Source organism: Sphaeramia orbicularis, chromosome 11 (assembly GCF_902148855.1).
Source record: "Sphaeramia orbicularis chromosome 11, fSphaOr1.1, whole genome shotgun sequence".
Classification (NCBI taxonomy): Eukaryota; Metazoa; Chordata; class Actinopteri; order Kurtiformes; family Apogonidae; genus Sphaeramia; species Sphaeramia orbicularis.
The window spans coordinates 11440608-11512696 of record NC_043967.1 but is presented as its reverse complement, the minus strand read 5'-3'; the positions used below and the strand labels follow the sequence as shown (position 1 = coordinate 11512696).

At 36.7% G+C, this 72089-nt stretch overlaps 1 protein-coding gene across 1 annotated transcript; it reads right to left on the bottom strand.

Annotated features, from left to right (window-relative positions):
• Positions 1-20912: 20912 nt before the first annotated feature.
• Positions 20913-55293, bottom strand: galnt12 (UDP-N-acetyl-alpha-D-galactosamine:polypeptide N-acetylgalactosaminyltransferase 12). The gene is made up of 10 exons (XM_030147592.1): positions 54508-55293; positions 53373-53542; positions 48847-49036; positions 47706-47891; positions 46286-46403; positions 45655-45831; positions 25805-25936; positions 25497-25610; positions 22105-22260; positions 20913-21958 (listed from the first exon to the last, which is right to left on the bottom strand). The coding sequence occupies exons 1-10, from the start codon at positions 54864-54866 to the stop codon at positions 21821-21823; spliced, it is 1740 nt and encodes a 579-aa protein (XP_030003452.1). The 5' UTR covers positions 54867-55293; the 3' UTR covers positions 20913-21820.
• Between the last annotated feature and the right edge of the window lie 16796 nt (positions 55294-72089).

Below are 72089 nucleotides of genomic sequence, written 5' to 3'. Positions count from 1 at the left end.
ACAAGCGACATAAAAAGCATATGTGTTTAATATTTGCCTTTTGCCTTTGCTAGGTCACATTTTTGAATTAAAGTGCTACTCATTTTTAGTTTTTTTTTTAATAAAATGTAATATAATCAAGAAATGAGGGGTAAAAATTCATTAAAAAAATAATTACTTATCTTTTTTTTTTTTTTAATTGTTTGATTTCTGTACAATACAAATATGAGGGACATTTGGGATACACTGACCATAAAAAACCTTTGTTACTAACAGTTAGTTTTTAGTAATGTGGCGTTGAAATAAAAATGGTCAATTTCTCTCATTTATCATGACTCTGCTCTTCTTCAGTCCCCAATTTATGGGTCAGAGTCTCCACCTCAAATATTCTATTCACAATTTGTAGCCAGTCGTTAGTTGTACACTGTAAGACTGGATAAGTTGAGTTTACTCAAAAAATTTGAGGAAACCAGTTTCCTTAAAAAATGTAAGTAATGAAAACTGAAGTGTATTAAACTTAAAGCTATACCTACCGATGTGGCATTTCTCACAACACTTAGTAAAAGTTTGAACATGAACAACCCGCCTCCCTCCAAAGCCCCGCCCCTTCCCTCTGCCTGAGCTCTGAGGCTCCTCCTCCTCTCTCCTCCTTTCATCTGATGCGCGATGGAAACGGAGGAGGAAGCAGAGGTGGAGGTCCGGTCCGTTTTGGCGTGTCCGCGGACCCCTCCCTCAGTAATCAGATGCATCATCCACCTGCCGCGGGCCCGCGGCTCCTGTTCCATCAGTAGACCTGGTCTGTGCAGTACTGGGTCAGTGTCTTCACTGCAGTGCCCAGGGGATGGGCGCGCGCACTGTGAACGTGCGGCCTCCGCGAATTTTCCGTGGACATTTGAAGTTTCATAGTCCATACAATTATCATCCTACATCATCTTACATGTGTGACACCATGTACATGCACCTGTATGAGTCCCACCGTCGTAAAAGCTGAGCTTTATGCAGACCTGTTCAGTCCAGTACAGCTGACTTCCGGACTTTTATCTCCATCCTTCATTCATCAGACTCCTGTTTGTGCCCCTCAGTTGTCGTTTCTGTTCATAAATCCGTTTTTTCCCTTCCACATGTGCATGTCAGTTCTATCCAAACACATCCTAGACAGTAGACTGTGGTCAGTGACAGGAGAAGCAGCGCCGGTGAAGTGTCAGATTCAGAGGGACACATATCAGATGTGAGACGGCGATAATGGATCGGATGCTGGACGGCCGTAATGGATGATTGACAGGAGGCTCAGTCAGGTTCGGCCAATTATTTTATTCGGACCGACTAAAATGATTGGTCAGACTTTTATCAGAAATATATGAGAATTAAACATTTTTGAGTTTCAATACCTGGCGGATTTCTTTTACATTTTAGTTTGACACACACTTATTAGGAGCATTTTAAGATGACAAAAGAAAAGTGTAAAAATGCCACATCATACGGTATAGCTTTAAATGCTTGATTTGAATAAAATTGTTATTTTAAGTACAACACACTAAATGCCAAGTTAATTTAACTTAAAATTTGTTGCAATGTCATTTGCTTTGTATAATCATTAGACTTCATATCATCAGTTCATTGGACTCAATTCCAAGTTGATTTAAATTAAAATCTTTTGCTATATGAATTACTTTGTAAAATTATTCAACCTTATATATTGTACCATGAATTAAAGATAGGCAGGAAGTTAGCTCAGTGTAATACCAGTACAGAAAATGCTTCCAATTTCATACAGCTTAAAAATCAGCATTTAAATAGACCAATCTCAGATGAACAGTAAACCATTGTTCTTCCTCTGGCTCTCACTCATGGTGCAGCTCTACAAAAATACAAAAACAAACACAAAAAGGCCAATAAACACTGACATACACACATTAAGTCCAAATTAACACTAACACCACAACCCTGCTGAACCCCTGCACATAAAAATAACACATTTTCAACAACATGCACAATACCCACAATGCAATGTGGAGATAAAAAGGTGTGGTTATGACTAAAACTTAGTGATTTAAATCCATTCAGCTTCAACTTTTTCGTACTTTCAACTATGTCTACAAATTAGTAGAATATACTGAACATTTTATAGTAATGGAATAAAACTTAAATCATTTAAGGACATTATAATGAAAGCATTTTAGTAAATACAAAGTCTGGGCTTACAGTGTAGGCTGTTCTATTGTGCACCATTTTTTGGTAATAGCCTTTTTTCAGGCTGCGAAAAGTATTTTAAACAAATATCTATCTTTTTTTCTTACATTATTACCAATAATACATCCGAAATACATCACCAAACATGTTTTAAGGATTGAATGACCCAATATCTTAACAATTGTTGAATATACATCATCCCAAAATGATGCAAGTTTAGGACATCATTTTTCTTTTAATAAAAAATGAAAACGGGTCCCACAGACCCAAACACCATCCAAAGGTGAAGCAACTGCTATGACTATTTGTTCGACTCCCATGTTAGACTTTCAGAGCTTGTTTTTATTGCAACATTTTTTTTTTTTGTTCCTGACAGAGAGATCGACAAGCTGTGGTAATGAACTTACACTGACAAGGACTTTATTTTACAAATGTCTGATGATCCTGCATTTATTACCTCCGCCAAGGAGGTTATGTTTTTGTTGTTTACGCATTTACGCATTTGGCAGACGCTTTTTTCCAAAGCGACTTACAGGGGAAAACCAATTAAATCACTCAATCAATCAAATTTTATTTATATAGCGCCAGATCACAAAAAAGTTATCTCTTGACATTTTATATATAGAGTTGGTCAAAACCAGACTCTAAGTCAATTCTACAGAAACCCAACAGAATCCTCCTGGAGCAAACACTTGTGACTGGTGACAGTGGCGAGGAAAAACTTCCCTTTAACAGCAGAAACCTGGAGCAGACCCAGACTCCTGGAGGATGGCGTCTGCCTTGACCAGTTGGGGTTAAAGAGAGAGAGTAGAGAAGGGGAAAAAGAGAGAGCGATAGAGATAGGGACTGGGGGAGAGGGGGAGAGGGGGAGAAGGGGGGAGTAGGGGGAGACACATGGAGGCGGTTGAGGATAAGTGAGTGGTGATGATGAGGGCAGGAAAGAGGCCGGACCACCGCAGCAGGTCCAGAGATAATCCTGGAAGAATCTGTGGTTGTCCTGGGAAAAACCTTATTAGAATATTTAAAATGGAATGTTTGAAAGTGCTAGGACAGGAGGTGCTCTCGGAAGAGCTGGGTCTTCAGGAGCTTCTTGAAGATAGGCAGGGATGACTCTGTTCTTGTAGCACTTGGTAGAGCGTTCCACCAACGTGGAACGACCCATGAAAAGAGCCTGGATTGTCTTGTACAAGGTCTGGGGACCACCAGTTTTTGCCAGGGTTTGTTTGTTTGTCTGTCTGTTAGTGTGCAACATAACTCAAAAAGTTATGGACAGATTTTGATGAAATTTTCAGGGTTTGTTGGAAATGGGATAAGGAAGAAATTATTAAATTTTGGTGGTGATTGGGGGTGGGGGGGCCCATGGGGGGGGGCGCAGACCACAAAATTTCATCAAAACCTGTCCATAACTTTTTGAGTTATGTTGCACACTAACGGACAGACAAACAGACAGACAGACAAACAAACAAACAAACCCTGGCAAAAACATAACCTCCGTGGCGTGGGGGGGCCCACGGGGGGGGTCACTGATCAGCCTTGGCGGAGGTCTGCGCTCTCCGAGTGCTTCTAGTTCCATTTATATTTAGCCTTCAGCTTTTGTCAGTCGACGTTATCAGTCTTTTCACAGCTGGAGTTGTAATTCTGAGTATTTGGTGCTGAGAGGTTAATCTCTCTTCTTTGAAATACAGCCTTCTTTGAAAGTAGAGGCGTTCTACTAAACTTAAACATTGGATGAAGGAAAACCAAACCTGTGACCATCAGTAGATTGTCTTCACTGTGTTGTTCTGTGTGTTTTTATGATGTGTTCCCTTTTTGTCAACTGTCTTTTTATGTGTTTTATGATGTTTTCCCTTTTTGTTAACTGTCTTTCCTGTCACCTGCCAAGGAACTACAGATGGAAATTAGCACTGCTGTTACAGTCTGGCATATTTACAGCTGCAATTGTTGTAAATGTTCATTAACCCTTTCATGCATGAATTATGAGAACCTTGGTCAAGATTTTTTCTTGAGTGTTTTTTTCCTCCTTGGGCATGAAAAAAACAATGCAATTGACTTTTTTTTTCATGGAGTTACTAAAATGTACACTCAGCTACACCGTGGATTTAATTTTTGAAGCAAAGAAACATGTATTTAAAACCTAATATCAGAAAGTGATATGAAAACATTTTTAATGCTGCTAATCTGATGTTTTCTCACATTTTAACATGTTTTAATACTAGTTATTACTCACTTCATGGAGAAAAAAATATAGATAGATAGATAGATAGATAGATAGATAGATAGATAGATAGATAGATAGATAGATAGATAGATAGATAGATAGATAGATAGATAGATAGACATACATCCATACATATGAAAAACCTTTGCATTATAAAAAAAAAAAAAAAAGTTAATTACAGTCTAATAACAATTAGCAACTGATTTACACTAAACATGTTACTGCAGATCAGGTTTATCAACAACAGCAAAGTTACAGTAATGGTCTGAATGTCAGTGCATGGGATGATGCATGAGTGTCCACTGTGTTGGCTGATATGGAACTAAAACAACAAAATCCATGAATATACAAGAGAACATCTTTAAACAACTGTCCACTTTAGTGACCACTATGCATGAAAGGGTTAATATGCACTGTCCCTAATAAATAAATAAATAAATAAATAAATAAATAAATAAAGTATGTAACAGACAAACTGGAGGAATATTCAGTAATGGTTGTACAAAAATATTTCACAGAGCAAGCATCTTTGTGCAAACCTCGCAGTGGTCCTAGTTACATGACCCACCTGATGAGATGCAAGTGAGTAGTTGCGCTGCATGAGAAATGCAACGCTAGTATCTCTGTATCTAGGCCTCACATGTTTACTTCACCGTCTGGAGTCCCTCCTGAAAGTGAAAGTGTGTCATCTAATGTATGCAGCCAACAGCCACTGCTCCTGAGCTGTTCTGGGTATTGGGGATTACATAAACTAAACCGCCACGCTTCCTATAAGTGTGTCTGTATGTTTGTGTGTGTGTGTGTGTGTGTGTGTGTGTGTGTGTGTGTGTGTGTGTGTGTGTGTGTTCTGCCCCTCCTATGGTTTCCTCTCGTTCCCTGACAACTGAAGCCTGAGCATCTCCAAAGACTTGCACCACAGGGAGTCCTGTTTTGCATTATCATTAAAGACACATATGGGCTGTGGGAGACTGTAGTGCTGTATGTATGCCACACCAGATCAAAACCCAGGCCTTGTATATCTGCGTACAGCATTTCTGTGGATGTATTTGCTGAATTTCAAGACTTTTAAAGCACACTCATTTTTTGTGCTGTGTATTTCACAGGGATACACCCAAAAGATTAGGATGAGACAGCAGCATCACAGCCTGCTGCTGCTTCTGCTGCTTCTGCTGCTGCTGCTGCAGTGCTTCACATTTTCCTGGGAAGCAGTTGAATAGCAGCATTTGTCACAATGTGAAAATCTCTAGAAAGTTTTCCATCAAGAGTGTGTTATTCTGCGCGAGAAAGAATCATCTTGTCTCATGCGGTGCCTTCAGTGGGGTACAATTGTTCCAATGCTATTCTTTTTGGCTGTGTGATATACTGAAAGCTGCACTCATATGTTTTATGTCATATTTGTCCATCCTGTATATATCTTATTTGTTGTACATATCTCTCATCTGTAGTATAGAGTTAGCCTTTGTATATTGTTTCTGTATTATTTGTTCATTTCAGAGTTCTAGCATTACTTTAGTAGCGCATGTGTATTAATATTTTATTATGAAGCCATTGCACAGTTCACTTTTCTTAACACTGTGATATTTGTATTTTATTTTACTGTTCTTATACAGTCCCTTTTGCACTAAGTGTGTTGCTGCTAAATTGAACTGAGCTGCTAAACTGATTTTCATTGTTCCTGTGACACTAGTCCAGTGTTTTTCAACCTTGGGATTGGGACCCCACATGGGGTCGCCTGGAATTCAAATACGGTTGCCTGAAACTTCTAGTAATTGATGAAAAAAATAAACAAACAAATTTTTAAAAATTACTAATAAAACATGGTGAGTTGACAGAGACAATCCCAATCCATAAAAGACATGACAAACTGTGAAGCTGTAACTGAAGCACTGTGGCTCTGTTTATCTTTCAAATGTTCATTGTGGTCAGTTTCAGATGCTGCAGCTCTTTCATAATTCATAGTTTGAGTTCTTGTTTGTTCAGTATTAGTTGTCAGCCTTGTAAATCCAAGCTGGACTGACTGTACATATCCTGACCAAGGAAAATAAAGTTCTCACTTTGTGCAGTAATCTACACCTGGCTTTTCTGCCTCCATCCATAATAATATACATTATATAGACTAAATGTTGTCTAAAATTACTGTTTATTTGCATCATAGTATAGCAAACTATGACATGATCAAAAACAAATTAATTTTAGCAAAAAAAAAAAAGTCTCCATTTTAAATACCTGGGGTCACCAGAAATTTGTGATGTGAAAATGGGGTCATGAGCCAAAAAAGGTTGGGAACCACTGCAGTAGTCCCTTTTCCTTTGGATATTTGCAAAAAAATGTACTGATATTTACTAAATGTCAAATAAACAGAAGTGTATAATGTCGGTTTTTCCATTCAATCACAAATGTGATGATTTGTTTATTTATTATTGCAAGATAACACGAGAAGTCATTCCATAAACATGGCGACGAACGTAAATATGGTGTTGATTTACAGATATATTCATTATTATTATATATTACCCCTCTATCTTGTACTAAATTAAAAATGATTGGGTTTCCTAATGTGTCCACACATACCACGACATGTTTCTTCTTCTTCTTTGCTTGTTGTAACTTACGTCAGCATCCATTTTTGTAATTCACCTGACTGTAGTTATGAAAAAAGGTCTTTCCATTACAATTTGCGTGATATACCATTTGTGCCTGAAAAACCACCTCTTGCCGGCGCAAAAACTTTCCATTAGATACATTTTTATGCGCAAGTTATATTTGCGCAGTTTGAGGGTCAATGGAAAACAAGGTTATTCTCGTTAACGAAATGACGAAAACTAGAATTGTAAAAACATTTTCGTTAACTGAAAGAAATAAAAACTATAATTAAAAGAAAAAAACAATAACTAACTGAAACTGTATTGTGTGTTTACAAAACTAACTAAAACATATAAAAATTCTGGATAAAATTCTCTTCGTTTTCATTTTTGTCAATGTCGGATTGATATGAAAGAGATTTATTTCACTACAGCACTTTTAGCTGCTGGCACCGTATTATATTTAACGGTCCGTTACTTCTCGTCACTTGTGGTTTCCAGTCGTCTTCTGGTCCCCACTCTACCCGGAAACATGGAGACTAAAGTTGGGAGAAAGCAGCAGAGTCCTGTGTGGGATTTATTTGAGTATAACGGAGAAGACGATAAAAGATATGAAAAAAAGAAACTAAAACTAAACTAAGCATTTAGCAAATAACAAAAACTAATAAAAACTGGCAAACCTGCTCTAACAACGAATTAAAACTAACTGAATTAGAGAAAAAAAAGTCAAAACTAAATAAAACTAAACTATGATGAAAAATCCAAAACTAGTAGAACCTTGATGGAAAAGCAACTAGTGACAAAGATCTATTCTATTCTATTCTATTCTATTCTATTCTATTCTATTCTATTCTATTCTATTCTATTCTGTTCTGTCCTATAAATTTCAGGCATACCAGTTGTTCTTTTTTTTCCTATTATTTGATTTTTGTGTATTGTTTAGCATTACTATTATTATTTTTCTATTGTTTGATTTTTTTTATTTGTGTATTGTAGACTGTTTATTATTATTATTATTATTATTATTATTATTATTATTATTATTGTTGTTGTTGTTGTTGTTGTTGTTGTTGTTGTTGTTGTTTCATATGTTTTGTATTATGTCTGTGTCTGAAATAAACTAACCTAAACCTAAAAAACCCCTATTCTATTCTATTCTATTCTATTCTATTCTATTCTATTCTATATTTTCCATAAGAGTTGGTGACAGGACTGGGCTTTTCTGGCAGGTGATGGACTGAGCTGCGTTCATTTATCCAACATGCATTGACACAAAGACATATCGCACACTGTTAGGGACCAAGCAGCAAGGTGACTAGGAGACAGGACTACAGTAAAGTTTCACAAAATGGGTTTTTATTCACCCAAAGTTATTCAACAAAAAAGGTTACAAAGGATAATTTTAACAAATACATATATAAAAGAGGTCAACGTAACAAACTGGGCTCAAAAATAACAGCAACTAAGGCTAGAAACACAAAATGACTAAAACTGGCCCAACAAAATGAAACAAAGGGGAACATATATAGTGGTTTGAACCAAGAAACAAACAAGGGGAAAACGAAATAAACACGAACTAAAACTAAATATAACTGAAACCCTTACAACACTAAGTCCCCCCATGCCACCACAGCCCATGGTCTCTTCCAATGAGGCGGCTGCAGTATACAGGGTGGGGAAGCAAAATTTACAATATTTTGGGGCAGGGATTGAAAGACAGTGTATGACCAATTAGTTTATTGAAAGTCATGAGAATTTATTTGCCACAAGAAAATGTACATAATAGAAAATGTTTTTATTCTATGTGTCCTCCTCCTTTCTCAATAACTGCCTTCACACGCTTCCTGAAACTTGCGCAAGTGTTCCTCAAATATTCGGGTGACAACTTCTCCCGTTCTTCTTTAATAGTATCTTCCAGACTTTCTCGTAATAGTTTTGCTCATAGTCATTCTCTTCTTTCCATTATAAACAGTCTTTATGGACACTCCAACTATTTTTGAAATCTCCTTTGGTGTGACGAGTGTATTCAGCAAATCACACACTCTTTGACGTTTGCTTTCCTGATTACTCATATGGGCAAAAGTTTCTGAAAAGGTATGGATAATAGTGTTAGGTATGATTATGACATCAATATATGTTTGGTTTCAAAACAACTGATGTAGTGCCTGCTGAGAAAAAACAACTAAATGTTCATTGTAAATTTTGCTTCCCCACCCTGTATAAGTCCGCTCCGCCCTTATCCATGCCTTTTCCACCTCCGGATGTGCCAGGACACGTCACACGGTAACTCAAACAGAATCAAAAATTAACCCTTTCATGCACAGTGGTCACTCCAGTGGACAGTTCCTCTCCAGCTGTCCTCTTGTATATTCATGGGTTTTGTTGTTTTAGTTCCATATCAGCCAAGACAGTGGATGCTTATGCACCATCTCATACACTGACATTCATACCATTACTGTAACTTTGCTGTTCTTGATAAACCTGATCTGCACTAACATGTTTGAGTGTAAATCAATTGTTATTTGTTGGACAAAAAGGTTTTTTTTTTTTTGCATATTTTCTCAATGAAGTGAGTAATAACTAGCATTAGAATATGTTAAAATGTGAGAAAACATCACATTAGCTGCATTAAAAATGTTTTTATTTCATTGTTTTCATCTCACTTTCTGATGTTGGGTTTTAAACATGTTTCTCTACTTCAAAAATTAAATGCATGGACATTATGTAACTCCATGAATATAGAATTATATTTGTGCCAGTTTCTTGAGCGAGCAATGATAGATTCTGAGCACACAATTAGAGATTTTGAGCACATAAAAATATATTTTACGAGCACATCAATTATATTTCAAAAAGAAATCACGTTTGAGCAAACAAAAATCAATATTGTGCTCCATAAATGCGTTTGCATGTTAGTTTTACTCATAATGTTCTCTCACAAATTCTTTCCATGGCGCACAAACAGACCGCTGCGCTCGCTCACTTTCCCCTTCCCTCTCTCTGCGCGCTCAGGTTGTCGTGTCCGCACGCTCAACTTGACACACACGTTACAATTGTGCTACAAAACCAACCAATCGGAGAGCTTGTGGAAGTACACTCTGATTGGCTGTTCGCTCTCCAATTAGCTCGCTAGTTACATTTACCCGAAAAAAAGCGCTCGATGAGACAGACACGGACCGGAAGAGGAGGAATTGATTCAACACAAACTTTGGTCAGTATTTATTATTATTATGATTATTGTCTCGGGTAAATGTAACTAGCGAGCTAATTGGAGAGCTAACAGCCAATCAGAGTGTACTTCCGCAAGCTCTCCGATTGGTTGGTTTTGTGGCACAATTGTAACGTGTGTGTCAAGTTGAGTGTGCGGACACGACAACCTGAGCGCGCAGGGAGAGGGAGGTTGAGCGAGAGAGGGAAGGGGAAAGTGAGCGAGCACAGCGGTCTGTTTGTGCGCCATGGAAAGAATTTGTGAGAGAACATTTTGAGTAAAACTAACATGCAAACGCATTTATGGAGCACAATGTCAATTTTTGTTTGCTCAAGCATAATTTCTTTTTGAAATATAATTGATGTGCTCGCAAAATATATTTTTATGTGCTCAAAATCTCTAATTGTGTGCTCAGAATCTATCATTGCTCGCTCAAGAAACTGGCACAAATATAATTCCATACATGAAAAGAAAAAAACAACTCAATCACATTGTTTTTTTCATGCCTAAGGAGGAATAAAAACACTCAAGTAAAAAGTCTTGACGAAGGTTGTCATAGTTCATGCATGAAAGGGTTAATATAACAAAACAAATAACTTAATTGTTACCCTACATTGTCAATATATGTGCACCTATATCACAAATGTAAGATTAAAAAATAAAGATATACAAAATAAACTAAACTGTGTATGTTAAACGATTGACTGCAAATGAACTATGTGCTGCAAACCAAACTTCTACAAAATAATATGACATGAAACTAATATGATGATGGTGTGTTGGTGAGGATATTAATCTTGTGTGGCTGTGTCCATCACACACACACTTGCCTATATGTTCATGTAACAACAACAGCAGAACATCATCACTGGGTAACGGTGGGAGTCTGCAGGGCACAACTCCAGACGCAGCATTTCACCATCTCTCTCAGCAGCTGGTGATCAAAACAATCAGATATGGTTGGGAAACTCACTCTGCTTTTCTCTCTCCGTCTTCTCCTTTCATTACCCTCCCAGTAACTTGATTCACGTCTCTATCACAGTTTAATGTAGATGATAGTCTGTTTTCACACGGTGGGTAAAGATGACTCACAGTCTAGTACATAAACAGTGGTGTACGGGCAGAATGGAAGTTTCTCTTAGACGCCCGCTGGTGTTTTTTATATTGCTGACACAGAAAGAAATGTAGACTGAGCAAAAACAAGCAAAAAGACAGATGATGTACGCCTTTTTTACATAAATTCTGAAATGACAACAGTTAAACAGGGATGGAAACGTCACATATGGTCCATTTATTGGAAACAAATAATGGGTACGACTATGACTACGTGCAGTTAAGTCATGTTGGACACTACCTAAGCCAAATCAATGTACAAATCAATGTGGATTGATTTGGACACTGATTTGACAGGAATATTGCTGTTTCTTTTTTTTTAATAATTTGAATGTTTTTCCAATTTCATATTAACATAGGATAATAAAAGTGATCCAGAATAATGCTAAATTGTATATTTGTTTTTACTGGAAAATACAAAACGTCCTTATAAAACAACATCTCAACACCATACCCATGCACTTCAATCTTCCACAAAATCCCAGAATGCAAATGGAAAGCTGTCAAGGAGAAAAAAAAAAAAGGGAAAGGGAAGAAACAAAAAAAAAAAATCACTGAATTAGGGATTCATAAATGGAGTGGACTCAATAATGATAAGCAAATAAGTTAATAATAAATAGATTGCTTATGCTGTTTTGGTGTCACCCAGTTCAGTGTTTCCATTGTTATGCATGTTGGTTTCTGAGTAATGACTATACAATGATGAGCAACTCATTTGTGTCCTTTTGGCAACAGAAAACGGCACACCACAAGATTTTATTTCATCATATACAGGGCATACATATATATGTATATATATATATATATATATATATATATATATATATATATATATATATATATATATATATATATACATATATATATATTAAATTAATGCATTAACGTGGATTAATCCATCATCATGATTAATCTGATTAAAAAATTTGAACACAGTTATCCCACCTGCAGTACAGAATGACTCTGAAAGTCTCTGCTAATGCATTTCAGGCAGTTTGACCAAGTAGAGTTACTGTTGCACATGAGCAAATGGGCTGTTGGTCCAGTAGTGACAGGCAGCAGAACCAACCCATAAAGATGGAAGATGCTAAACAGCACCTTGGCCCTCCGGATAGGAAAAAAAAACCCAAGACAGAACAGTCGACCGACAAAGTATTACGCACACTCTGCAGGAAGGAGTTTTCTTTTCATTTGAGCACTTTCAACTTAAAATACCACATTAACATGAATCATACGTTAGTCGTGGATTCTGCTAGCACTTCAGCTAACACGTCACCCAGCTTGAAACAAACACGTTAAGTGCATATATATTTCTTTCTTTCTTGAGTCTGTTTGCTAATGCAAAATGAAACGTGATTAATATACAGGGTGTATCAAAAAAAACTAAACATTTTGAAAAATTACCCCCAGTTCTGCATTTGATAATTTTTGGAATTTTCTTTTATGGACGTCGGTAGGTAGGGGATTGGTGGATATTTGTCCAAATGTACAGACCCAGGTTTTCATGCATGAGTGAGCAGGGGCAAATTGCGCGATCCAAGTTAAAACTGGTTTGTGCGAAGTAGCGGTGGGATTTAAATCCAATCAAAGGTCATGGGAGGGGACAATGGGCATCCATCTTGTTTTCCTTTGAAAGGAAAACATTGAAAGGCAGGAACAGCTGAAACTGACATGGTGGCCAAAGTGTTAATGCTGTAACCTGGCAATTTTGTGGAAATCAAGATGGATGCCCATTGTCCCCTCCCATGACCTTTGATTGGATTTAAATCCCACCGCTACTTTGAGCAAACCAGTTTTAACTTGGATTGCGCAATTTGCCCCTGCTCACTCATACATGAAAACCTGGGTCTGTAAATTTGGACAAATATCCACCAATCCCCTACCTACCGACGTCCATAAAAGAATATTCCACAAATTATCAAATGCAGAACTGGGGGTAATTTTTCAAAATGTATAGTTTTTTTTATACACCCTGTAGTTTAAAAGTGAACATTTGATTGCGATTAATCAAAATTAATCCACAGCAACATTGTGACTAATCTGATTCAAAGTTTTAATTTTTTAACAGCACTAATATATTTATTTATTTACCAAAATGTAACTTATACCAATCTCAGCCCTCAAAATACAGAAATAATAATAATTCCATGGTTCGTTTTGACAGTAACATCATAAATCACCACCAGACACTGTTAAGGCTTTATTATTTGTGCATGTTTTCCAATCAACTGACTGAAATATTTCCACTGGGATTTGTTACCGCAGCAGATTGGTAGACTACTGCATGCTCCATTAGGGTTTGGTGACAGACAGTAGAGTGAGCTACTTTACCCTTTAAAGAGTTCTGACAGATCTGAAATATCACACAGCGCTTTGGTTGATATAAAAGTATATGACCTGCTGGAGTGATATGATCCCCAACTGCTGAGTATCAGTAATACTGCTGCTGAGTGCTGCATATCAAATTATCATACAATATAACACTGTCATAAAAACGGTTTACTGTGTGGGACATGTCTGAAATAACAGATGGCCGCAGGGGACATTAAACAACGCTTTTAATAAGAGGATGGAATATTTATACTGAAGTCGCAGGCTAAACACACAAACTGACGGAAATGGAAAAGCTGTCACCACCTCAGCGTTCAGGACATAAAACGGGAGTCCCATATTAATAAGGCAATTTCACCTGTCCCTGATGAATCGGATCTCTCACTGATCCATCGGATCTGTTTTTCTCAGTAAACACTTCTACCAAAGGCTGTGCAATTTGAAAATTTATACACAACACCATGTCGCAATAGAAAATATTAGCATTATTGTGCTGCAAATCACACCTTTTCCAGTGATATTTTTTGTCATTTTGATGACTGTGTGACCTTTTACACGTGCACAGGTGCAGAGAGGAAATTAGCATGAACGCAACACTAACAAATGAAGAAGAATGAATAGGAGGAGAGTATGTGTTACAGTCAGTGAGGTAAATCCAAATCAGTGACAGCCAATGACCAGCCACGATAAAACAAACTTACACCAGGGTTGATTGTATGAATCACTTAATAAAAGAAAATAATCAAATATGATGAATGATGACAATTATCAGATTTTAATTTGTCTTTGTTTTTGTGATGGTTGTATTTTGTTGTTCTTATGCTGTGTTCCAGGCCACCTGTAACTCATGTTTTTCCGACCTTCTACCAGTGAAATGACACTGGAATGACAGTCAAACCTGTGACTTCCCACCCGTGAACTCATACTAGATCCATTTACTCCAAGTTCTGAGTTCTGATGTCATGTACCCCGTGAAACAACAATGGCTGCCCTCATGGATGTGGTGTTTATGCAAAGTGTTTATTAAAACAAGGCATTGCTCTGACATTATTTATCTGCAAATGTTCTGCATAATCAGCAGCTGCTCTGGTGTTAGCTAGTTTTCAGTCCATTGAGTGCAAGAATAAATTAATACCAAAGACGTATCCAAATAAACAAATAACATAACATAAAAGGTAGAACAGCTTCTCTTGCCTTATGCGTCATTTTTACTCCTCTGTTTCCCTCAAATAAAAAAACAGCAAACACCTTTGGCGATAGAAATGATTGTAAATGAACATAATGTACAGTCCATCTGCTGGTTTATTTACATCTAGCTACCACAATTCCTTGTGCTCAGGCAGTTTGGCATGACTTGCCTGGAACACTACAAAGTCGTGATTTGAAGACATGACTTACAGGCTCAAAAACTGGCCTGGAATGCAGCATTAGCCCGCTTTGCACCCTGTGTTATCACTGTTTTTACGTACTTCAGCTAAAATTTCCTTAGGGGGTCAAATGAGTGGCCATTTTTGTCAAAAAAAAAGTTGTAAGAAATGCATAGAACTGTGTTGAAATAATGCTAATCCATTTGTGCACAGACTACTGATATTATTTGACAGTGGAAGCTATATTTTCAGAAATATTGGATTTTGAATAGCACGTGTATGTGAAAACTTTTGCTGATGGATGGACGTGACATTACCCATGATGCTCTGGTCAGTACCAGTACTTTATTAGTAATAAACTTATATACTTACTATTGCTAACTATCCTCTTATTCATAAATGTTAGTATTGTGGATCTAAAACAATAACAGCTGACACAAAAACACAAAATGTGGCAGTGGACGGATGTGACATGGTTGTTACAGATCCCATCATACTGATGCTCGGCAGCCATGTCACCGTTTCCACTAATGATCCCTGTGCAAAACTAGGATCAGAATTATTTATTGTATAGTTTATCATCATACTAAAGAGGAAATAACAAAATAGAATTGTTATTTCTTTATAAAAATGCTTATTATTAGAAAACTGTTGATTTAAAAAGTGACGTGTGACATTCTTAATGTATGTATTGGTGTAACATAAGCAGGATGGATCAGCACCATACTCCATATTGAACCTGTAAAAATAAAACATGTGATATGTAGTACAGAATCTGGTAAGAAAAACTGGGGAATCTAAAAGAATAGAACATTTGTTTTTCAGGTAAATTCAGTTAAAATATAACTTGGCCATTTGTGACATGAAAATATAGCATTAATTGTTATGAAATTGGACATTTTTGACCTGAAAACATAGTTCATATGACCATCAACATGTTGAACAGAACTGAAATCCTGTAAATTTGCAGAACTTGCATTTACTAACACAAAGTTCCTTTGACGATTCACTTATATTGATTTCTTATGCACAAAGACAGAAATACGACCTCTAAGCAAATTTTAGCTGACTTATTTACTTATTTTATGATTCATTTATGGCACTTTGGCCAGCTGTAAAGTTCTTAAAGTGCTCTATAAATAAAGTTGGTATGGTATGGTATGGTATGGTATGAAATACAACGTGGTTGTTTTTAAGATGCACCTAAATGGCATTGATTGAAAGTGAAGCTGATATGTAATATCTTTAAGTGTAACACCAATGACAGACACTAGATTTGGACCCTCTACAGTGTATTCTGGAAGCCTATCTTAAAATAGTTTTTTAATAAGACTTAAGGGCTAAATATATCTGCAGAGTTGTAAACTAGCATTAGCATTAGCATAGCCATCACATCAGTCACTTATTGATCTGTCATGTATGAGAATACCACTTTCTGTTTTTCCTAGTTAAAAACAAGTCCTCTAGCTTTTTTTTTTTTTTGTATTACTAGTGATGAAATAGAATATTTAACTTGCCACAGTGCACAGAGCATGGACAACCAATTGTGAATATTATGTAGCTCCTTGTAAAATATAGAATTAATAATACAAATAGAGATAGTACCCATATAGTATTAATTTGTAGACATAAAGACAAATAAATTGTGGCTGTTCCCATGACTGTTTTCTCAAAAGTTCTGTATGTGTTCGATTTATAAAATAACTTAAACTTATTTTGGAATTGTAGTCTGACTGAGGTTAGTTAGCTGCTGTTAGCTCATTAGCTAATAATAGCCAACTTATTGTTTAGGGGGGAAAAATGTAAATGTGTTAGATTTAAAAAAAAATTACTCTTATATTTTGTAACTACTAAAAGAAAGGTGAAACATTTATTTGCAATGTCTTGAAATCCCACTACCTGCTGTGAATGATTTAGAAATACAAGTGACAGAAACTCATATACTCGCACATGCTTAGAATCTGGTATAGTGACCTCACCCCTGCTCCGCCCTTTTGTCCAAATTTAGTCCCTTCGTTCTGTTCCAAAATTGAAAAATATATCATATCTAAAAGTAATAATAAAATAACTATAACATCCCAAAACGTAATTACATATTTTAAACATGATATTCACAATTTAGAATTTGTTGTAAATTTGTTCATCTTATTTTGAAAATTTCATATTCATAAAAATAAATACACTAAAACACACCCAAATTTTAAAAACTCCTTATTGGAATTTGAAAATTATATTAAATCTTTAGAATTTATCCATAATAAAAAAAAAAAGCTGTAACACCCTGGCTCTTTATAAACAATTATTTAATACTGACTGAACTCTCTGTTGTATTTATTTATTTATATTTGTTAGATCTGTTATTTTTATTTATTTATTTACTTTTTTATACTATTATTTGTATATTATGCTTTCTATCTTTCATTATTTTTCTTAAACTTATACGTTCAAATGCTTTTTCCCTTTTGACATCTTGTTGTTTGTTCAATTTTTTGTACTGTATACTTAAATGTTTTCAATAAAGTTGGGGGAAAAAAATAAAACATTTTGTCCCCTCTGGCTCCAAAGATCCAAGATGGCACACAGAACACAAACTCCTTGACTTCAAAACAGCACCCCCCCCCCCCCCTTAACACCACCACCAAAAACAGACATCACACTGGCTCCAACAATCTTTTAAATACAGTCTGTGGATGCACCATGGGATTGGACCCTTAGTTTCAGATCACATGGTGTAGCTTTAACCTTAAAAAACTGAGTTCCGTTGCTGGTCTTAGCTTTAGTCCATATCATCACATCATATGCTGCCACTGTACTCTACCAGACCCACTGTTACACAATCTTCCCCTCTCGATGGAGCAGGTCATTTGGTCCATTCCACTTACTGCCCAGTAGTGCAACAATGTACCTACCACTCATAACACTAACATCACAACCGAACCTTTAAGCTCAGCCCTCGGAACTTATTTAGTGTTTTTCTTCTGCTCTCTGTGTAACTCTTGTTTTTTTTTTCCAATGCACTGCACATGAGAGCACAATCTCTAATGCATACGACTAGAGCTGTAGTATTGATGTCTTTACACATCATTGCGGTCCCTCTGGACTATACTATGTGAGCTCATACTACTTTACCATGTTTCGGAGACCAAGTTATCCTTTTAGATCGTTATATTCTTTTTCTACTCAAGTCTCTGCTGCACTACAAAAGCGTTTCAACTACCATTTATCGCAGGGGTGTCAAACTCATGTTAGTTCAGGGGCCACATGCAGCTCAATATGACCTGAATAATATCAATTCCAAAATTTGTATGTCTCCCCCCTACTCCCCCCTTCTCCCCCTCTCCCCCAGTCTCTATCTCTATCGCTCTCTCTTTTTCCCCTTCTCTACTCTCTCTCTTTAACCCCAACTGGTCAAGGCAGACGGCCATCCTCCAGGAGTCTGGGTCTGCTCCAGGTTTCTGCCTGTTAAAGGGAAGTTTTTCCTCGCCACTGTCACCAGTCACAAGTGTTTGCTCCTGGAGGATTCTGTTGGGTTTCTGTAAATTGACTTAGAGTCTGGTTTTGACCAACTCTATATATAAAATGTCAAGAGATAACTTTTTGTGATCTGGCGCTATATAAATAAATTTGATTGATTGAGTGATTTAATTGGTTTTCCCCTGTAAGTCGCTTTGGAAAAAAGCGTCTGCCAAATGCGTAAACATAAACATAATTTCTATGTTTTAGAGTGAAAAAAGTCAAATTACTGTATGCTATCAAAATGTTTATACCTACAAAGTAGCCTTTAAAAAAATGTGGAAAAACATGAACCGTGACCAACATGAATTTTTTTGGGTTTTTTTTAAAGTGCAATTTTAACAATTTATGCCATTATTTGGCCTCAGTTTCTCATTTTCACATGTTCATTACAACTTACAGATCACAGTGGATACACAAATACACAAAACATTTAATAACAGACAGAATATTGTTACAGTGGCTCTTAATTCTCTTAAGACATATCAGATTGTTCATAATTGTTCAGGTTTTTCACGTTTTTTGTAAAAGGCTAGTCTGTAAATGCTAAAACTTTTGGGTGATTTTACCTTTTTTTTTTTTTTTACACTAAAACAAAGAGAAAAATTTGCACTTTTCATTATTTATAGGTTATTATGACAGTATTTTACTGGTCTGACCCACTTTCGATGGAATTGACCTAAAATTATTTTGACATCCTTGATTGTTAAGATCTTCAGTGTAATTTTTGCATTTCACTAATTCATCCTGCGGGCTGGATTGGACCCTTTGGCGGGCTGGTTTTGACCCCCGGGCCGCATGTTTGACACCCCTGATTTATTGTATTGCGAGTAAACATTCGCAGTCAATGGGAAATAAAGACAAATCTATTTCTGTACAATTATCACTCACCAATCTTTAAAAAAGCTCCTTGGAGTGTCACAGGCTGACGGCCCATGAAGGTTAATGGTAAGGAAGAGGTCACAAATTGCTTTATTCAATATTCGCCATTATCTTCTTCAGCTGTCAAAGCTGTAATATTGATAGCTCCTTGTTCATAAATCAAACTTCAAGCACACATGTATAAACACACACACACATATATATGAGTGTTCATCTGAGGACACTTCAGCTGGCATGGGTCCAAAAGATAAAACCCCTCCACTCGCATGCCTCTGACACAGAGAGGGAGAGAGGTGGTGATAAAGAATTGGGAGAGGACCAGAAAATCAATCAAGCCGCCATCTGGCATCCCGGCACTCTGGAGACACTAACAACTGTCTGCTTCTCCTCTGTGTTTTCCTGCGGTCCCTCTACGCAGCCCGGGGGATGGCGAAGTGACCACAGCTCAGAACAGAGGGGGGATATAGCTGTCGGATTCTGACTGATGACAGCGGAGGCAGAGAACACAAATCTGAACAACCCACAAGACTAATTCACACGAGGGAAACACTCCCTGCCTGTGCATACTCTTATCAGGGGAGAATACGCCAGTGTGTACACCCTACTACTGTTTCTCTGACCGAGAAACTTCATATACATTCAGTACACAAGCATTTTCCTCTGATATAGGGATGTACCGATCACCAGTATAACGATAAACCACGGTAAAATTGCAGACGGTTAGTATTACCGTTTAAATTCTAATTATCATGATAACCGTGTTTGATTACCACACTTTTCCGTAGAAAACACCTAAGTAAAGATCTGCTTTTATGTCAAATATTTGAGTATAGTTTTAATTTATTACAATTTTGATTTTTTCAAATTAGATTTTATTTTTTTGTGTGTGTTTTTTGTCCTTTTGTGTTTTTATAGTAAGTTAAAGTGAAAAAAATTATAGACAGATGATATAGATGAAGTTGTGCTGAAAAAAAAAGATCCCAAATATGGGTATAGTAAACATTTGTTTATATAATAAATAAAGGCAAAATCAAAAGGACTGAAAAACGTCCAAAATAGGCTCAGACCACTAAGGGTTAATATTTGAATGTTTCTGCCAACAGAAGGTACATTGTGCCTACTATTTTATTTGTTTTTTGTTTTGTTTTGTTTTTTTTTTTCAAAATACAACTTGGTTAAATTATTTCAGTGTGTGTATTAGTACTTTTTGAACATTTTGAGCACAATTTCAACAATCCCGCGATAATAATGATAACCGTGATATTTTTAGTCACAATAACTGTGATATGAAATTTTCATATTGTTACATCCCTACTCTGATATAAGAATAATTACATGCTGTTGTATTTTCTCTCCCTTCAGGCACTTGTATGGCCTCCCAACAGACAAGATGCAAATAAGATGCAGAAGAAGATCCTACAGGGTTCAAACCTTCAGTGTTTGTGCATGTGTTTGCCAGCATTGAACATTAAATCCCCTCTTCGTAATGACAACAGATGAGATGTGACACTAAAAAAACAACATACAAATCTAGAAAAAAAAAGTATAATTTAAAAACAAATATAGTTGACACCAAATGAAGTAAAATGACCTACATCATTTTACTTAAGTTCAATTTGCATTGCAAAAATGACTTCATTCAAAGCACAAGGGAATGAGACTGGAGTGCCTCCTGTTATCAGTAGTCAGGTGGTTTAGTTGAAGAGGTACTAGGTACTCACATAATGCCTGTGATCTACAGCTTTTTTCTAAGCCGCTGGTATGAAAAGAGGAGCAAGCACTCGAAATATACGGAAAAGGTTCTTAACAAAATACCTGAACATTTGTCCCACTTTCACATGACAAATAGGGAACGCAGTGCAAGAAAGGAACTCGATGAAAGGAGCAATGATGCCCTCTACTGGAAAAGAAAAAAATAACATTAAATGCCTCATTATGGCACTTGTGGAACACCAGTGAAATGCTGGAGTGTAGCTCCTAAGAGCCTCTGGGTTTACTTAAAGAAGGAAACAGCAGTTAATGTTTTTTCCAGCATCTCTCCGAGTAAAGAGAGCAAACTGAGATCATCTTTTAAAAGTGACTTCCAAACATTAGAGTGTACAAATGCCAGCATATTGTAAGTAATACTCCAGTTTCTCCTTAATTAGAAAAACAGAAAATAAAATAAGGTACACTCCAGGAGACTACCGTTTCCCAGCCACAGCATCTTGGAAAAAATCCTTCCTAGTCACAGAGTACCTGAAAAAGACTTTTTCAGTGTAGCTTGACAATACATCCAGCTTTACATTAAGCAGGTTATTGTCGAGTGTGACTTCCTGCATTTGGACCCTTTAAGGTGAAGGAAAACTTGTACAAAATCCTTTAGCAATGTTCGGTTCACCTATATCCTTCCACGGGATAGGGGTCCTGAATGAAAACAGATTTTTGGGTGGTACTACTACATTTTCTCCTCAAAGTACCACTGTTGGTGGGCATTGTCAGAGCAGGGTTGGAGTGAGGGGGCGGGTGTTCCGTTGTCAGTCTTATCTACAGCCTGAACACACTTCTGACTGCTCACGTGGTACAGGCTTCCATCCTGAAGACACACATGGAAAAACACATCATTATACAGCTGACACAAGGTAAACAATGTGATAATTATTAGTAGGAACTGGGAATAATGCCAAAACTTAAATGAGTTTCAGTGACGGTTCAAAGACAAACAGTAACTGGGTGGTTCACCTCTCGGAGGATAAATTTCTGGTCTGGTGGTAAAGGTTGTCCTCGTTTCCTACAAAGGTGTACGGACAAGTAGGTACTGATGTTGTCACCTACAATGCATCCAGCAGGTTCCCTTGTGTTATAGCGGATCTCACCATCCATGGAATACTCAAAAAACTGAAGAAAAAGACAAACAGGAGTGTGCAAGTTTTAGATTTAACTCATTCCTTCATTCAGTTTTGTTTTTAAATTGATCTGACCATCAACTTCATCCTACACATCAACCTACTCTGACCAGTTTCTGTCATTGTGATAAACGCAGATTCACAGAAACCCATTAGCCAAAGGGTCCCGCCAAAGGGACCACTCCAGCCCCTGGGATGAATTTGTGAAATGCAAAAATTACACTGAAGATATTAATCATTTTAGTTCAGGTTCCACATACAGACCAATTTAATCTCAAGTGGGTCGGATTACTAAAATACTTTCATAATAACCCATAAATACTCACAACGTCAAATTTTTCTCTTTGTAAATATAAAAATGTTCATGTCATTTTACTGTATTTACACTAAAACAAACTAACATTTCACAAAAAACATGAATAACCTCAACAAATATAAACATTTTTGAAATGTCTGAAGTGTAATTTTAACAATATTCTGCTTGTTATTAAATGTTTTGTGTATTTGTAGATCCACTGTGATCTGTAAGTTGTAATTTACATGTTTAAATGATAAACTGAGACATAATATTGTTAAAATTGCACTTAGTTTTCTTAAGAAATTTCAGTTTGTTCATGTTATTCACATTGTTTTAAAGAGTAGTTGGTAGATGGAAACATTTTCATCATACAATTTTACTTTTTGTCACTCTAAAACATAGACGAAAGTTTAGAGTTGACATTATTTATATATTATTATGTTATTATTTCACTGGCTCGGCCCACTTCAGATCAAATTTGGCTTAATGTGGCCCCTGAACGAAAATGAGTTTGACACCCCTGCATTAGCTGAATAACATATTGGTGATTATTTGATAACAGATTTATTTCAGGATATAATGTTTATGTTTTTATAAAAGACAAGTATTATTAATGTTAGGCAGTTTTATTTGCTAGCTGTGGTGTCTATGGGGAACTGGCTGAAACCACTGTAAAATGACATGGCAGAACATTACATACATTAGTACAATACAACAGTGTTTTTCAACCTTTGGGTTGCCTGGAATCCAAATGGGGTTACCTGAAATTTCTAGTATTTTTAATTTCCTGGTTGTACTGAGGGGCAGTTGTGGTTTCAGAAGATGGTGGTTCTGGTTCAAAATGCTATATGGTGAAGCAATACACTACTCCTGGGGTGTCAAACATGCGGCCTGTGGGCCAAAATTGGCCTGCCAAAGGTTCCACTCTGGCCTGTGGGTAGAATTTGCAAAGTGCAAAAACTATAGTAAGTAAGTAAGTAAGTAAGTAAATTGTATTTATAGAGCACTTTTCACAGATAGTCACAAAGTGCTTTATCAAATCAAAATCAAACTGAAGATATTAACAGTAAAAGGTGTTGTTTTAGTTCAGTGGCCACATACAGACCAAATGTGATCTCAAGTAAAATAATAGAATAACCTGTAAATAATGACTCCAAATTTTCATCTTAGTTGTGAAATGAAATGTGAAAAAAATAATATTACATTATGCTTATAAATCATGAAAACTCCACGTTTCTCTTTGCTGTAGTGCATTAAATTATGAAAATATTTACATTAAACAAATTATCCTTCAACAATAAAATGTGAATAACCTCAACAAATACGAACAACTTGAAATATCTGAAGAAAATTATATGCAATTTTAACAATATTTTGCCTGTTACTAAACGTTTTGTACCTTTGTAGATCTGATCCATAATTCACATATATAAATGATAAGTTGAGGCATAATACTGCTAAAATGGCAATTATTTTTTTAAAGAAATGTAAGTTTTTTTTTTCAGATTATTCACATTTTTTGTTTAGATAGTTTAAAAATGTAAATATTTTCATAATTTAATGTTATTTAGTTCAGGTTCCTCATACAGACCAAATGTGATCTCAAGTAAAATAATAGAATAACCTATAAATAATGACTCCAAATTTTCATCTTAGTTTAATGTGAAAAAAATAATATTACATTATGTTTATAAATCATGAGAACTCCACATGTTTCTCTTTGCTGTAGTGCATTAAATTATGAAAATATTTACATTAACAAATTATCCTTTAACAACAAAATGTGAATAACCTGAACAAATACGAACAACTTGAAATATCTAAAGAAAATTATATGCAATTTTAACAATATTCTGCCTGTTACTAAACGTTTTGTACCTTTTTAGATCTGATCCATAATGCACATGTATAAATGATAAGTTGAGTCATGATATTGCTAAAATTGCACTTATTTTTCTTAAGAAATGTCAGTTTTTTTCAGGTTATTCAATTTGATGTAAATATTTTCATAATTTAATGTAATTTCGTAAAGAGTAAAGTAACGTAAAGAGACAAATTTGGAGTTGTCATTATTCATAAGTTGTTATATTATTATTATTATTAAAACCTATAAATAATACCACCCCCCTCCATATTATTAATGGAAAACTGCTTTAGTCCATGTGTATGACTGTGCCAATGCTGAAAAAAATCCCCTCAAAGCATTCCTGAGATATGTGTTCACTAGTGTGAAACTTTCACCTTGTGGAAATAACCTGCTACACATTTGTGCGAAATGTGGTCATAACAATAATAACTGTTATTATTTCATCCTTTAGTCTTTGTCAGTGTTGGTGCTGGAGTTCATCACATCATTCTTCAGATGCTGCACTGATGGTAACGTCAGAGAAATATTTCCAGTTCAGAGGCATGAAAAGATATGAACTATGAGAACAAATGGACCCAATGAACCAAGAGATGGCTTATGTTTCTGCATTTCCAGATGCATGTGAAATGTCATGTCTGTGCTGACTATAACATGAAAGTGTTATCAGTGTGACTCTAAAGCACATAAAGAACCTGCATTTGGCAAACAATATAAACACAGCAGAAGCCACATCCAACAGATTACATCAGTGTGTATCATAATACACATCATATCATGAAAGTGGGAGTCTATCACAATACTTCTGTACAACAGGTATAAACCATGTGATGCACCGTGAAATAAGAGGATTGCATCCTTACTTATAGGGTCTGAACACCTATTTATACATGTTATTATTGATGTTACAGGGAAATGGGAGACAGGTGAGGGAGCTTTGCTTTTAAGGTTAACACGGTATGAGATGGAAAAATGAAGAGGGAAAAAAAGCGTGAAATCAGAAATAATGAATATTCCGAATTAGATCCTTTGGCCCACCGAGGCTGTGGAATGGAAGACAAAGTACCTGGTTCTGACCCATGCCATGGCAGGGGTAAAGGATGACCCTCTTGCCAGTCACTGAGTGTTCATCTCCAGGGTTGTAGTCAAAGCAGTAGTTGGTCTTACCCCGGTTCTTCAACTACAACAGAAGAAAAAACTCATCAATACATCGTTTAATGTATGGGTAAAAACACAGCTTACAGAAATAATTGGAAAATCATGTCTTTTTTTTGTGCCAGCCCAGCTTGAGTTAATTAATTTAATCTAGCGAGCGTGGGCAAATTAATTTTCTAATTTTAAGCCTTGTAATCAGTGGCTCATATACGCTCTCACCATTCCAAACATGCCGGGCTGATCCTCCGGGACGTGAATATCGGGGTAGACGTTGTCCAAGTACCACCTGAAGTTCTTACAGCCCAGCTTCTGCCGGAGATTCCTCCGCTCCGTCACGTCTCCAAAGGCCTCCTGTTGAACAAAAGCCACAATTCACAGATCTGCCTCATTATTTCAGTCCCCTCTTACTTACTAATTGACCTAAGATTCAATAGTTGGATGGTACGGTTCCTGTTATTAAATAATTTATGATGAAAAATGTGAATCAAAGCCATTTTCTAATCAAAAATGGAATGTGTGTGTGTGTGTGTGTGTGTCTGCTGCAATCCACCATGTTTCCATGTTTTCTTGATAATAACCAAAATCACCTCAGTTCTTACATCAATAGCTATGGCACTGTACTGACAAAAACAGTGCCTTTAGGTATTCCATGTTTTCTTTTCTGTGTTTTAGTCACATGATACACACAGGAGCTAGTGCTTGATTGCATAACCATTGTTTTTGATGACTTTTGATGGTCTAATAATTTTTTCCATGACTGTATGTGCTTAACTTGTGTATAACAGCACCACCTAAAGTTGTTCTGCATCGCTATAGTATCACTGGACACTCAGACCCCCCCACACTAGATCAGCTGAGGCTGTCTAGTGTGTTTTTCAACCTTGGGGTCGGAACCCCATGTGGGGTCACCAGGAATTCAAATGGGGTCACCTGAAATTTCTACTAATTGATAAAAATTAAAAAATAAAATAAAATAAAATAGATAGATAGATAGATAGATAGATAGATAGATAGATAGATAGATAGATAGATAGATAGATAGATAGATAGATAGATAGATAGATAGATAGATAGATAGATAGATAGATAGATAGATAGATAGATAGATAGATAGATAGATAGATAGATAGATAGATAGACAGATAGACAGACAGACAGACAGACAGACAGACAGATAGATAAGGTGAGTTGAGAAAGACAATCACAAACATAACAGACATGACAAACTGTGAGTCTGAAACTGAAGCACTGTGGTACTGTTTATCTTTCAAATGTTCATTGTGTCAGTTTCAGATGCTGCAGCTCTTTCATAAATCGTAGTTTGAGTTCTTGTTTGTTCAGTATTAATTGTCAGCCTTGTAAATCCAAGCTGGACTGACTGTACATATCCTGACCAAGGAAAATAAAATCCTCACTTTGTGCAGTAATCTACACCTGCCTTTTCTGCCTCTGTCCATAATAATATACATTATATAGACTAAATGTGTCTAAAATTAACATTTATTCGCAACATAGTATAGCAAACTATTACATGATCACAAACAAATTAATTTTAGCAAAAAAAAAAAAGTCTTCATTTTGAATGTCTGGGGTCACCAGAAATTTGTGACGTTAAAATGGGGTCATGGGCTAGAAAAGGTTGGGAACCACTGGTCTAGTGTCTCCAAAAACACACAAACAAACACATTTATCTAGTGGTTAAGACTCAAATCACAGTGTTTTGCCCTCAACTCAGCCTCCAAATGCGTACATAAGATATGTAACATTAAAGTTTCTAGTGTTTGTTTTGACTATTCTATTAAGAGGATATTAACTCTGACATAGTAGGTGACGCTAATGAGACCTCAGTAAACAATAGCATTTAAATACATAATTTAGGGTTTTATGTGCACCAATAATGAACATTAAAATGAGAATTAATTCTAATCCAAATTCAAAACAATGTATATTTTTTTAAATACATTTTCTTGGATTGGGGTTTTGTGCAATATAGCACAATGAATTCAATGTATCTTAAAAAAAAATCCAAATCAGTTTCCTACCTAAAGTAACGAGCTACCATTTGCTGCCAGCTAACTATGGTTCTGTGCCTCTGCTTTCCAAAAAATGTATACAAATAATGTAAATACATGTACAATTATAACATATACTACATTTAATTTCCTAGCATATAATTAGGTAATATTTAAAGTATGTTTAGCCCCAGTCATATGTGCCTATAGGTGCAAAATCAGCTGTTTTTGGACCAGCTTTTGTTGTAGTTTATAAATGTCAGATTTTTTATGCTGTTAGACACTTGAATATCATATGTGTGTTTTTATTAAAACAAGCCAACTTTCTACAGGCTTTAACACCGGATGAAGAGGAAATCTATTCTGAGCTACTGGAAAAATACCAGACATAACAGAAACCTACTACTGTAGACCAGATAAAGTATGGTAGTAAAAACACAACAGTTTGTACTTTGAGGTATTATGTAGTACCAAAGTGTAATCCAGTCATTATATTCCCCTTGTGTAATCAGATCCCTCAGAGTTTCACAATAACCTTTATTTTTCTCTGATTTCCAGACTGTTCTGTGTTATGAATGACTGGATCATATGTCCTCTATGTGTGTGAATGTGCCGTACGTTTGTCTATTTGCACCTCAGTGTTTGTACTCAACCACACTATTTACACCTGGGTGCCAAGTCTTCTGACAGAGGTAATGTGAAAGGGTGTTTTTTTGTTTACTCAAACCGTGATCTTCGTCCAAGACGTTTTTGGTGCTTAGACCTAACTAAAACGTGACTGAAAACTGATTGGATGCAGCCATTTTACAAATATTTGCAAAAGGTAATTTCTTCTGTCTTGATGATGATGAAAAGTACTTTGTATTATCTTGGAAATATACCACCCACAGTCAATTCTAGAGACAAATACCTGATTAATATAATGATGGCAGCCTGTAAAAAAAAAAGCCATAACAAGAAAATGGCTGAGTGAAGAACCCCCAACAAAGAAGGAATGGATTGTAATTGTTGAAGAAATATACAATATGGAAAAATTAACTTTCTGCTTAAACCATAATTTGGACAAATTTACTAACTACTGGCTAAAATGGACATCTATCCCAGAAGATGTGACATCCCTATAAGAAAACATCTTGTTTTTCTCATGAGAAATACACATATATCTCAACATCTGTATCTTTTACTGTCAACATGTGTAAATATGCATTCCAGGAAAATGTGCACAAATGTTTATGAAAATGATGGATGTAATTATGTCAGCAGGTTTACGGGACCTGATCTGATGCAACATGAGAATATATCTGAAGGATCTGACATGGACTGAAACAGGACATTACCCAAACTAACTCAACCCTCTTATCTTGATGGGATAACATTGTGACTCAATGACTCACTTCTTTATTGTTGTATTTTCAGTTTTTTGATACTGCCCTGTCTGTGCTTGTTGATGTCTCTTGTTTCGTGTGTCTTTACTTTTTTGTTTTATTGCCTGTTTGTTAAAAAATGTAAAACCTGTTAAAAAATAAAGTATAAAAAAAAAAAAAGAAAAGTACTTTGTAACCTGTATTTGTACAAGGTGCGATATATAGAAATGATTACATACCATTTTATTATTGATAAATACACGCCCTCAAACACACAGACATCCTAACACAACACTACTCCCATATCCTGGTCAAACAAAAGAAACTGGACTGATCTGTGTATTTTGCACATAGCTGTGTGCACTGTTTAAAGGACTCCGTTTGAGCATCTGAAGAATGTAATATTAGTGATCTTCATGTACCGTATGAAGACTGAGGAACACTCAGAAGAAACATAACACATGGTTTGACTTGAATAAATTATCATTAAATGTAGCGAAGACTAAATGTATGTTATTTGGCAAAGGCACAGCAAACACAAAGGTGAGAATAGAATTAGATGGGGTTGGAATTGAAAGAGTACATGAAAATAAATTTCTTGGGGTTATAGCAGATGACAGGCTGAAGTGGAAATCACATATCAAACATGTTCAGTCTAAAGTTTCTAAAAGTATTGTGGTCATATACAAGGCAAAACAATTACTGGATAATAGTTCTCTTCGCATACTTTACTGTTCACTGGTCTTGCCATATTGACATTACTGTGCTGAGGCTAGGGGAAATACTTATAAAATGTCATTACAATCACTTATCATCCTGTAGACAAGAGCAATAAGGACTGTTCACAAGGTTCAGTACTTGGAACATACAAATCTACTTTTTAGACAATCAGAACTACTGAAATTTACTGACATCATATCTTACCAAACAGCAAAAATCCTATACAAGGCAAAAAACAGACAATCACCAGAAAATATCCAAAAAATTTTTAGAAATCAGGAGGGAGGTTATCAATTAAGAGGGGAACATAACTTCAAAATCAAAAACAGGACAACAACCTTAAAAAGTTTTTGTTTATCTATTTCTGGTGTCAAGTTATGGAACAATCTAAGTGAGGAACTCAAGCAAAGTCCAAATATGAACCAGTTTAAGGAAATGTACAAAAATAGTTTGTTTAGCAGTTACAATTGATAATTGATAATTCTCATTCCTGTCTATTGTCATTTACTCATTGATAAGGCATAGAGATTAGAGGCAGAGAAGCCTATGGGAATGTATATGTGTATATAGGTATATATGTGTATGTATGTATGTATATGTAAGTGTATGTGTGTGTATATATATGTATATGATGCATATGTGAATGTGTATATGTATCTGTATATATGTACATATTGCTGGTTTAGACAAAGTGGTGAGAACTAATAAGCTATGCCTCTTCTCGCTCCTTTTCGAATATGACTTTTTTTCTTTTTCTTTTTTGTGTGTATTATTATTTTTGCTTCCTTGAATTTTCATTTCTATATTATGTTGTACAAAGAAGTCAATTAGTATCAATCAGGAAGCTTGTATCATTTCCATATTTGAAATAAATCAATTATAAAAAAAAAACCATTTGTTGGAATGTTTGTGAGAACAGATATTGATCAATACAGGCGATCGATGACTCCAGTTTTCAATACACTTTCTTTGGTACAAAGCTCACAGTATATTCTACAAATGTCATAATTCAATGGTCCACAGTAGAGGACAGAGTGAGTTTGTCTCTCCATAAATGATCTAATAGTGCAAATACACCTACTACCTAATTATGCGCCAACCCTGAGGAGAACATAACAATGGCTGATGCATGTACGCACATTCCTAAAAAGAGACAGAAGGAGATAGTTTGGTGGAATATTTATCGGGCAGCCTTGGTTTGGAGAGTTTATGTCTCATAGGAACAGAGGAAAGGGCAGAGTGATCTACACTCTAACCCAGTACTTCCCAAACTTTTTCACCTTGAGATGCCAAGGAGGACCAAAGCTCACAAAAATGTCATGACTTGCCAAATCTACATTTGTACTGACTCTTCCAAGGACAATTTTTGTTGTCTTCTACAACCTTACTATCTTGTTGCAACGTTTACATCATTTTTGTCTTTTCAGCTCTGTGAATCCATTTTATATATTGTAGCGTCATTTTAATCTTACGTTTTTCATGTTGTTTTAATCTTGTTACTTCTTTTTTGTCTCCATTGTCTTGTTACGTCTTCTACACTACCTTTATGTTGCTACATATTTTTGTCTCATTTTCATCCTAATATCTCTATTAGGCTGTTTGTGTCCTGTTGCTTCTGTTATGTTGGTTTCATCTTGTGGCATCTTTTGCATCGTTTTAGTCCAGGGGTGTCAAACATAAGGCCCCTGGGCCAAAGCCGGCAAGCCCAATGGTCCAATCCAACCCATGGGATGAATTTGAAAAATGCAAAAATTACACTGAAGATATTAACATCAGTCTATTTTGTTCAGGGGCCACATAAAGCCTATTTTGGTCTCAAGTGGGTCGGACTTTGTAAAATACTATTATAATAAAATATGAATAATGACAACTCTAATTTTCTGTCTTTGTTTAAGTGTAAAAAAGGAAAATTACATGAAAATGTTTACATTTACAAACTATCCTTTCACAACAAATATGAATAACTGAACAAATATGAACAACATGAAATATCTTAAGAGAAGTAAGTGTAATTTTAACAATATTCAACCTGTTACTAAATGTTTTGGGTATTTGTAGATCCACTGTGATCTATAAGTTGTAATGCACTTGTGTAAATGATGAACTGAGGCGTAATATTTTTAAAATTGCACTTATTTTTCTCAAGAAATTTCAGATTGTTCATCTTTGTTCATGTTATTCACATTTTCTTTAAGTATACTTTGCAGATGTTAACATTTTCATGATGTAATTTTACTTTTTTCACAGTATTTTTTTTTATTTTTATTTTTTTATAAATTATTATTTTACTGGTAAAGCCCATGTGAGACCATATTGGGCTGTATGTGGCCCCTGAATTAAAATGAGTCTGACACCTTGTTGTTGCATATTTTTTGTCTTGTTACATCTTTTACAATTTGCAGTTTCTTCTCTTTAACAAGGCTTTGGTAAAGTCATCATTTACAAACTCTTCAAGAGAACACTTTTTATTTAGGAAAATTCCTCAACCCTTTAACAACAGCTCCATATCTAATTTTGGGACCTTAAGTTTGGAAAACACAGATCTAATCTTACAACAGAAGAATGGTTAAGATCTAAATCTGTCTAACATAATCCATGCTCAAACACTACAGTGAACCTCTGGTATATTATCGTGTGAGGAGTTTACAGTGTTCATTTGGTTGTAACTACATGTTCACCACTGGAGGAGGAGGAGGAGGAGGAAGGGTTCAGCCCCACTTCGGGATCATGGATGTTGGCTGTACGCTGCAAAACTAACACGCTCTAATTGGCCCTTCGTCAATTTACTTGGTCAAGAACAGAATTCCCAGAGGAGACGGCCTCTTTGTCAATGAAAATGACTGGTAAAGACGATCAAAGGACAACAGCAGCCACCAGTAGAGGACTTCAAAGCGTATATGAGGCAGAGACCAGCGCAGGTGCTACTTAAACACCAATGAAGCAGAAATGTAATGGTGACATGTTGCTTGGTGACATCCAGTACATAGATCAGAAGGAGCGGGACAGAGGCCAATGGGATGCACACGAAAAGCCAGAAAGTGACCAATTAGAGCAGAGTAAATGACAGCTGGAAACTGAAGCATGATTCATTTGTTTTGTTTGAGTCAGCCCTGAAAATGATACACTCTTGAATTTTGAATATAGTTCATTTAGTTTTCACACCGGCTTTTTACTAATTAAACAGCCCTTGTAAACAAACTAATGCAGACTGACAGCGAAACTTCTCAACTGGAACTGTTATCCACTACATCCAATATACTGCGCTCAGATACTAAGTCGGTATTTTTAGATACTGACTCATTATTTTGAGGAAGTTTCTCATTATATTGAGACGCCGACTCATTATTTTGACTTAGAAAATATCTTTTTTCCGCTGTCACAGTGGTGTAAACAGGCTTCCATAAATAACATCTATACAATTGTTCCTCAAGTAACCATACATTCTAGATTTAATAGATTTAACATGGAGTTTTCCAGGCTCCAGGCCAGGGTTAGTAAATTAGTTAATGAAAAGACAGTGAAAAACTGATAAATTAAAACTAGGAAACCGCCGCCCAGGCAGATCAGTCCCCCCTCACCCATCACCACCAAAATTTAATCATTTGTTTCTTGTGCCAGTATCAACATTTCCTGAAAATTTCATCCAAATCCATCCATAACTTTTTGAGTTACCATGCACACAGACAGACAAACAAACAAACAAACAAACAAACGCTGGCAAAAACATAACCTCTTTGGCAGAGGTAACTAGAAAGGCACTCAGAGAGAGCAGACTTCCACCAAGGCAGATCAGTCCCCCCCCCGATCACCACCAAATTTTAATCATTTGTGTCTTGTGCCAGTATCAACATTTCCTGAAAATTTCATCCAAATCCATCCATAACTTTTTGACTTATCTTGCTAACAAACAGACAAACAAACAAACAGACAAACCCCGTTGCAAACATAACCTCTGCCATTCCTTGGCGGAGGTAATAAAACCTAAGTCATAGAGAACAGGTAAAAACAGCAGATCATTAGCCCCTTGTGCTAATTATTACAAAGCTCTGCTGTGGCTCAAACAGTGTTAATGGTTTATGGTGTTAAAGAATAAAATGGCTTTGCACACCATGATGCAAACAGTGGTTTTGTAAATCATATTTAATGTCATGCTTTCTCTCATTCTACCTTGTTCTACAAATGATGAAAATCCAAAACTGGGGTTGGGTGATCCCACAATCTTTGTCATATGACCTATTTTTCAGAGCAACCTTAAAGATCATGTTATAAAAAAGCAGCGCTATCAAAACTTTTCTACTCAGCTAACATTCATTTTAAATGGCCAGTAGGGTTTAATCTGCTTTAACTTGTGTGTAAAATGGTGTTTTGCTGCTGAAGCAGATGTAATGATGAAGAATTAATCCAATTGATTGATTTACACAGATACCTTAGAGCTGTGTCATCGTGTAACAACATTATTAATTCATAATAAATGTCAGGTTAGATAAATGAAGCCTCCACAATCTAGGTGATTAATGGAAACACTGCTGCTGCATGTACCAGAAAACGTCTTTAGATGGTAATGTCCAGAAATTATACAAAAAACACTAGGCTTCTAGTAAGATAACAACAAAAAGCCACCACACACACAGACTAAGCCTCCAAAAGCAAAAAATAAAGGAGAAATAAAAGATTTATAGCTTGGTAACTCACCTACATTTTATAAGAGGTGAGAAAATTGTGAGTCAGATCATGGAGTGTGATTCTACAACACATTCTTATACAACCTTTTTGCCAGATAAGAAGCTTTGACCCAAACTAAATAAAATTTTAAAAAATCATTAATCAAAAGCTAACTTAGTAAACTACCAATTTACTACTGTAACTCGTAAAACTCATATCAAACTGCAATCAAAGAAGCAAGCAAGAGTGAATAAAAATAAAAACAAATGTAATACAATATGTAATAATAATAATGTAATGTAATAACTCTACTATGAAGGAGACAGTAAACAGTTAAACTTCACAGTCCTCTCAAATTTCACATACTGATTTGCCAACAAACACAGTGACAATATTTACATGTACTAGCTATTTTTCTGGGTAACATGCAGTCATGTACTGTGAATAAAAACCGGTTGGTTCAGTTTGATTCTGATTCCATCAAATGTATTGATATCCATCTTCACAACCTACTCAAACAACAACTTACCCATGTACAGATTGAAGGAGTGTCTGAAGTTAAATTTCTTGCTGTAGTCTACATTATAAAAGCCAAGTGGCCTCTGTGTGCGTGTGTGTATCTCAGGATTCACACACAATCTGGAAAGAGCTGACTGCTGCAGTTTGGCATGCTTATGAATTTTTGGTCAAGGAACAGACTAGTGAAAACAGTACGTTGATAGGACCAATATTTTGAGAGATATTAGTAATTTTGGAATAAAATAGCCTTACAATCACGTTGCTATACCCAAAATGCTTTGGCGGTGACTGCTGGACAAATGCGGTCCATGTTAATCCAAAATCCTGATATGTTCTGGACCACTGATGATGACAAGATGAAATGGTTGTTCAGTTCAAATGTATATAAATTAACATAATTTGTTTGTAAAGCCTGGAAAAAGCAGCAGATGTGTTTGTTTAAATAGGTCAGTACTTTGTTTTGTTCATATCTATTGTGCCTATTGTCTGGTATTTGATTTTTTTGTTTGTATTTTTGGTGTCTTATAAGCCCATGTAAGAGCTGGGCATGTTCTTTATGCAAGACACAATAATAAAAACATTCATTCATTCATTCATTCACACCAGCATAAAAACTATCAGATCCAGAACCCGCGGATCCCCATGGGTTAACACGCTAGTAACAAATATAAATAAACTAGCGCATTTACCCGTGTGGAAGCACATGTTCTAAATCCACTGATACAGTTCTTTCCCTTGGTTTCTTTACTTTCTTGTTAAATTCCACTGGCATTTTCAGTTGAATAACCTCTCAGCTGGCATGTCTGTTTCTGCACATGAAATTTGACACCATGGCAACATGGCCCTATTGTTTATCTGTTGCCTGGTAACCCACTTCAATGATGATTCTATGATTCCTGGCTGGCAATGTGATTGTAAGGCTATTGTATTTCAAAATTACTAAAATCTCCCAAAATATTGGTCCTATCAACTTGCCGTTTTCGCTAGTCTCTTCCTTGACCAAAAATACATAAGTGTAACGAATTACAGCAGTTACCTTCTTCTAGATTTTGTGTGATGCCCAAGACACACACACATTCAGAGTCCACTTCCCTTTTATAATATAGAAAGATTAAACTAACAAGCATATGTAAATTATGTTAAGTCCAAAATATCATAAGAAATTGCAAGTGTGTTGTAAAATAAAATGTGTTACTGTACCTCATGTGTGGAAAAGAGGGGAAAACACATATAAAACTAACATAGATCCGGTCTTCGTCCTCCAAAAAAATATCCAGAAGAACTAGAAACAAAACCACTTACAGAGAACCAACAAACTCACCTTTTATTAAACTAAAGGCATTAAAGTTTAAAGATCTGGTTGACCTCAAAACTGTTAAAATTGTGTGTTGAGCAAATCAACAACTGCCTGACACTATCCACGGTTTGTTTAAACTGAGAAAAAGTAACAACAAACTGAGGAACAGGTCTGTTCAAACACCAACCAGTGAGGACTGAGAATAAATATCACTGGATCACAACTAAACTCAATTATGGACCAACATGAGTAGACCAGCACGAGTAGACACATGATAAAATGTGACAACAAATCACATTTTAAAGATTATTTAAAGCATTCCACTAAAAGGATACTCTGAGTACATTTCAGAGCCTGCACTTTATTTTACTTTTACTGCAGCAGAATCAATAATAATACTAATATCAGTTTTTTAGTACCATACTTTCCGGGCTACAAGCTGCACCTGAATATAAAGCACATCTGACTATAAGCCGCAGGTGTCCACGATGTAACATGAGGTATTTACACAGAAAGATGGTAAACAGAAAGATTATTTAAATATTTATTTCCATACCTTAACTGCTTTTTTCCAAACAGTGCCTGTAACACGGCAGTAAAACGGCAGTCACAGGCTGGTTCAAAAACCCAGAAAAGTCATTGATCTCCATCTCCATCTTCCTTCTGCTCATTGAAACCACTGCAGTCGTCTTCTTAAGTGTCGGAGTTGAACAGCCTCAAAGGCTCCATCACACACCTTCTCAGTCTCTCTTTCATTGTCGCTCTCAATGGCACTTCCGTACTGCAGCTCTGTTTCCTTCTTGGACAGACACATTGATTGCTTTTAACCTAAAAGCTGCATCATATGCATTTCTTCTGTGTTTTCCATGATGAGGGTTTGTGCATGACATGCAAAATGATTGTTAAAAGTTACGATTAAAACTTCTCCTCTTCATCACCTCTTCCACCTGTCTGTCTCACTTTTGCACTTCCTGCTAGAGCGCTCCCTGGAGGCCGTTAGCCCGTATAAATCTATACTCGAGCTGCATCATTGTATAAGTCGCAGGGTTCAAAACGAGAAAAAAGTTGTGGTTTAGTCCAGAAAGTACGGTATCTCTACTTCTACTGGAAGAAACAACTTTTGATTTTACCAAGTCGTATCGTACGTGATATTCTTTTTCACTTCATTCTTCAACAGCAAAGTTAAAAAACCATATTATAACAAGTGAAAATCACAACAGTCTGGTCATGTTGAAGCTGCAGAAACATCACAAACATGGAGAGAGAAGTTACGATGTCACCTCTGCAACTTTCAAGTGTGTAGTTTTTCTACTGGCATATTTTCCCAGTCTGATACTTCAGCTGTTTTACACCAAACTGTGACTTTATTTCCTTGTAAAATTATCTTTTAAACTGACATAGAGGAAATAATAAAAATAGGATTTTTAAAAAGTACTTGTCTGTCGCTGTCGGCTACAGAACAAGTTTTTCCAAGCATGGAACACAATATATCTGAAAGAAGTGTCCCTAGATGCCTTGTATGAGTGTGACTGGTTCTTGGATGAAGCACATTGTGTGTACTTTTGCCACCTATCATAAAGACCACATGTTAACCAGCAGCCACTTCTAACCCAGGCTAAAGGTCTTATCTTATCTTATAACCATGACGTCAGCTGAAAAATAGACAATGGTAGAGCCATCCTCCACCAGCACTCTCATATTCAAATAATCAACTACATGTCCATATTCACGTGGTTGTATTTTTGCATGAAATTTCCATCTCTGGTGTCTATCTATGCTTCCCTAATTTTTTAAGATAAAAAAGTAGATAGCTACACCAACCAACTTCACATACAACACCAACAGCTGTCATCTACAGAAGTCCTCCACTGACTCAGCCGTTGTTAGCTGTGTGTCTGAGGGGAATGAGCTGGAGTACAGATCAGTCATCAGGGACTGTGTGGACTGGTGTGAGCGCAACCACCTGTGCTTAAACTGTACCTGTACTGGTCATGCTAACGACATTAATTGTGTTTTGTGTATTACTTATGAGCAAGAGAGGTGCAAATTCAGTAAGAAAAAAAAAATCACCATAATTGCACCTCATTGGACCTTTTTACTATGTCAATTACATGTGTGGGCAGAACCTATGGGGAGCAGCTATTGCCGGCTGTAAGTGACGCACTATCACTGATTTGGGGTGATCGAGTGCAAGTAAACAAGCAGCAGTCAGTGAACGAGATTGAGAGAAAAGCACACATTTGAGCTTGTTGTCTGTGCAGCACTGACCAATAATGTGCCATCTTAGACTAGTATCTGCTGCACTGGGTCAGTGACCAGTCCATCACAGCCCAGGTAATCGGACAATACTATGAGTGTGCATCACTATCGGTGCTGGAACAGCCTGTGAAGGAGAAAAGAAGTCTCTGACCACCAGTGGCGGCTGCTCGTCTTTCAGACAGGTGAAGCTCATTGTCGGCTTACACCAAAAAAACAAAAAGTCAAGTTATTTAAACATAAATTTGGCCCTCCGTTCCTTTTTAAGAAAATGGTCAGTGACCTTATCGTACCAAGTAAGCAAGAAAACTTTGAAATTATGTTAAATTGCAACAAGAAAGTGCAATGAGTGTCTTTTATTTACAGTGCAAGAAATGAACAAGTAATTTGGTAGTTGTTTTTCTCTTGATTTCACAGCAGAATGTGTGATGGTATTAAACTGAACTCCGTCAAGTGGAGGAGTATGTCTCAAAAAAGCTGTCAATCAAACGGGATTCAGCCTTTCGACTGACCCTCCAATCAGCATGTGGAATCTCAGTGTCCAGCCCAGCCGAGGTCCGCCCACAGCTCCATTCACCCCCAGAGACGCCGAGCATTCGGGGGCGGGACAACATTGTGGCATTTATCCAATCACCGTCCAGTTTTGAGGTAATGAAAAAAACTGTTCCACTCAGTCCCATTGAAGTGCATGGACGCCGAGCGTCTACAGGCAAATGCATTGACCATAGATCGTATGAGAAAACAGCGCAACGGGAATGTATGAGAAGTGAACATCGAGTCCGTTGATTTGTGATAAAGCTGATTCTGAACAAACTCGTCTGTGAAATGAACGTGTTCGAACACATTTGTAGTCAATGAAATGTCAACACAAACGCACATATTTAACCATTTAATTTTCATAATTTTAGGGGGAGCTGAGCTTCCCTTGCAGTCTATGAGAAATCGCCTCTGCTGACCACAACTTAGTACTTGTGCATACTTAACAACGGGCTATCACATAAGTTACCTGACAGAAAAGCTGGTATTATAGATGACCTTTTGAGATAGTTAACAATGAAAATTCACTACAGGTACCCTTTACACACCAGCAAAATCAAGGAAATGGTGACTGAGTTCTGGGGAAATCACTACCACCCACACTGATGAACATCCAGGGCTTGGACACTGACCTGGTGGACAGTTTTAGATACCTGGGTGTTCACCGTAACAAACTGGACTGGACACACGGGAACAAAAAGGGCCAAAGTTGTCTTCACCTTTTGAGGAGACTGAGGTCCCTTAAAGTGCACACGCCTCTGCTACAGACATTCTATGACTGTGGTAGCCTCTACTATCCACTACGCTGTGATCTGCTGGGGAGCAGACGGCACTGAAGACTGAACAGGATGGTCAGGGCTGGGCTGGACTGGACACTGTAGAGCACGTGGATGAGAGGAGGATGTGAGCCAAGGTGACATCCATCATGGAAAACACCTCACATTCACTACATCAGGCCGTGGAGGCTCTGAGCAGCTCCTTCAGTGGCAAACTGACCCACAGTGTAGGAAGGAGCGAATCTCAGGTCGTTCATCCTCCGCTGTCACACTGTACACAACAGTAGAACCCTGTCCTGTATGGGTCTCATTCTCATCTGTACTGACTTTGTATAGTTCCACTCTTTTGTAAATATGGATATAGCCAATAGAGTTTTATTACTTAGTACTGTTATTACTATTTTTATATTGTTTGTAAGGATGCAAATTATTGATTAATCCATTAATCATTAGTTGGTTGACCTTATTGATTGATTAATAATTAATTGATAAGCAGCGATTTTCCAGAGAACCTGAATTTCTCCTTCGATAGGGTCTATAAGAATAAAAGCTAAATATTGTTCATATACTTTATGAAAAAAGCATGACATATTCCTTAATGATTGATTTATTGTACCATTCGATACGGTACAGACAATGACATTTATGGCATAGAACTAAAGAAATTCTGCAGAGAAATTCAATAAAATAAATGGATCTGAAGAGGGGCAGTTTAGAAGAAATGGGCATTTCTGACTTTGCATCACTGACATGATGGAGTGAGATTTCAGCGGAGATGCCCCCCCGCCCCCACTATTTTCCCATAGCCACCGGGGTGACCGCGGGACATAATGCAGGGCATAATGCGGAACATACCTGTAGCCCGGATCAGGAGCCTGGGGGATGTTTTCAACTTCTGTGTCACTGACCAGATAGTCCAGATGACCATGGACTAGACCAACCTCCAGGGAAAACGCTCCAATCTGATACCGACCCCACATTTGTACGTGTATTTAGGGGGGGTGCACCGCTCCCACAAAAAGACGGGCCGGTCTGTGTTTCGCTCCACCATGTCCCTAAAGCCATTCTAACTTATCACTGCCATGATCCAGTTCAATGACCGGCTATCCCAGCTGCGGGATTATTCAACTTCAGTGATGAAGCCTAGTTATGGCAGCGGCGCCCCCTACTGTCAACACCACAAATCTCACCGTGGAAAAGGGTAATTAACCGTCAATTAATAATTTAATCGAGCACATTCTTATCGACAATTAATTGATAGTCGATTAATTGTTTACATCCCTAATTGTTTGTATTTTGCACCATCTTCATACACGCACATTTTTTGTTCTTGCACTTTATTCGGTTCCTGCCTTGACCACTGAATTTCCCCACTGTGAGATCAATAAAGTCTCATCTAATCTAACCTAATTTAACCTACCTGTTGTTTTGTGGCTTGAGTGTGTTAGCTTCGTCATGCCAATCTGAGGTTGGCAAGGCTACCACCTCTCAGGGAGATGAGCATCACCTGATCTGGGTGTAGAGAGCCTCTCCTCTTAACTACAAGGTAATACGTTGGCTCTGGCCCCTCCCTCACATACACAAAGACGGGGCACCTCGCAGGTTAGCGGTGCTCTCACCCTGTCAAGGGCAGGTGGGTGACACCCGCTGACACGAAAAGGTGGTAATTACACACCGGAACGCCCTGACACCCCTGTCACCTTGGGCGTCTGCTGCTCATGTATCCCAAGTGTCACTTAATCAGGGGAGCTTTTACACCACAGCGGGAGCACAGCGTGCATGTGTGTGTGTAGTTTGTGCAAGAGCAGAATGCATGTTATTTTGTGCATGCGTGTGTGGAGCTGAGAGTGAGCTCTGGGGTGAAAGTGATTTTAGGACGAGTGCAGCTGTAATCAAACACCACCATCACCATGAAGGATACATTTACTTATTAAATATGCTGCAATCAAAGAGGAGCTTTGCTAAAGCGATGTAAATGATATTTAAAAACACCATGGATTCAGTAACAGTTTGCACATCAGACATATTGCTAAAATAGTAAAAGCAAGACTTCAAAATATCAACATAACATGCTGCGCACTTTACCCCTCAGCCAAATATAGTGTAAGATTGTGTTCAAAGTTACTGCCCTATTATTTAGATTAGATTGTCTTTGTGTTAAACTTATTACATACATATTTATATTTTAAAAGTACTCAGATATTATAACTGCACAAGGACATTTGACCTTGAAAAAGTACGTCAAGGTCACCTATTATCAATAGGCCTCTGCTCCATGCCAAAATGCATCCACAGTATAAATTTGATGCAGATATGTCAATGCGATGTGATTATGTCATTGAATGGACAGACAGCAAAATGATAACAATACCCCTCGGCTGAGTGGTAAAAACTGGTTGCATACAATAATGATTTCCAAACAATTTAATTTGATACAGAATTTAACTATTGGGAAGTTAAAAGAACCAGAGCTTGGGCTTACAAAAGGATGGGAAGCTGGAGAAAAATGTGGGAAACCATGACTTTTACAGATATGTTCAGTTTCAAGGCCCCTTCAGGGAAGTGAATGGTATGATCCAAAGCATAAAGGTTCAGAGGAAAAGAACATGAGAACAAAATGTATTTTACTAGCCATTAAATCTTAATGATAAAAAGTCAACGAAGCATATGATAGAGCAAAGGGTAAAGGAATTTAAAAAAAAAAAAGACGATTAGAAGATGAGGATGATTTACATGTCATCACATATCCACCAATTCACAGATGTGGTAGGATTTTCCTGTAGAAACATGATGTGTTTTTTCAATACTGAAAATGACAAGAAATTTCAATTCACTCTGAACAAGAATAATGTTTTTGTAGCACTGAATATCTTCATTGTTCTCATAAATGTGTTTAACATTTTTTTTTGTTCTATTGATTATTAACTGACAAAAAATGAGGGCCTTTTTCCACTGCCTAAATATCAAATAGCAAAATTTTTAAATAAATTTTCACAAAACAAAGCTGTGATTTGGCTAGCATGTATTTTTGAAGGTCTCGTTAAACTATTCAAGATAGCTTTGTGAGCCTTGTCATACAATAAAATGGCAGTTAAAATGGTCAAGAATGCTCATTTGTGGACATATTCCTTTTTCCTTATGATTTATAGATTTCTGAAATGGACTGCACTGGTTTGTTGTTTTTTTAAAAAATGGGTCTACAAAAATCAAAGTTCGAGAAACGCTGATGTTTATTCTCATGTTTTTTTGGAAATGTCCATATCCATACAGGTTGCAAGGTATTTTATGGCTGTACAATAATGCACAATCATCTGTTAAAATATTAGTAGCACATAAAGAAATCTATTAAAGGAACGGTATGTTACAATTACTGACAATAATTTGACAATGCAAAAAGGTGCCACATAAATATAAGGCAATGGCTACTGCCACAGTACTGTGGCACGAAATATCAGTTTGTCTATTGGCACAGACCAATCAAATGCTAGCATTTGTACTAGAGCCGATCATGGATACTGTTACATGAACTCATTATCCTCTTGTTGCCACAGTACTGTGGTGATATATGGAGTATACTTCAGTTCATTCTTTTGTGCATTTTGCTATCACAGTATTGTGGCAATTGATGGAAGAAACGACAAATTAGTGATAGTATATAGTATAGAATAGGAATTATTGTTGTAAATACTCTATATGTTGTTTTATGGTGTTCTTTGCTCTGTGCAGTCAGTGAGATTGAGGCTGGAGAAGGTGGGTGGAGCTACATGTTAGATGTGGCAGTGTGTCGTGTTACTTCTCAGTTCTGTGTCAGTTCAGTGTATTGAGTGCTGTGGTCTGAATTCTGCACAGCATGTTGTCCCAGTGGCTGATTTATATCAATCTCAGATTTCGTGCCACAGTCATGCCACAATACTGTGTCAGTAGACACTTTGTAAATATAAATATTAATGTTACAATCTCAAATCAGCATGAACAGGATATCTTACAGCTGTAGCCATGATGTGTCCCAATATTTTTGTCCACATAGTTAATTAAACATCAATATTTTTTTAAAGTTTAATGAGAGATTTTTCTTCCTAAGTGAGATGTGAAGAAAGTAGATGGTTAGTTGTGATAGAAAATTATTATTTACAGTTAGAGCACAGGTAGAACATTTAAAATCAAAGTCATAGATAAAAAAAAAAATTTAAAAATCAATGTTGACAGAAATCAAGTGAAAACCATCTCTGAGGCATTTCAGAAGCAAAGATAACAATCTAAACAAAACTAACCAATGCAATGCAATGATATTTATTACAATATAAAACTATGTTAAGACATTTGTCATTATTGTTTTGTATCCCAGACCTCTGTTAGAAAAGAAACACCTGAATTCAACATGTCCCAATACTTTTGTCCACATACTTTATGAAAGGAGCAGTTAAAGGGAGAGCATATTGACCATGGGTCGCCAACCTTTACTATCTAAAGAGCCATTTTAGGACAGATATAGAAAAACAAATCTGTCTGGAGCCAAAAGATAGCCTTTTATCTTTCCTCCAAGTGTGAACTATTTAAGAAGCTCTTTAGTATGAGTTTGTACGGAATGTGTGGAGAATAAATCAGTGTTTCAGAGCATTTACAGAACCACAAAGAGACGACAGAACTAAAGAAAACGGTGATATTTGTCAGTATTTTCATTCAAATATCAACTGGTATGTGAAGACCTTCTTTGCAATGAAGAATGGAGACAAATATTGACAGCCTTTTTTCTTAAAAAAAACAAAATAAAAAAGAGAACAGCATACTTTGTATCAATGATGTCCTGTGTAATTTGTTGTGAGACTGTTTTGAATAAATTTTTTTAAAAAAAGAAAAAAAAAAAAAAGAATACAGATGAATACCTTCAGTATCTTAAAATTAAAAAGTAATCTACTTTTACTACTACTACTATTTTTTTTTTATTATTCATTTGGAGTATAGTCTACATTTTTTATAACTGCATAATGTTAGAATCACTTTATGGTTGTGACAATAATAGCAAAATGTGTAAAAAAAAAAAAAAAAGAAAATTTAAAAAAAAAAAATCGTCATTCATTACCTCCGCCAGGAGGCATTATGATCACTTTGCTTGTGTGTTTGTTTGTTTGTTTGTTAGCAACTTTATGGGAAAACTATTACAACCATCTTTACCACATTGCACCCACAGATAGGCCTAGGCCCTGGGACCAACCCATTCAATTTTGGGCCAAGTAGGCCAAAGTTCAAGGTCACAGCAAGGTCACTAATCTACAGTTTTCCTATCTCTCATCATTGAACAATTTTCGAAAATTCATAAAAAATTCTCCGATTAGCCTCCAATTTGATCCACCTGTAGCTTATAACAATATCTTGTAACTGGCACAAAATTGTCCACATCCACTGTGGAATGTGGACTCTGTGGACATTTCAATTTAACAATGAAAATCCCATTTACGACACATTTTTCATTATAACTCAACAAATATTGATTGAAATGTAATATAATTTGACATACACATGACTGGTACCAAGCTTCAACTTTTTCTGCTGTATGGAACAACCTTGAAACTGTTGAATTTAAAAAGAAATAGTCGATCCACACATGCACACCGTTCGGGGTGCTTGGTGGAGGTTTGTGAACTCTGAACACTTGTTTCCTTTTGCTTTTTGACAAAGCCACATTGAGCCACTGGAAAAGGGGCCGAGAGCCATATGTGGCCCCAGAGCCACAGGTTGCCCACCCCGATATAGACTAAATGATAGACAAGCAAGTGTATTTCCTAAGGATGGTTTGTTGTGTGTGACATGGTTTAGAGCTATCGAGAGAGAAAAAAGGTTTCAGAGTAGCTTTGGTTGTGACTGATTCTGCTGATGTGCGCGCGCGCACACACACACACACACACACACACTGTCTCTACAGACTCACCAGGCGTGCATGGGGGTTTCGATGGTAGTACACCTCTTTATACTCGTCCATCCAGACCTCGGCGGCTCTCACGCTGTTTGCCAAAGCTTTGTTCCGCGCATAGGGTGCCTTTTTAGGAAACACATGGCCCACATGGGAACACGGGTGGACCTCCAGGCTGCCCCCACACTGCCAAATCTGAGGGACATCAACAACAGCACCACGAGGATTTGGTTAGCCTCTGAGCCATGATTCAATCATTCACTAAGGGAACACAAAGTGCAGCCTTGTTATGGAGGAGCTTGGAATCAGAAAAGCTGGTCTGTTGTTGAAGGGAAATATTTTTACATCCCATCCATTTGGGAAATTGCAGTTATTGAAGAAAATAGATGCTCAAATTCCACAATGCAATTTACTTATTAAGCTCTCTGGCCTTTTTTCACAGAATCCCACAGCTGTTTATCTGTAATTTATTTGGTATGGTGTTGACAGGAAATTAAATGGGAATGCAAACCAGATCTGGCTACATATCTGGTTTAAGTACTGTGTGTTGTGAAATGTGGTTTGGTGTAAATAGCTCTGAATAAATCGTGTTACATGAAAAATACATGTGTGATCCCACAATTACACACAGCAAATGCTAATGCCTTACCCTGAAGGAAAATTCCAGGTTCTCTCCTCCCCACACTTCCATTCCTGTGTCGTATGTCCCCAGGTAATGGAAATAGTCCTTCCTCACTGCAAACAGACCACCTGCCATAGTAGGAGACCTAAGGGAAGAAAAACATTCTAAATGCTACACTGAGACTAAATTGCATGTATTTTAATAATTGCGTTAAATCTGGGTGATAAAGGCTCAACTACTAGAGGACAAAGCCAGGGGATGATGGATCAATTTGTGATTTGAACTGAGTGTTTCTATAGGTAATAATGTACAGGCCGCCTTGGGGTGCTTTTACACAAACCCCATTTGGTCCAGACCTTCCAGTTTGATCTGAACCATATCGTTGCCATGCAGGTATACTTCTTGGACAGTTCGGCCTCTCAGATCAACCACAGGAAGCTACACTAATTTGAAAAGTGGTACATTCTTCTTTGAGTTCTTTGAGTATGCTCAGCGACAGTAGAGGAGTTGAGTAGTTTACAAGTAATTTACAACTGAAATATTGACTGGTTTTCTAGTTCTACTCTGGAGACAAAATAACAACAAGTGGTATGTCGAACAGCACAGACAGAATAGCAAAAGGTTCCTTCATTGCATGGTTCAGTGAAAAACATTAGAATGCTTTCCCAGTTAAGGTCTGGAAAGTTTTTATTCTTGCAGCAGTTCACAGGCTACTAAATACCAGTAGGAACCATTCCAACACATGAAGTTAAACTGCAGTAAATTTGGTGAAAAAAATATGAAAGGTTTCCAGTTATGATGAATGATATATACAGGGTGTATCAAAAAAAACTATACATTTTGAAAAATTACCCCCAGTTCCGCATTTGACAATTTTTGGAATTTTCTTTTATGTGCGTCAGTAGGTAGGGGATTGGTGGATATTTGTCCAAATTTCCAAATTTAGGGTTAGGGTTAAGGTTAACTCTAACTTGGTCTGTCCCCAGTGACATTTTCAGGCCTAAACAAGTTGAATTAACTTTGAAAGGCAGGAACAGCTGTCATGGGTAAAGAAATGAAATTGACATGGTGGCCAAAGTGTTAATGCTGTAACACGGCAATTCTGTGGAAAACAAGATGGATGCCTTTTGTCCCCTCCCATGACCTTTGATTGGATTTAAATCCCACCGCTACTTTGCACAAACCAGTATTAGCTTGGATTGCGCAATTTGCCCCTGCTCACTCATGCATGAAAACCTGGGTCTGTAAATTTGGACAAATATCCACCAATCCCCTACCTACTGACGTCCATAAAAGAAAATTCCAAAAATTACCAAATGTGGAACTCGGGGTAATTTTTCAAAATGTATATATATTTTTGTATACACCCTGTATATGTGTGTGTGTGTATGTGTGTGTGTGCGTAAAGCCTTGGTTTGGACTTTGCTTCAGACTTTCACTTACGCACCTGATGACATCAGTGGGAGAGCGTCGGCGTTTCTGTTCATACTCTGGAACAGCGTGCCACGTAAAGACCAAGCGCCAGTCGAAACCTCCGATCTGAGGTTCGCCAGAATTCCCCAAGTACTGAAAGGTGTTCCAGTCAATCACATCAATGACAGGACAGACAACGGCTTTGGGTTCCTCTTTAATCCTGTGTGGAGAAAGAAGAGAACCTGTGAACTTTTGTGCTTTTGTGTCTGTGTTGCCCCATAGACTTGGCACACTGAGCGTTGTTTTGATATTTACCCTGTGTGCCAACAAACCAGAGCAGCAGGGTATTGTTTTCACCCACGTCTGTCTGTGCACGTATAACTTACAAATGGATGCACTGCAACATGGGAGACTGAGTGATTATGTACAACAGGGATGTCAAACTGTTTTTTTTTTCAGGGGCCATATTCAGCCCAATTTGATCTCCAGTGGGCTGGACCAGGAAAACAATAACACAATAGCCTATAAATAATGACAACTTTTTCCTCTTTGTTTTAGTGCAAACAGTTTTTAAAAAACATTCAGTTGTGAAAATCTTTACATTTATAAACAATCCAAACAAAAAAAGATGTGAATAACCAGAAAAAAACTTCAAAAAAAAAAAAAAAGTACAATTTTAACAATATCATAACTCAACTAATACGTGTGCATTATGGATCAGATCTACAAAGGCACAAAACATTAAATAACAGGCAGGATATTGTTAAAATTGCACTTAATTTTCTTTAGACATTTTACATTGTTCATATTTGTTCAGGTTATTCACATTTTATTGTTAATGTAAATATTTTCAGGATTTTAATGTTATTTTTTTCCACATTAAGCCACAAAGAAAATTTTGAGCTGTCATTATTTATAGGTTATTATGCTGTTATTTTACTTTTTAACTAAAATGAGTTTGACACCCTGGACTGTTAACATTTTCAGTGTAATTTTTGCACTTTGCAGATTCATCCACAGGCTGGATTGGAAGCTTTGGCGGGCTGATTTTGGAACATGGGCTGCATGTTTGACACCCCTGAAGTACTAGGATCTGCATTTTGGTCCATTTATTTGTCTCAGGAACACTCGAGTATTTACAAATGTCATTTATTCTCTCTCTGGCGGTGTCTCACCTGTGAAGGAGGGGCTCTAACCAGCCCTCGTGACACTCACAGTGACAGTCCAGGAAGGTCAGGACATCCCCGGTGGTGATGGACGCCCCCAGCAGCCGGGCCCGCACCAGACCCTCCCTCTTGGTGGCCCGGATCAGACGCACCTTCCTTAAACCTGCGATATACTGTTCCAGCGGCTCCTTCAGGTGCGCTTCAGAGAAATTCAACAAAAAGAGTTCGATTGAAAAAAAATTTTAAAAAAACAACCCACGGTCTCATTTTTTGACATGTGCACAAAGACTGTGTTTGTTTTTGCTTTTTAAAATCTTTTCTGATGATAATTAAAAGCCGTATATAAAATCCAATAAAACAATGACACAAAGCATAAGCCAAACAACTATTATCTCCTGCCAGACTTTAAAGAGCAGCAGCTGGAAAAGTAGACAGATGGGGAAAACAGTGTTTCACAATGTCATTGCTACATTCAGACAACTTGTTGAGTGTTTTATAAACAAAGAGGTACTGAGGTTGATTGGCTGAATGGGCGTTGGTCACATAACCTCATATTTATAGGACTGATGTCGCCCACTGCCCACTCATGGTATAAAGCAGCAGTTGTACTTTCTAAACTGTAATCTAAACTTGTCTGAAATGTCTCTACTCGTCTACTAAAGGTTCTTTCCTGCATTCACATGTAATGTTAAATGTACAGCCTGGCACTAATGGAGGAACAAAATCATTTGCTGTGTATTTAAGCGGTTCATTACAGCAGAGGGAGAGGCTTGTGTTGCTTCAGTCTGTACACGGCGCTGAGCCACAAAACCGCTCCCCTAAAATGCGTCACAGTCTAACACTCAGTTTGGGCATGTAGAGGAAAACATGAAAAGACTCAACACTAAGATAAGTGATAACTCCCACTTTAGAAGTCACCACTAACCACAAAATGAAGCAAGCAGTATGACAAAACAGTGATTAAGGAAAGTCTGATATCCCTTTGGCTTTCATACATGTCAATCTATTCTCCACAGCTCTACAGTCCCAAAACAAGATACAAGGTACTACTAATTTACTAGGGTTATTTCTTGTTGTATCATAAACTTTTAACTCCTGACACATTATTTCATTAAAACAGTCTGCTGTGAATTTGCATCTATAGAAGCTGCTGTGAGTATGTGCTTCTGTTCCTTTTCTTCACTGGTTTTGCTTTACTGTGTGTTTTATGTCAAAACAGGGTGGAATAACATAAAAAGACAAAGAGAGGAATTAAAGTTTGACAGTTTTTTTTTTACAAAATAAGGCACTCAGAATGTACATCAATTTTGGCCCAGTAGTTTTTGTTTTGGACTCTTTTTTTCTAAATCAGTCCAGCTGCTTTTTGGCCTCTGGTTGAACTCCAAAAAGCAGTTACACGGTCAAAACGCAGAATAAAAAAATAAAGGAAAATTGCGACAACACTGCAAACAACAGTAAAAAAAAAAATATCAAAGAAGACGGTGTTAAAAAAAAAAAAAAAGCCCAAACCATAGCGTGTCTGTCTCACGTCTCACTCACTGCTCTGTGTTTTATCCCCCATTACAAAGGCGGTGGGGGGTGCACTGAGCATGCTCAGATGTCTATGGAAAGAGCATGGTCTATTCTATCAGCACATTTGGAAATTTTTCCTGTTGAGCAAACTGTTTAATTTTTAGGAATTTTTAAAATAAATCATACATTCAGAACACTCACCACAGACATGACAGGGCTGGACAATATGACTAAAATGCCTTTTCTATAATAATCAATATCAAAATGTACAGGGTGGGGAAGCAAAATTTACAATGAACATTTAGTTGTTTTTTCTCAGCAGGCACTACGTCAATTGTTTTGAAACCAAACATATATTGATGTCATAATCATACCTAACACTATTATCCATACCTTTTCAGAAACTTTTGCCCATATGAGTAATCAGGAAAGCAAACGTCAAAGAGTGTGTGATTTGCTGAATACACTCGTCACACCAAAGGAGATTTCAAAAATAGTTGGAGTGTCCATAAAGACTGTTTATAATGTAAAGAAGACAATGACTATGAGCAAAACTATTACAAGAAAGTCTGGAAGATACTATTAAAGAAGAATGGGAGAAGTTGTCACCCGAATATTTGAGGAACACTTGTGCAAGTTTCAGGAAGCGTGTGAAGGCAGTTATTGAGAAAGAAGGAGGACACATAGAATAAAAACATTTTCTATTATGTACATTTTCTTGTGGCAAATAAATTCTCATGACTTTCAATAAACTAATTGGTCATACACTGTCTTTCAATCCCTGCCTCAAAATATTGTAAATTTTGCTTCCCCACCCTGTATAGTGTCATAATTTATAGTATGATCATCATGAGAATATTCTGATTCATGAGCAAAAGCTGGAAAAACCAGGTTCACTGGTTACACTTTAGAAAATTAACATGAGGAAGTGTTTCCATTGTCTCGGTGTAATGACAAATGCAGGCCTGTCTATTTAAATACAGGAAGAGGAGAAAAGTCATGAACATCGTTTTTTACTCCATAAAGACCCAAACATCCACTGGCAACCAAAAATATCTACTGATCTCTAATGTTTAATATCTGCTGGTCCACTAATCCTATCAATACATTTAAATAATTAGTGCAAAATGCAGTTTGTCATCTTTTCATGGTCATCAGATATGACTCATTTGGACGTTCAGAGGGCCCATTGTGAACGTGGAAACACAGTCATCCTCTACAACACTGATTCACCAATAAAACCCATGGAGTTTGATAAATGACAGTGGATGGAGATGTTCAGTTAATAACTTGATTTGATTCTGATTTGATATAATAGCCTCTGAATTCACTCATGAACATCTAAATTAAATATAGGATATTAAAATAGGAAAGTACATGATTTACAGTGAAAAATGCAAAATACAGAGGATAATATTATAATAAATGGTGATAAATCACTTAAGAAAGGTTAAATAGAGAGAAAAATTCATTGGGAAGCCGTCACAAAAGTAGCACTGGGTCTTTATGGGTTAAACAATGTTTGTTGCCATTTGACTACAGATTTCCGGATTTACAAGGCAGACTTAAATGCAACATGGAATTAGGCAGTGCCCACATATTTTACAATGCAGAATAATGATGTCAAGTTTATGAGGCGCACTGAGTGTACCCCACCCCATGTGTGTTTGTGTGTCTGTGGCAAACTCCGACATGAGTTTCTGTAAATACATTTTCTTTTTTAATTTCACACTTGAAAATGTTTATGGAACACCCCAAACTCCCCCAAGTTAAAACAATTTATTAAACTTACTTAAGGTTGTTGTTAGTCGTTTTCAAACCAAAAATGTGAAATAGTGTACACTTAACTCACCTGGCTGATCTCCAACATCTTCCTGGATAAACAAGACTCTTGTTCTACTTTATGTATTAGTCATGTAAACCACAGCCCATATCACCACGATCCAGCAACACAATGCAGTCCAGTTTATTTGCTCCAAACAACTTTACAGAAATGTGCCTAATTTGCATTTTCTTTTTTTTGCAACTCTTCAATAGCTCCCTTCAACTTTCCCTTGACATGTTACGGATCAATGGCTACATACAGAAGTGGAAACAAAAGCAGTGTACCTGTAATTGTGAACCAGCTACTGTACAGACCCTCTGCATTGTTTTTACCACATAGTAATTTTACCACAGCTCTGGGATTTACTTTCCAAACAGAAAACCTACCCATGTGTAGCACTTTGTAGGTTCCGCACTCATTTCTTCAGTGCAATAGGCTGTTAGATCTATCCACTATCAAGTGAAACTGACCAAAGCGTTATTATTTATCAGAATTAGAGCTGAAACAATTAATCGATTCATTAACTTGGAGTGACTAAAGAATGATTCGATTACAATTGTTGTGATTCGAAGCTAAGTTTCCTTAATGTCGCCGTCATCCATCGTTGGTTCTACTGTTGTCTTTCTCACAGTCGCTTATTGTGATGCACATGATGCCAGGATCAGAAGAGACGAGGACAAAAAGGCAGGAAATGTCTATATTCACGTTTCTTCATCGTAACCATCAGTTACTCCTTTAAACTTTTAAACTTTCGCACAAACATTAAAAATATTTGACTTTATCTTTTTTAAGTTGTATGTTAGTATGTTAGCTTAAGTTGTTAGTAAGATAGTAAATGTGTTGAAGACTGCAGTGCACATATTGTTGGTAGACATCATTTGACTTGTTTGTTGTTCTTTACATATATAGATATTTTTATATATACTTTATACTGTTGTTATTGTTATTTCTATGTAGATATTTTTCATATATCCTTTAACTTGTATAGTTTTTGTGATTGTTGTTTCAGCTGGTTTGGGAATAAAAGACAAGTTGTCATTTTCAGATATCTCTTTCTCAAATTTTTCCTTTTCTTTTGTCTATTCAAATAATCATTTAACTGAATATGAAGAAAACATTCAATAGCTGCTTCTCTAATCATCTGTCTTCGTATCTTAGACTTCACTTACACATCCCTACTGTCAGATTGCGACCGTACCTCTTTCACTGTAGTCATCCACCAGGACCACCTCTTTAAGTAGGATGTCCGGGGATGTCTCCAGTACGCTGTGGACCGTCCTCAGAAGGGTGGACCAGGCCTCATTGTAGAAAGCGATCACCACTGAGGTAGTGGGTAAAGACCTGTAGTCATACTTCAGCTCTTTGCAACTGCAACAGAAGGTGGAGGAAGAAATTATATTAACAGAGGGTGAATGAGATCAACATCCAGGTCATTTCTCCCCACAGCCATCACACTTTACAACAGTTCTCAGTAACACCCCCCCCCCCCCCTCATATCACACCATGTGCATGTGTAACCACGATGTAAATATGTATATAATACTTAAATTTAACTCATAAAGACCCAAATAGCCACCGGCAACACAAACCATCCAAAGATATAAACTGTTCAATACCTGTTGATCCATTAATCCTATCAATCCATGTAAATAATTGGTATAAAATACAGTTTGTCATCTTTTCATGGTCATCAGATATGACCCATTTGGATGTTCAGAGGCTCCGTAGTAAATGTGGAAACACCATCATCTTCTACAACATTGATTCACCAGTAAAACCTGTGAAATGGGATCAATGACAGAGCATGGAGACACTTGTTTTTACATTTAGTTATCAATATTTTTGCTGAAAAATTATTTTTTTCTTTACTTTTCTCTGTTTTGATGTAATTAACTTTGAATTTACTCTGATTTTCCATTAACATCTGCATGATCTGTAAATGAAACATAGGAAAGTACAAGATTTACACCAAAAAATGCAAAATATAGAGGATAATCTTATAAAAAAAAAAAAAAAAATTGGTGATAAATCAGATAAGAAAGGTAGAAATAGAGAAAATTTCATTTGGGAACTGCCACAGAAGTAGCACTGGGTCTTTATGGGTTAAATCTAAATTTATATAGAATAGCAGATTTTTCTTTCTTTATATTTTATGTTTCACATGCATATATTTCTGTTTTTTCCAATCTTCCCTTAAGTCTTATCTTATCTAATTTTGTCTTATCCAACTGGCAATGTGCAAATCAACAAAAACATGTGACCAAAATTAGAAGACTCCCCCTCCTACATGATCCACAGTTGGTATATGGTGCGTTTACGGACCGGTTACTTACAGTGGGTTCCATCTCTCCGGCAGCCTACGGTGGAGTGACACCCTGTCACTGACATAAGTGTTAATCTGGTGCTTTTTGATGCTCTCCTCTTCTTTTCTTTTCTCCTCTTCGTTCAGATTCAGTTTGACAGCTTTGCCCATTTCCCCCAGGGCATTTAAATCTAAGGGGGGCTTCTCATACACGGGCTTCTTCAGCTCCTCATCGTCCACCTCTCCTCCTCCTCCTCTGGGGACCTCTCGTCGATTCGTCACGTTCACGTCCCGGGAGTTATGTCTGGAGAAAATTAAATATCCCACTAAAGTGACTCCGAAAAGGAAGAAGAGTAACTTGGGTCGGTTTCTTCTTCCGCAGGTTGCCATCGTGTCGCTTCCTCTCTAAAGGTATAAAGTTGGAGTTTCATGCCAGGAGAAGCAGCATTTCACGGGCACCTACTGCCGAACCGAGCCCGGTTCTGTTTCACTAGCTTCGACAACTTCAGCTTTGTCCCGCATTCCTTCAAGCCAAAACACTTAAACACAAAGTCCTGTTCTTCTTCTACTACTACTTAAATTCCTTCTTCTTCTACTACTACAACTTAAATTTCTTCTTCTTCTACTACTACTTAAATTTCTTCTTCGTCTTCTTCTATTATTTCTGTCTTCTTCTACTACTTCTGCCCCTACTTCTTCTTCTTCTACTGCTAAATATGCAACTGGTGTGATACTTGATAAAACAAGTGTTTTTTATCTTAACGGTGGCTAGAGTTGGACACTCCTCCTCCTCCACCTCCTCCACCTCCTCCTCCTCCTCCTTCTTCTTCTTCTCCTCCTCCTCCTCCTCCTCCTCCTCCTCCTCCTCCTCCTCTTCTTCCTCCTCGACTCTCGTGAATGGTGAGATGCAAAAAAAAAGGATTACCCTACCCGGATTAGTTATCACCGGATTAGTTAGCACACCGGTAGGTACGTAACACGGCTCCCACACTGAAGAGGAAACTAATGTTGCTAGCTAGTTTGGTCAAATCAAAAAGCCCCTCCGCTTCAGCTATACTTTTCACTTTCACAAAAATACGCGTTTCAACGTAACGGACACAACTTGTCTGTAGTATTTATAAAGTGTTAAATCCAGCCCCTGTCTCTGTTGCTCAGTTGCAGTTACGTACCTCGTGAAAAAAACTACATTTTTTTACGTCCAGTAGTTGCGACCTATGTCTACGTGAACTTGATTTGAGAAGTTTGAGTCCATGTCAAGTTTAAAGACACAGGAAGAAGGTGTCCGGTGTTGGATTTTCACAATAAATGACTTAATTGCCAAACGGCTGAAAAGTGAAGTTAATGTTTAACACACTGCAGTTCCACTCGTGGCCGCTTAAGGCGTGTCAGTCCCCACAGACCCCCATGATAAAATGAAGAACTTAATGAGGGACAAATAATGACATGATTAAAAATAAATAAAAATATAAATAAATAACTGCAGAAATGTACAAATAAGTACTTGAATAAATAAATAAATAAATGTACAAATAAATGATTAAATGCTTATATTTTATGTTTTTATTACCATACTTTTATATTCATTTATTTATTTATTCATTCATGCATGCTTTTTGAAATGTATTTATTTATTTATATACTTGTGAATTGATGTATTTAATTTATTTTTGTATTATTGCATTTCCACATTTATTTATTTATGTATTTATTTATGTAATTCCATATGTATTAATTTATTTATTTGTATGTCCATTTTGTCAGAGAAAAAGAATACATGTAAATTAAGTGGAGTGTCCTTACTCCACTCTGAAGTAGGATTGCTTTATTAGGCTAACCAGACTATGAGGGGAAAAAACATGGCATAATTAGAAATAAATAAAAAGATAAATAAATAACTGCAGAAATAAACGTATAAATAATTAAATAAGTACTTGAATAAATACGTAAATGCACAAATAAATACATAAATGAATAGATAAATAAATGTTTATATTTTATTTTTTATTACCATATTTTTATATTTATTTATTTATCTAGTAGCTCAATCATGCTTTTGCATGCTTTTTAAAATTTATCTATTTCTAATTATGTAATTTTTCATCCGTCTTGATAATACACGTGTCTATGATCTGGTACAAAAACAATTTTAATCTCTAATTATTTGGCACTTCTATGACAACTGCACAAAAAAAATGAAGTATAGAGCTGCGGCTATTGATTATTTTTGTACTTGATTAACCTGTCTGTTTTTTCCCCAATCGATTAAGTGATTATTTGAAAAGCTGAAAAAAAATTGTAAAAAAGTCTGATAATGACAACTTCTCCTTTATTCCAGATCCAGAAACCACAACAAGTATAAAAGTAAAAGGATATATAAAAAATATCTATAAACATCAACAAACAAGTCAAATGACATCTACAAACAATATGTGCACTGCAGTCCTCAACACATTTATATCCAACTTACCAACAATTTAAGATAGAACAAACATATACCTTAAAGGGGTCATATTTTGTTAAATCCACTTGTATTAGTCTTTGGACATTTATTTGCCTATTTGGACCCTAATAGTTGAAAAAGTTTGAATTTGAACCCTCCAGGTGATGCAAAGCTATCTTTATATTCATTCTGGCAAAAATCGAGTGGATTTCTACAACCTGTTTTAATTTCTGCTTAATTTGTTGCATTTATAACTAGTTACGTCATGACATTTGCACATATAAGGTCCAGACTTCCGATGAACATTTCTCCGAGTACGACATAATAGACCGATGCCACATGATGTTACGGGTCATGTGATTTATGTTTACCCGGCCATGTTGGAGGGCAACCCACAAGCTAGAAAGAGCAGAGCCAGGTCTCTTAGACAGATAATTGTTCGTAATAATTGTAGTCACTGTTAACTTTTGTGCAGTAATAGGCTGCTCAAACACAGTGGGGCATGGTGAGAAGTCTTTTTGAGCCCCGGGGCTCAAATGGGGCTAGGTGCCAGGTGTGGCTCCAGCGTCCAGTGTTCTGGCTCGACAGAACAGCCGGCCTCTGCATCCAGGCCGTTCTGTGAACCATGTACCACAGCCAGTTACTCAGCATAGCATTGCCTTTCACCAAGGTTAGTTTGAAAATAGTGTGAGCCCCGGAATGCACTTTTAATTGGCACTTTACTGCTGTGCACTTTAGAAATAATTTCAGTTATTTATAGGTAACTTTTTTTTGGGGGGGGTGGGGGTGGGGGTATTGTTGTTTATCAATATTTTATATTATTTACTAAATGCTCCTGACAATTGGGATCTGAGTACAATGCTTCATTTCTGTGTATTTTATATGCTGAAATGACAAATAAATTTGAATCTTGATATAAATTATTTTCCCTTCAATAAAGATGTAACAATCAGAAAAAAAACTCATATATAATGTAAGGAGTGCCATTTTATTATTTATTATATAAGTTGTAAGTTTGAAATAATTTATTATATTAATATTTTAATCACTATTTAGATTTTTAAGAAATCTTTTTGTTAGGATACCAGCACATAAATTGTTTTTTTTCCCCTTTTGTTTGGTTATCATGACCAGAGAAAAAGCAAAACACTGTATATGGGAAATAAAGTCTAAGAGCATTTTTACAACTTAGATCATGTATAAATAAGTTAAATATATGTAATATGTTAATACTTAAAGAGAAAGTAGAAATGGAAAAACAGCATGAATGTTGTTATTGTAGGGGAAGGCTGTATAGAGCTGATTTATTATATGAACATTTTCTGTTTTTGGAGAAATTGAGTAGAGTAGAGCTGCCTTTTACTGAGAGTCTTTAAACCAGAGAAAAGAATGGAGCTGTAGGACATCACCAGGGAAGTAAAATATGCCACTATTTCAGAACAGGATTAGAGGAAAATATTTCTGATTGTGAGGATGTATGAATCTAGCTTTATCTGGATACTCGGAAACTGACAAAATCACCAAGAAAATAAACATAGTCTAGGACAAATCATTCATTTCTAAGATTTAGACCAATTTATTAGGATTTAGTCCACATTTAAATCACTTCCTCTGATTTGTTTCAAATCTTGACATTTTCTGTGCTTTTATTTAGAAATCCAGACAGCAGAACCGGAAGTGTTGTTTATTAATTTTAGCATTTTGACGAAAATAAAGATGGAAATTTAATGTCACCTTGGGTAAATCATTAAGAGGAAATTCTATGACATAAATAGCCTTATCTCTAAGACACAGCATGTATTTGTTTCCATGAGGAAGTGGCATTTCTAATAAAGAAAAAAAAAAGCTAAGGCAAGAACAAATAAAAGAAAGTAGCCTAGATGTATTTCCGTTAGAGGAGTTAATCTTTGGAATGGCCTGGAAGATGGATTAAAACAGTCTAAAACAATTAAAACTGTTAAAAAGATGTACAAATTAACTATTATTCAAAAATGTTGAGCTCAGGATGGACTAAAGAAAATACTTGTTTAAAAGACTAGGATCAATATTGGTAGTTGAGATAAGAACATGATTTACCTGAATTAAATTAAATATGTATTCTCTTCTTTTATATATTTAGCAATGATTACACTGAAATTATCTTTTTTTTTTTTTTTTTCTAATGTTTGTTTTCTTGTGGAAACATTGTGTTAATTGTAAATCGGGTTAGGCAAAATAAGTGTTTACTTCAGCCTAAACCCTTTCGGTCGCACTGTATATGGAACAATGGATATGTTGTTTTTGTTTGTTGTTTAAAGTAATTAACAACCAAATAAACTACCACTACTAGATTTTGTGATTGTTGCAGGGTCATTTATTGACCTCTTCTAGGTTGTTTATAGCACTGACATTGAAACTGTTAAACATTAAATCTATGGATGTAGATAGAATTTCCAAGCACTGTAAATCCATACTACAGGGTGTATCAAAAAAACTATACATTTTGAAAAATTACCCCCAGTTCCGCATTTGATAATTTTTGGAAATTTTTTTTATGGATGTCAGTAGGTAGGGGATTGGTGGATATTTGTCCAAATTTACAGACCCAGGTTTTCATACATGAGTGAGCAGGGGCAAATTGTGCAATCCAAGTTAAAACTGGTTTGCGCGAAGTAGCGGTGGGATTTAAATCCAATCAAAGGTCATAGGAGGGGACAATTGGCATCCATCTTGTTTTTCACAAAATTGCCAGGTTACAGCATTAATACTTTAACTCTAACTTGGCCTGTCCTCAGTGACATTTTCAGGCCTAAACAAGTTGAATTAACTTTGAAAGGCAGGAACATCTGCCATGGGTAAAGAAATGAAATTGATATGGTGGCCAAAGTGTTAATGCTGTAACCTGGCAATTTTGTGGAAAACAAGATGGATGCCCATTATCCCCTCCCATGACTGTTGATTGGATTTGACCGCTACTTAGAGCAAACCAGTTTTAATTTGGATTGCGCAATTTGCCCCTGCTCACTCATACATGAAAACCTGGATCTGTAAATTTGCACAAATATCCACCAATCCCCTACCTACCGACGTCCATAAAAGAAAATTCCAAAAATTATCAAATGCAGAACTGGGGGTAATTTTTCAAAATGTATAGTTTTTTTTTTTTTGATACACCCTGTATAACAGTCTGCGATATACCAACCAGAACACTCCAGAACTGGACCTAACAGGACTTAAATTTGTGTTTTGGGTAAACCACCTGAAATAATTTTGACCCAGGGACCTTGGTGGTCTTATTTCATATTAAACCAGATGTCAGTCATGTGAAACTAATAATAAAAACTCTTGACGCCAAAGATGAAATCTGACACAAAATGTATGTTTAAGCAAATTAAAATGTTAAATAATTAAGGTGATCTTACAAGGCCAGAAGGTAATTTGAGTGGCATACTTGTTTGATTGAGCACCCATATTGTGAAAAGCACAAAAGAGACACGGGAAGGCATGGAGTCAGCCGGAGTGTTGTAATATACCACACTAGACTGAGCTTGTCCTTCTGTCACAGACACAATATTGATGTTAATGCATGAGGGCGTTTTCATTTAGGAGCGGTTTGATGGATAACATTTTCCATGCAACAGATATTCATAGTGCGAATATATGGCCCACTAACAGGAAAACAAAATGATGGTGGCCGATGCGCCTTGGGGATAAGTTATTGTCTTTTCTGCTTGTCATACAACTGACAACCAGGAAAATATGAAACACAATCAAATAAAACACAGCCCCTTTTTTTATAATCTAATACTTAGTACACTGGGTATGGTTGGTACACTTTAAGCTTCAGTGCCTGTAACTCTTGATTTTTGACATAAAATCCAAACTTTTATTCCGAGTCCACATTTATCGACTATAAATGACACCAATTCAAAGTTCCGCAACAATATCCCAGACGCAGATGGATAGGAAAAAACTTTTTACAGCCATCTTCAGTCCAAAATGGCAGCAGTATAGCTCTACGGATACACACTAATGCAGCCACTGAACAAAAACTAACCTTCACCTTGCAGAAATATAAGTTGTATGACAGAGTGTAGACTCAGAGATTTGACAAAAAAGATGAACCTGTGGTTTTTGAGAAGTCGTAATGGTCTACTATTGGGGTAAGATGTGGCAAGGGCCATAATTTTTCCCCTAGTTGGATCAAAATCAAGGTTTAAGGACTTTGTCTCCAAATGAACCCAATAAGCAAGTACATTAAACTGTAATACCACTGATGGCCACTAGATACTGCTCCAAAAAATACCTGGGTCTCATCTGTTTACATTTAGTTTCTTTCTGAAATACTAAGTCAATCTTTTTTTCTTTTTCTTTTTTTTCAGTAGTTATTCTGGTCACCATCTAATAAATGATCTGTTGGCCCCTTTTTTTTATAATCTAATACTTAGTACTCTGGGTATGGTTGGTACACTTCAAGCTTCAGTGCCTGTAACTCTTGATTTTTGACATAAAATCCAAACTTTTTTTCCAAGTCCACATTTATCGACTATAAATGACACCAATTCAAAGTTCTGCAACAATATCCCAGATGCAGATGGATAGGAAAAATTCTTTTACAGCCATCTTCAGTCCAAAATAGCAGCAGTATAGCTCTACGGATACACACTAATGCAGCCACTGAACAAAAACTAACCTTCACTTTGTATAAATATAAGTTTTATGACAGAGTGTAGACACAGAGATTTGACAAAAAAAGACAAATCTGTGGTTTTTGAGAAGTCGTAATGGTCTACTATTGGGGTAAGATGTGGCAAGGGTCATAATTTTGCCCCTAGTTGGTTTAAAATCAAGGTTTAAGGACTTTGTCTCCAAATGAACCCAATAAGCAAGTACATTAAACTGTAATACCACTGATGGCCACTAGATACTGCTCCAAAAAATACCTGGGTCTCATCTGTTTACACTTAGTTTCACTCTAAAATAGTAAGTCAGTCTTTTTTTTTTTTTTTTTTCAGTAGTTATTCTGGTCACCATCTAATAAATGATCTGGTGGTCCTTTTTTCATAATCTAATACTTAGTACTCTGGGTATGGTTGGTACACTTTAAGCTTCAGTACCTGTGACACTTGATTTTTGACATAAAATCCATACTTTTATATCAAGTCCATATTTATTGACAATAAATGGCCCCATTTCAAAGTTCTGCAACTTGGAACACATTTTTTTACAGCCATCTTCAGTCCAAAATGGCGGCAGTATAGCTCTACTATGTTTATGTTTATGCATTTGGCAGACGCTTTTTTCCAAAGCGACTTACAGGGGAAAACCAATTAAATCACTCAATCAATCAAATTTTATTTATATAATGCCAGATCACAAAAAAAGTTATCTCATGACACTTTATATATAGAGTTGGTCAAAAACCAGACTCTAAGCCAATTTACAGAAACCCAACAGAATCCTCCAGGAGCAAACACTTGTGACTGGTGACAGTGGCGAGGAAAAACTTCCCTTTAACAGCAGAAACCTGGAGCAGACCCAGACTCCTGGAGGATGGACGTCTGCCTTGACCAGTTGGGTTTAAAGAGAGAGAGTAAAGAAAGAGAAAAAGAGAGAGCGATAGAGATAGAGACTGGGGGAAAGGGGAGTAGGGGGAGACACATGGAGGCAGCTGAGGATAAGTGAGTGGTGATGATGAGGGCAGGGAAGAGGCAGGACCACCGCAGCAGGTCCAGAGATAATACTGTAAGAATCTGTGATAATCCTGGGAAAAACCTTATTAGAATATTTAAGATGGAATGTTTGAAAGTGTTAGGATAGGAGGTGCTCTCGGAAGAGCTGGGTCTTCAGGAGCTTCTTGAAGATAGGCAGGGATTCCTCTGTTCTTGTAGCACTTGGTAGGGCGTTCCACCAACGTGGAATGACCCATGAAAAGAGCCTGGATTGTCTTGTACAAGGTCTGGGGACCACCAGACTACGTTCCTCAGATGAGCGGAGTGGTTGTGGGGCAACATAAGCTTTTATCAGTGCACCTAAGTAGGAGCAGCAGACCCACTGGGAATTTTGTAGGCTAGGATTAAAGATTTGAATTTGATGTGGGCAACTATGGGTAGCCAGTGTAACTCAATGAGTAAGGGGGTGACATGCCCTTTTAGGCTGATTGAAGACCAGACGTGCTGCTGCATTCTGGACCATCTGTAGTGTACTGTACTAATACACACTAATCCAGCCACTGAACAAAAACTAACCTTCACTTTGTATAAATATAAGTTTTATTACAGTAGGAAAGAGTGTAGACCAGGGGTCCCCAAACTTTTTCCTGTGAGGGCCACATAACTTTTCCCTTCTCTGATGGGGGGCCGGAGTCAGTTTGTAACACAAAAAGTGTGACGTTCGCAGGGGTGCCTAAACATAAACATTTATTGTTTTCCAGAAAGCCACACATAACCAAATATTAACAACCCTTTCCAGGATATTCACAGAAAAAAAAGTCAGGAAATAAATAATAACACTATTGCTGAAATAAATAACACTATTTATGAAATAAATAATAACCAAATAACCCTCTCTGGGATCTTCACAGAAAAAAGTCAGGAAATAAATAACACTATTTCTGAAATAAAATTACACTATTTATGAAATAAAAAAAAAATCAAATAACTCTCTCTGGGTTCTTCACAGAAAAAAAGTCCATGGAACATTAACTTTCTGTTATGCCGTGCACAGTCTTAACAGGTAAAAGTTCAGCTTAGTTGTCAGAGCAGAATCTCTTACTTAAATGACTCATATGAGCAGTCTCTCAAAGTTCTTGTGTTCCTTCCTTATAATCCTTTTGTAGGTTCCAGTAGGCTTGTAGACACCGCTGTTTGCAGCTCTCTCTCTCATCAACGCGAGGTGCCATTTCCATTCTGGGTCGATCAGCTCTGGGACCGTTTTGTCTTTTGAATGAAGAAATGCGTTAATTTCAGGTAGCAGCTCAAAATGCCTCAAAACTCTGCCCCGGCTCAACCATCGGACCTCTGTGTAGTACAGCAGATCGCTGTGCGCAGACTCCAGTTCAGACAGGAATTGTTGGAACTCCCTGTGTTTAAGTCCATTTGGACTGATGAAGTTTATGCATGACACCAGAACCTTCGTGACAGAATCCCACTTCAACACTTTGCAGCACAGTGCTTGCTGGTAAATTAGGCAGTGGACTTGTAGCGGGGCGGTGAGACCCCGTTCTTCCATCTCCCGGTTCATGCGTCCTATTAGACCCCGAGTCACGCCCACCATACTAGGAGCCCCATCAGTCATGATGCTGGCAAGCTTTGACCAGTCCAGGTCCAACTCTTCCATGGTTTGGCATACTTTGCCGAAAATATCCTCCCCCATCGTACTCCCTTTGAGACTTTGGAGGGCTGCCAGCTCCTCACACATCTCAAAGTTTGCGCCAACTCCACGAATAAAAATGAGCAGCTGCGCTGTGTCCTGCACGTCCGTGCTCTCTTCCAGTGCTAATAAAAAAAGTCAAATTCTTTCGTCTTCTGCTGCAGCTGGGCATATACATTACCCCCGATTTCTTCAATGCGTCTGGTGATTGTACTCCCCGACAGACTCACGGCATTAAAGACATCTTTGTTCTTGGGACACACCTCCTCCGCGACAGCATTCAAACATTTCTTGACAAACTCTCCATCAGTGAAAGGTTTACCGCTGCTTGCTATCAGTTGAGCAACCCGAAAGCTGGCCTGAACGGATGACTGGTTCAGCAGAACTTGCCATACAAATGTGTTCTGCTGAGCTAACAGTCCACTTTTTAGCTTTGAGAGTTTGTCTGCTCGCATTTGGCCTTGCAAGCTATCATACTTGTCTTTGTGATGGGATTCATAGTGTCGGCGCAGATTGTATTCTTTGAATACCGCCACCGCCTCTTGACAGATGAGACAAACAGCCTTTTCTTTGCATTGAACAAAAAAATAATCGTTTGTCCACTGCAGGTTAAATACCCTGCATTCTGAATCAATTTTTCTCTTACCTAACCTTTTCCCCATTATTCCATTCTATTTGAAAGGGGCGAGTCAAGGATTTTTTTTCTGGGGGTTTCAGATAGGGGCACAGACTGCAGAAGGGTGGAATAGAATGTCACGTTCTATGCGTGTATTAGTCTTGATCGCGTGGCCAGACTGAAAAAAAAAATCATAATGCGTCTCTGGTATTGTTCAGGGGGCCGGGCCAAATGTGGAGGTGGGCTGGATGCGGCCCGCGGGCCGTAGTTTGGGAACCACTGATGTTGACAGAGATTTGGGGAAAAAAGACAAACCTGTGGTTTTTGAGACGTTGTAATGGTCTACTATTGGGGTAAGATGTGGCAAGGGCCATAATTTTGCCCCTAATTGGATTAAAATCAAGGTTTAAGGACTTTGTCTCTAAAATGAACCCAGTAAGCGAGTACATTAAACTGTAATACCACTGATGGCCACTAGATACTGCTCCAAAAAACTTTTATATAGAGTTCAGATTTGTTGTCAAGAAATGGCACCAATTCAAACTTCTGCAACAGTTTAGGAACAAAGATACAAAATTAGGAGATTTTTTTTATTATTTGGTTTTTACAACCAGTCAATGGCCATAATTTTGACCCTAGTTTGGTTAAAATCAAAAGAAAAGGACTTTGTCTCCAAAATGACCGCAATACATAAATACCTTAAACTGTAATACCACTGATGGCCACTAGAGGCTGCTCCAAAAATACCTGTCTCACATTAGCTTCTCTCTAAAATAGTAGGTCAATCCAATATTTATTTTATTTTATTTATTTATTTTTGGAGTCATTCTGGTTACCATCTAATAAATGATCTGGTCCGCTATCTGTAAATTCTCCCCAATTTATCAAGATTTCAGGTCAAATAGAAGATCTCTATGACACCTCTGTCACATGTTGAAATGGATGGAGTATCTGTTTATTAAATATACCACCTTTTTATCTTGACAGCTCAACTGTTGTGTTTAACCATTTTAACATTTTACTGAGTCAGTACGCTGGCATTTAGCATCGTCTCACCCGTGACCTGTCGCAGATGGCTCTCACTACTCATGTTGACGTTTAAGACAGTCTGGTGGAGATTCTTTGGACCCAGTTATTATGTTTCCCACGCCTACAAATGAAATGCCACCTACAGGCCCGGTAGATGAAATCCAATTTGGCTACATAATTAGTATAATTATCTCACAAACTGGAAACAGCTCTAATTTTACCACTGGCTGATTTAAAACAGCCTGGGTGGTATCTGTAATTAGCATAATTAGCTCAATATGAGGCAAAATATGGAAGAAAATCGATAATCATTACATGTTCCAGAGTGAGTCTACTTCAAGTCTGTTGTTCCATTATTAGCGTATTAACCACACTGTCTTTAGTAAGCAATTATAAAATTAACCAAAATTAGCTCATTACTTCCACCGAGGAGGTGATGTTTATACCTGTGTTTATTTGTGTGTCTTAGCAAGAAAAAAATAACTGCTGCAACCAGGACAGAAAAAAATCTATTTCTGTCACAATCTCAGTGGCAGGAGTAGTTTTTTAAGTTTCATGTTCACTGAAAAAGAAACGGAAGAGGATTATACAGAAGAGGATTAGGGACACTGTGGAAAAAAAATAAGGTCCAATTTTCCAATATTTTTATTCTTATTCTTATTATTATTATTATTATTATGAGGAAAAAAGTCAGAATTTTGAGAAAAAAGTCAGAATTCTGAGATTAAAGTCAGAATTCTGAGATTAAAGTCAGAATTCTGAGGTTAAAGTCAGAATTTTGAGATTAAAGTCAGAATTCTGAGATTAAAGTCAGAATTTTGAGGAAAAAAGTAAGAATTCTGAAAAAAAAAAAAATCAGAATTCTGAGATTAAAGTCATAATTCTGAGGGGGGAAAAAATCTGAATTCTAAGGGGGAAAAAGTCAGAATTCTGAGATTAAAGTCAAAATTCTAAGGTTAAAGTCAGAATTCGGAGATTAAAGTCAGAATTCTCAGAAAAAAATCTGAATTCTGAGGGGGGAAAAAGTCAGAATTCCAAAATTAAAGTCAAAATTCTGAGGTTAAAGTCAGAATTCTGAGAGAAAAGTCAGAATTCTGAAATTAAAGCCAGAATTCTCAGAAAAAAATCAGAATTCTGAGCTTGAAGTCAGGATTCTTAGAAAAAAGTCACAATTCTGAGGAAAAAAAAGTCAGAATTCCAAAATTAAAGCCAAATTCACAGGTTGAAGTCAGAATGCTGAAATAAAAGTCAGAATTCTCAGAATAAAGTCAGAATTCTGAGGGGAAAAAAAGTCAGAATTCTGAAATTAAAGTCAAAATTCTGAGGTTAAAGTCAGAATTCCGAGAAAGAAGTCAATTCTGAAATCAAAGCCAGAATTCTCAGAAAAAAGTCAGAATTCTGAGGAAAAAAAAAGTCAGAATTCCGAAATTAAAGTCACAATTCCCAGGTTAAAGTCAGAATTCTGAAACTAAAGCCAAAATTCTAAGGTTAAAGTCAGAATTCTGAGAAAAAAGTCAGAATTCTGAAATCAAAGCCAGAATTCTCAGAAAAAAGTCAGAATTCTGAGGGAAAAAAGTCAGAATCCCAAATTTAAAGTCACAATTCACAGGTTAAAGTCAGAATTCTGAAATTTTTTTTTCTGACATTCAGGGAGAGTGTTACTTTCGCTCTATGTCATGCAGGAGGAGTACAGCAGGCTGACATAATGGTGGATTTAGATGACTACACATCTGAGGGGTTCAGGAGGAAGCCATGTCACTATTAGATGAGTAAAAGGAAGGGGAACACATATCAGTGGCCTTTTCTTCAAATTTACATACACGAGTTTCAAAACATACCATTCACTCACCTTTTGCTCATCTAATACAGATACATCATAGTGTTACATTGCTTATCTCGTTGACAGGAAAGTGCACATCGAAGATTACATAACCACAACGGTCATAAAGTTCAATGTTCATCAGTAAACTGCTGTCGTCCATTTGCATACTTCAGGTTTTCAATGAGACCAGCTTACCCACGCTTTTTAATAAAGAGAATAGTTCATTGACTCATGTTATTGTGTCTATGACCCCAGAACCAACCTTCACACTATCATTTTCCTTCCCTTGAGTCTGCACCAGAGGGTCAGGGTGCCCTCTATCAGACTCCCCACAAGGCTTTTATTTCAGTGACGCAGCATGTTCATGTTTCTGTTCACAGACACTCACATTTTCTGTCCAACTGCCATTCTTCAGTTAAAGAAAGGGTTTAATACTGTACGTTCTGACATACCCCAATCAACCGTAACATTTTTCCCACTGACAGGCAAAGTGGTGTTAAATTTAACCCATAAAGACCCAGTGTTACATTTGTGTCAGTTCTAAAATATTTTGTTCGGAATATTAAGTGATTTATCATAATTAATTATGACATAATCCTCTGTGTTTTGTGTTTTTTCAGTGAACATCAGGTATTTTCCTGTATTTAATTCACTGATCATGTAGATGTTCATAAAAGCTCAGATTAAAGTTTAGGGTTATTATAACAGAAACAGGGAAAACTGAAGAAAATGTGACTCTTACATAACATAACATAGCATAGCATAGCATAACATAAACTAAGTGTGTCCATCCACGGTCACTGATCCAACTCCTTGGGTTTTCTGGTGAATCAGTGTTGGGAAGGGGCAGGACTAGATGAGCCATTGCTTCTTTCTGTCCCTTCTCAAACTGTGTATATGAGTTGATTCATATGTACATTTAGGTGTAATTTATTGTATTTTGTTACTTTTTCTGTGAGTAATGACCATTGATGGGTGCAAATGTAATTGACTTATAGCTTTTATTACCTCCGCCAGGAGGTATTGTGATCGCTTTGCTTTGTGTGTTTGCGTGTGTGCTTGCGTGCGTGTTTGTTTGTTAGCAAAATAACTCAAAACGTTATGGACAGATTTTCATGAAATTTTCAGGAAATGTTGATACTGGCACAAGGAAGAAGTTATTAAATTTTGGTGGTGATCTGGGGGGGGGGGGGGGGGGGGGGGTGCCACGGGGACCCATTGTTCTGCCTTGGCAGAGGTCTGCGCTCTCTGAGTGCTTTTCTTGTTGTTTTTTTAGTTCTTTTTTTTATGTCAAGTTTGAGACAAATAAACTAAATCAATAAATATATTTTATGGCTGATAAGTGTATGTACCAAAATAACTATACAAAGCTCCAAGATGTGGTGAACAGCATGTCCACGATGACTGTTTCAAAGGCTGTGAACAGAAGACTTCCAGCTGCAGGTTTGATGGGTCCAGTTGCAGCTAAAGCCATTGCTGAGACTTCAGAATAAGAAAAAGAGGCTTGCCTGGGCCATGAAACACCACCGGTGGACTACTGAAGACTGGAAGAAGGTGTTATGGACTGATCAAACCTGCAACTGGAAGTCTTCTGTTCACAGTGTAAACTCAGACTCTCTTACTACGACCACTATCTTCACTGTGCTTGAAGCTGTTGTCCTGTGAGTCTCCTCTCACTCCAGCTGTTGACTGTCATAAACTTGTCTTCTGATTCTGTTGTGTCTTTGGCTCTGCCAGACCTCCTCCTGTCAGCATTTCCCAGTCCAGTTTCTGAGTGCCTTTGGATGGTGAAGGAAAATGGACTTACTGACACCTGGACTTTCTTGGACATTTCTCTGTAGGACAGACCTACATTTTTCAGTGTTCTGATGGTCTGTCTCTCTTCTGTTGTTAATTGTCTTTTCCTCTTTTCCGTGTTTATAGTAACACACTACTTTCTGCAGTACAATACTGTTCAAATAATGCTCCCAACGGTATGTTACCAAAGTGTGTTCCAACACTACTTTTCTGCAGACACAGGGGGTTGGAAGGAATTCACAAACGTTGGGACACCTGTTGGGACCAACTTTCCAGGCTTGATCAACCTCCATTGCTGCAGAACTGCTTTAAGTTGTTAACCCATTTCTTGTTCGCCTTTTTGTATAATTCTGAAATGTACATTATTTTTCAGTTTTGTTTAACCTTACCTTTTTTTTTAAATTTTACCTCTGGCAGTTCACCACTTACCTTTGTACCATTTCAAGCTGTTCGTTGGACTTGAACTGCTTGAATTTCAATACAAAACTGGAAAAATTGGGGTGTTCTAAAACTTTTGACTGGTAGTGTATATATATATATATATATATATATATATATATATATATATATATATATATATATATATATATATATATATGTATATGTATATATACACACTACTACTTATGTTATTGGTCTATTTTAAAGTACAACTCAAAAGAAAAAATGTTAATAAAATTATATATATATATATATATATATATATATATATATATATATATATATATATATACACACACACACACACACACATATATATATATATATATATATATATATATATATATATATATATATATATATATATATGTATATATAATTTTAGAGAGAGAGAGAATTTTATTAACATTTTTTTCTTTTTGAGTTATACTATAAAATAGACCAATTCCAAAGAAAGAGTGAATATTTTATATTTCTATATTAATGTATTGTTTACTTTATTGTATGTTCATTTTGTGTTGCCTTCAAGGACGTATGTATTCATTTATTTATTCATTTACTTTTCTGGTGTGTCAGTGTAGGTGTGTATGTGTTAAGATGATAAGTGATTTTAACTATTTACAAAAAATCTAAGGGACTTGATTTTTCATACATTCTGCTGCTAGGAAGCTAAAGGATAGACTGTTGTGTGAAGAGGAGGTGGGATTAAATAAATTCTACTTCCTCCCACTCCTTTTCAAATGTGCAAATGAAGTCATACTTTGTTTTCATGTATATGTATGTATGTTTTTTCATGTTTTCTTGCAATCTGTTTTATTTCTAGGGATTAAGTAGGATTACTGTTGTTTTGCTGCATATTCAAAGTAAACTGAACTGAAATTGAATGTTAAGCATAAAAAAGAAAATCAACTTTAAAATAAATCAGGGTCACCCTAGCTGACATTTTAAAAGCCAAGTTATTTGTTTTATAAACTGAATGAGTGTGTGCGTACACAGTATCCATAATGTTTGAATAATGACAGTATTTCAGAGTTTGATTTGAACAGTGTGAAGTTGTAAATCCTTAGCCGTCATTGACTCTAATACATGTGTTAAGTTTATCTTTCTGTCTTTAACAGCAGAATGAGAAAATTCTGCACTGCAGGGACTGAGATAAGATGAAGGAGACAGAAAAGATGACCTTTAACATCAAAACAACAGCACGGAACTTGAAGAGAGGAGGCATATGACATACCACATAGAACAATAAGACAGTTTGAAAGCTGTGGAGTTCATCTGCTGCTAAACTCATCTATTAAAGCTGATTAAATAATTGTTAAAGTAGCAGTGTTGTGCTTTGTATTTTGCAGTTTGTGGCTTTTCCCTGCCAGGATTCATGCACACGCCCTCCATGTGGTCCAGTTAAAAAAGTTAATAATCTACTAATATTCTTTATCTCACTGTTTGGATTTTATGAAATAACTTAGGTGACGCAACCAGGCTCACCTCAGGCATACCTTTCACCTCAGTCAAATGTGAAAGGTGTGACAATGTATGTAGGTTTGTTTACTTTTTTTTTTTTATTATTATTTTGCCTTATTTAAAAAGTCTAATGTTCCCCTGCACATTCTTAAAAAAAATTAAACCACCCAGAGTGGGTGTTATGAAAAGTCTAATATGGATTTACTGTTTTAATGCTGCAAAACATCTACTTGACCTTAACCCTTAAAGACCCGGTACTGCTTTTGTGTCAGTTCCCAAATGATTTTTTCCTCTATTTTTAACCTTTCTTAAGTGAGTTATCATCATTTACTCAAATATTAGGCTCTGTATTTTGCATTGTGTGTATACAGATACATATTATCTGATATTATTATGTATCCACCTTCTTTTGTATTTGCTGCCTGTCTTCTATCTTTGATCTTTTATGTTTATGAGACAAAAAATATGTTGAGTCTGTCACCAGAGTTAATTGTTAATTGTTATTTATATACTACCTGTTCCTGTACGGAGAAGCATTTTAAGTTTGCCATGTACCAAGCCTTTGAAAAGTTCGATAAAAACTTGAATTTCAAAAAAAAAAAAAAAAATTTAATTTACCGATAATGTTAAAGTCATTTCTTCATCAAATGGAGAAGA

What these genes read in the sequence shown, in the direction of transcription:
- galnt12 (XM_030147592.1), bottom strand. Translation starts at nt 54,866, where the DNA reads ATGGCAACCTGCGGAAGAAGAAACCGACCCAAGTTACTCTTCTTCCTT. An exon ending in AGCCCGGCATGTTTGGAATG is followed by an intron (nt 25,611 to 25,804) that starts GTGAGAGCGTAT and finishes CTTCTGTTGTAG; the next exon opens with TTGAAGAACCGGGGTAAGAC. An exon ending in AGAAATTTATCCTCCGAGAG is followed by an intron (nt 21,959 to 22,104) that starts GTGAACCACCCA and finishes GTGTGTCTTCAG; the next exon opens with GATGGAAGCCTGTACCACGT.